Consider the following 72,089-nt stretch of genomic DNA (forward strand, 5'->3'; position numbering starts at 1 on the left):
AGGGGTGGGAATGGGGGAGGAAGAGGAAATAAAAATAAACAGGAAAAAAAATTACCTGGGTAACAGGTTTCAAGTCATCTGGGTGCATTTGTGGCAGACCTCCCCAATAGTTGGGATTATATAGGAATAACCCATAGTTGGGGTTATTAAAAGTGGACGGGTCAAAGTTGGGGGTTTTCTCATCCATTTTTCCTAGATACAAATCATTAGTTCCCCTTTAATATCTAAGTATTCGTTTGACAGCCTTGAAGTATGATTCTTTTGGACATGACTGAAATTTGGCACAGAGACATACATTGTGTAAAGTATACGGTCTACTTGAATTTAAATAAAGGAGGGAGCCTATCATACCTCTGTAGATTGTCTCATCTATTTTCTTACTATTTTCATCAAAAACTAAACTAATTGTAGTAGTTATATGTATAGAATGAATTTTGGAGTCCTCCATACAATATTTTTTCAAGAGCTCCTTCACATAGTTTTGTTGATGTATCATTATTCCAGTCTCAAGTTATTTGATTTGTAAACCAAGGAAGAAACTCAATTCTCCCATCATAGACATTTCAAATTCACTTTTCATTAGTTCAACAAAATAATGACATAATAGTTCTGTAGTTGCCCCAAAATAATATCATCAACATAAATTTGGACAACCAATAATTATTCCCCTTTAATTTTTAGAATCAGTGTTCTATCTACTGAGCCTCGTTTAGATACATTTTCCATTAAAAAGATAGATAAGCATTCATACCATGCTCTAGGAGCTTGTTTTAAACCATAAAGTGCCTTATTAAGTTTAAAAACATGGTTGGGAAAATTTGGATCAATGAAGCCAAGAGGTTGTTCAACATACACAGTTTCCTTCAAGTAGCCATTTAGGAAGGTAGTTTTCACATCCATCTGAAATGGCTTAATATTCTTAAAGGTAGCGAAAGCTATCAGAATTCTAATGGCTTCCAAACGAGCCACAGGAGAAAAAGTTTCATCATAGTCAATTCCCTCTTGTTGATTGAATCCTTGACACACAAGTCTGGCTTTATTTCGAACAATAATCATCCCACTATCATCTAATTTGTTCTAATAACGGACTGAGTAGTGGGACGTTGTTCTAAATGCCAAACTTCGTTTGCTTTAAATTGATTGAGTTCATCTTTCATGGTAAGAATCCAATCAGGGTCAGTCAATGCAAGTTTATAATTTGTAGGTTCAATTTCAGATATAAAAGCATTAAAAGCACAAAAGTTATGAAGAGATGAACGAGTTTGTACTCCCTTGGCAATGTGTGTGAGTATTAGATTAATAGGATGTGAGCTTTGATGTTTCCACTTCCTTGCATTGAACGAAGCGTTCGACGACACAATGCCATTCTCTGAGCTGGTATTTTTATTTTCAGTTCATGAAGTGCCTTCAACCTCTGTCGGTTCATCGATGGGTTGCTCTCTGGCAACTTCAGACACTTCTTCTGTATTTTTTTCCCACTCATTCGAGTTGTTATTTTGTTCTTCAGAATGTGCCAAACTTTGTGATCCAGAAAGTGTCTTTGACCGTTTTTCAGCATTACGGTCTTCTAGTGCATCCAATGTTTCTCTATACAGTCCAATGGATAAGTCTTCAGCATCATCTACCTGCACTTCTTGAGAATTTTAGTCAGTTTCATCAAATATAACATGGACACTCTCCTCCATACACATCGTTCTTTTGTTATAAACTTTGTATGCTTTGCTAGGAGGAAAGTATCCTATAAATTAAAAACCGCGTTGTCACTTTTTAGATCAAACTTACCCAAATTATATTTGCCATTATTATGAATATAACAAGTACATCCAAAGCATCTTAAGTGAGATATATTTGGTTTCCTTCCTTTGACAGGTTCATATGGAGTTTTATTCAAGATAGATCGTACTTTAGTCCTATTAATAGATGTAACATGCAGTACTTACTGCCTCGACCGAAAAGTTTCTAGGCATGCCACTATGTAGTAGCATGGTTCGTTACATGTCTTCTAAAGTGAGATTCATCTTTTCTACAACTCCAATCTGGCGACCTTGGAGTAGAGAAGTTATGATCAATTCCGTTGTCATTGCAAAACTTTTCGAAATTTGTATTTTCCAACTCCACTACCATGGTCAGTTTTGACAAATAACATTTTGCAATTTGTTTGATTTTTGGACTTTTCGAATGTGGACTAGAACTACATCAAAAGTTTCATCTTTTCCACCAACAAATAAAGTCCATACAAATCTAGAAAAATCATCAACAAGTACTAATACATATTTGCTACCACATCTACTCCTTATTCGCATGGGACCGCAAATATCCATATGAATTAATTCCAAGGGTTTATAGGAGCTTAAAAGAGGATCAAACATGTTTACATCTAGCACATGCTTTACAAATTGCTTCCCAGTCAATGTTTATAAATGGTAATAAGCCATCAACTAAATCCATTTTTCTCAATTTGTTACGCAGCTAGAGCTAACATGTCCAAGACTTTTATGCCAAACTAAAGGGTTATCTTGTAGCGCACTCATGCATGAAATTGTATTGTTAAATAAGGTATTTAGACACGTAATGTAGACATCATTTAACCTCGCTCTTACCTTCCAATACCAATTGCTGAGTGTTCTTGTTAATGATTTTATAGATGTTCGCTTAAAACTCAACAATATTACCTCGATCACACAATTATGAGATACTTAACAAATTGTGTTTTAAACCATTTACCAGCATTACATTCTCGATGTAGTATGTTTGGGATTTATCGACTTTTCCAATTCCAATTATTTCTCCCTTTTTGTTGTCGCCAAAATTAACACATCCTCCATTGTGGGCTACTAGTGAGAGGAATTGAGATCTATCTCCATTGTTGCTTCCTCTCATGTTTGCCTACAAAAGGATCACTTGTTAGTTTTAGAAACTCAGATTTGCTTCGGTCCCTTTTTCTTTTGTTCAGCTTCTAATAGATCTTTCCTAACCCATATTTGACTTACATATTTCACATTTTTTTTGCAACACTTGTAAGTTTTAGTAATATTACAATCATCTAGTAAATGACCATTATTTCCACAAAATTTGCAGATCAAATATTCAGGAAGATCTATATTTTTGCTTTTATGAAAGTCTCTTTTAAAGTTTCCGACATTGTGTTGTACACTGTGTTGCTGACCCGTATATCTTAAACCAATTCTATTCACACTATTTTTTGAGCTAGTCAAGTGATTGAGAGCTTTTAGTCCATCAGTCCACTTTTCATACTTTTTTTGAGGGATAGACAATTGTGATTCCAAGAACTCAACTGAGGTATTTAAATCACTATTTCTTTTTCTCGAAATTTCTAATTCACTCTTAAATTTATCAAGTTTTTCACTTATCTTAGCATCACTAGGCAGCATTAGTGGAACAGTTCTTGATTTCTGTCTTTAATTCTTTAGTTCAACTAACGCATGATTTAGCAATTCAATTTGCTATTCCAGACTCGATTTTTCAGCTTCTAACACAGTGTATGGCACTGTGTCATTTACGATTTCGTTACCAAGAGACTTTTCGTATCTAAGATCGTTTATCTCAGTATCTTTCTCTTCAATGATTTTCTCTTGTTTATCAATATTTGTCATCAGTATTTTATGTTCTTTAAAGAGATCTTTATATTCAAGTTCTAATCCATTCTTTTGCTTGGTTAAGTTCTTTATCTCCTTTTTCATGATAGAAAAGTAATCATTCATATCTTGAGAATAATCAATAACGTTTCCAAGCAAGGTAACAAGAGAATTTTTCGAGGGAAGATGAATTGAGGGTTTCAGGGATAGTAGGCTTGCCTCACTTTCTTAAATTTCTTCCACAGAGCTCGAACTTTTTGTCATTAGGCATATGTGAGAGTCATTCTGACACTGTGCCTTTATGAGTGATGTCTGGACAACATTCAGACATAGTTTTGCCTCATGGCATTGTGCCTCTAACTATTCTTCATTAGAATCGAAATCTCCCTAGACGGCAGCTATCATTGCTCTCTTGAATTCTTTCTTGGATTGCTCTCGTTTTTCCTTGGGCTTTTCATCATCCCATAGGGGACATTTTTTATTCCTGTGATTTCAGTCTCCACACTTGAAACAACTAGAATTAGTCGCAAATTTCTTATAGTTACAAGTAGTGCCCTTACCTTTGAAATTCTCACTTCTTCTGGGATTATTGTTTCTGTTCTTCTTTAGAAAATTCTAAAATATTCTCACTAGGGGAAAAAAGCAGAAGGGCTGCGCATTTTAAAAAAGCGCATCCCTTTTGTATGAAGGGCTGCGCTTTTTTGAAAAGCGCGGCCCTTCACCTAGAGAAGGGCTGCGCGTTTTAAAAACGCGCAGCCCTTCCTAGGTAGGGCTGCGCTTTTTTAAAAGCGCACCCTCACTAGAGAAGGGCGGCGCTTTTTAAAATGCGCAGCCCTTCTCTAGGTAGGGCTGCGCTTTTTTGAAACTAGCGCAGCCCTACTAGCTGTTGGGGTTTTTTTTTTCGATACTTACTATGCTTGCGCGCCCATATTTTCTCTTTCCTCTTTCCCTCTTTCTTTCACCTTCAATTTCGTGCGAAAAACCTCCCACCACCACCATTTCGAGCCCTAATTCTCACCACCACCACCCATTTTGCGAGCCCTAGTTCTCACCACCACCACCCACTTTGCGCGACCACCACTACACCACCACCACAACATTTCTTCTCCACCACCACCACCACAAACTTCTTTTCTCATTTCTTCTCCACCACAAACTTCTCTTCTCATTTCTTCTCCACCACATTGTGGTTGGCCACCACCTTGCGCGCCGCCCACAACATTTTTCTCTTCTCTTCTCTTCTCCACCATCACCACTACCTTTCTCTTCTCTTCTCTTCTCTTCTCCACCATTTGAGTTGTTAATTAAGGTATGAATTAATTTTGTTTTTAAGTTACTTTTGTTTTTCTTAATTGAATTAAATGATTAATGTGCAATGTGGGTTTTGTCAATTGTAGGAAGAAGAGGCTAAGGAAGGCAAATAAAGTCCCAAGTAGCTCTTTTCTCTTCATTGCTCGTCGTTGGTGTTAAGAGGTAACTAATAGATAGTTTAACATGTAGACAAAGTTGATAATTTATTGAATGTATATGTATTTTTTATAATGTATGTATATATATATTATTTGTTGATATGAGATTGTATGAAAACGCAATGTGATTTAGCTATATATATGAAAATATATAACTAGTTGTTTGAATCATCATCATATATGCCTAGATACCCGTTCAAGACTTACTCATTAGGGTAAGTCTTGAATAGTCCCCGGTTTGGGACTGTTCTTGGACGTTTGATCTCACTTAGGTGGTGAATGTGTGTCTTCTTTTCAATTCTGAGGAAAATCTTGGCTTATCGTTTCGCTACATTGTTCTCTGGGTACATATGTAGATAAGCAATTATCTACATTGTGTACTTGGAGAACTGTAGGGAAATGCTGCCGGATTTTCCTTAGAATTGAAAAGTTGGCATATATTCACTAGTGAGATTAGACGTCCAAGGATGGGTTAGGTTGGAGTGATAAGGACCTTTGACTGCATGCATACAATTGAACATGTGACTATCTTAGCTTGTTGTATACGTGTGTGATTTGAATATGTGAGTGTGTGTACTTTAATAATGATTGATGCATTATAATGAATGTTGTGTTTAATTATTAGAGGTGGTCTTCTTGAATGAGATGGATCGTACTTGGATGTATGGTAGTCGTGAATCGATTGAGTTTGTGAATGGGGTCTCGGAATTCTGTAGAAGTGCATTAGAATATCAAACATCCTCTGGAGCAGTCGACTTTTATTGTCCTTGTTTGGATTGTAGAAATGTGAGCAAGGTTAGTAGTATACATGTGGTTAGGGAGCATGTCTTTCGCCGTGGGTTTAGGCCTCAATACCATGTATGGATTTGGCATGGTGAGCAGGGGAGGTATATGGGAAGCTCTGGATTAAAGAATGATGTATGTGAAGAAAAAAAGAAGGATGATGATGAGTTAGGGGATGAGAATTTGGATGATGAATTTGGAGATGATGATAGGGATCGGGTAGACGAGATGATACACGAGGTTGAAGATCAGTCGTGTAGACGACCTCGTATTTTTGAGTCTATGTCTAAGGCTGCTGAAAAGCCGTTGTATCCAGGTTGTACAAAGTACACCAAACTTTCCGCGGTGGTAACACTGTTCAACATTAAGTCGAACGCTGGTTGGACGGACTCTAGTTTCACATCGTTGTTGGAAGTTTTAGCTGAGATGCTCCCTGAAGGAAATGAACTGCCAAAGTCGTACTATTATGCGAAGAAGTTGATGTGTCCTTTGGGTTTAGAGTACGAGCGGATACATGCTTGTCCTAACGATTGTGTGCTTTATCGTAATGAGTATGAGCATTTACATGAGTGTCCACGTTGTGGATTGTCGAGGTACAAGCGTGAAGGAGCTGGAGGTAGTGAAGGACCACCAGCCAAGGTGTTGTGGTATCTACCCATAATACCTAGATTTAAGCGCATGTTCTCAATTAAAGGAGATGCGAAGAATTTGAGGTGGCATGCAGATCGTAGGAAGAAAGACGGTCTGCTCAAGCATCCGGCTGATTCGCCTGAGTGGAAAACTATCGACAGGGTGCATAAGTCATTTGGTAATGAGGATAGGAATCTGAGGCTTGGATTATGTACGGATGGCATGAACCCTTTTGGCAATCTCAGCTCGCAGCATAGCAATGGCCAGTAGTTTTAGTGGTTTATAACTTGCCTCCTTGGTTGTGCATGAAACGCAAGTACATGATGTTGTCGCTTCTTATATCGGGGCCCAAACAACCTGGAAATGACATAGATGTATACCTTCAGCCGCTTGTTGAAGATTTACAGAAGATGTGGAACGAAGGAGTGTTAGTATTTGATGCGTATGCTAATGAGATGTTCACTCTGCGTGCCATGCTTTTTTGTACTATGAACGATTATCCAGCTTATGGGAACTTATCTGGGTATAAGACTAAAGGAAAACAACCTTGCCCGATTTGTTTAGATGACATGAAATCTACACACCTTAAGGGCTGCAAACATGTGTATATGCGCACACGAAGGCTCTCTAGCCGCGACCATCCCTATCGGTTTAAGAAGAAGGCATTCGATGGGACGGTTGAAGAAGAAGTTGCTCATAGACCATTAACTGGTACTGAAGTTTATAATCAGGTGAAGGGCATTGAAACAGTCTTTGGTAAACCTGCTAGTGAGGTTGATAGACCTACAGGATTATGGAAAAAACAGTCCATTTTTTGGAAACTCCCATATTGGAAAGATCTAAAGGTCAGACATTGTTTGGATGTCATGCACATAGAGAAGAATGTTTGTGAAGCTATTATCGCGACACTTATGAATATTCCGGGCAAGACAAAAGATGTTAAGGCGTCACGACTTTACTTGGAAAAAGAGGGGATTCGACCAGAGTTGTGGGCTCAGAAAAGGGACGGAAGGAAGAAGAAAAGAGGGGAGGAAAGGTTGATGATGAAACTCAGAAAAGTAAAAAGGTGGAGGATTCGGAGAAGAATTATTTGCCACCAGCTTGCTACACGATGTCGCGTGCAGAGAAACGGATTTTTTGCGAGTCATTGTATGGCATTAAGGTCCCTACTGGCTACTCATCGAATATGAAGCGCTTTGTTACTTAAATGGTGAGTTGAAGTTATCGAGTATGAAATCGCACGATTGTCATGTCATGATGCAAGTATTCTTACCGATTGCAATTCGTGGGATACTTCCAAAGCATGTGAGGCACACCATTACAGAACTGTGTTCATTTTTTCATTCAATCTGCAGCAAAGTCCTAGACCCGTCGACCCTCGATTCCTTGCAGACTAGAGTAGTTGAAACTCTATGCAAATTTGAGATGTATTTCCCCCCCGCATTCTTTGACATTATGGTCCATCTCATTGTCCATCTAGTTCGAGAAATTAAGCTGTGTGGTCCAGTGTTTTTGAGGTGGTGCTATCCTTTTGAGAGATATATGGGAACTTTGAAAGATAAAGTTCGTAATCCTGCACAACCAGAAGGTAGTATAATTCAAGGGATTGTGGGTGAAGAGATCAGTAATTTTGTGGCTGAGTATTTTGCTAGTGTTGATCCTGTTGGACTTCCGACATCCCGACACGAGGGCAGACTTGAGGGCAAGGGTACAATTGGTTCAAAATTGATCACACCTTCCGTAGAAAAGCGTAAACAAGCTCACTTATTTGTATTGCATCACGTACCAGATGTCCATCCTTATTTAAGTGAACATATGGAGGAATTACGTGTTAGCAATCCTGGAAAAGGAGTGAGGGCATTGACGCAAATGCATAACAAGACTTTCATTGATTGGTTTCATAAACGAGTACTCAATGATTTGGATGAAAGTGTTCCTGAAACAGTCAAGTGGTTAGCATTTGGTCCTCGTGAAGCTGTACGCTCTTATGAGGGTTATGATATTAATGGGTATACTTTTTGGACTGAACGTCAAGATCTCAAGTCAAGATCGCAACAAAATAGTGGTGTTTCACTTGTGGCGTCGTCTACACAATATGCAAGCTCGAAAGATAAGTCGCCTGTACATGCTGAAAGCAACTATATGGGCGAATACAAGAAATTGGGAGCTGGACTACTGTACTTTTAATATTTGCCTCTTGTGTTGCACGTGGGTTGACAATAATCGACGTTGTGTAAGAAACGATGATCCTTGCGGTTTCACCTTGTTGACCTTAGTCGTCTACGTGAAACTGAGGAGCCATTTGTAATTGCATCACAAGTCAAGCAAGTATTTTTTGTAACTGATCCTGCTGATCATAAGTGGTCAATTGTTGTACCTGGTAAAAGGAGTATCCTCGGTATTGGTGATGTTGATAATGAGGAAGAATATGATGCATTTGAGGACCTCCCCCCTTTACCTATCCTGAAATTCGTGTGGGAAGATGATGTAAATATGTCGGAGAATTATATGCGTGTAGATCACACGGAAGGGATACATGTACTTGAGGATCCTAAGAAAAGGCGGAAGCTCAATAAATCATGACACATAAACTCAGGTGTGTAATTTCTCCAATTTGGCCTATTTTGGCCTTTTCGCTCCCAAAATGTACTTATGAAGTGATTTAACCCCAAATTTTCTTTGAACATGATTATATGATGTATAATGTAACTAGTATGTAGATTTTTAGGCTTTAATTTTTGTTGGTTGCATTTCGGGAACGAAAAGGCCATTTCCGTCGCCTATTTTGGCCTTTTCGCTCCCAAAAGTACTTATGAAGTGATTTAACCCCAAATTTCTTTGAACATGATTATATGATGTATAATGTAACTAGTATGTAGATTTTTAGGCTTTAATTTTTGTTGGTTGCATTTCGGGAACGAAAAGGCCATTTGGCCTATTTTGGCCTTTTCGCTCCCAAAATGTACTTATGAAGTGATTTAACCCAAATTTTCTTTGAACATGATTATATGATGTATATATGAACTAGTATGTAGATTTTAGGCTTTAATTTTTGTTGGTTGCATTTCGGGAACGAAAAGGCCATTTCCGGCCTATTTGGCCTATTTTGGCCTTTTCGCTCCCAAAATGTACTTATGAATGATTTAACCCCAAATTTTCTTTGAACATGATTATATGATGTATAATGTAACTAGTATGTAGATTTTAGGCTTTAATTTTTGTTGGTTGCATTTCGGGAACGAAAAGGCCATTTCCGGCCTATTTTGGCCTATTTTGGCCTTTTCGCTCCAAAATGTACTTATGAAGTGATTTAACCCCAATTTTTCTTGAACATGATTATATGATGTATAATGTAACTAGTATGTAGATTTTTAGGCTTTAATTTTTGTTGGTTGCATTTCGGGAACGAAAAGGCCATTTCCGGCCTATTTGGGCCTATTTTGGCCTTTTCGCTCCCAAAATGTACTTATGAAGTGATTTAACCCCAAGTTTTCTTTGAACATGATTATATGATGTATAATGTAACTAGTATGTAGATTTTTAGGCTTTAATTTCTTGTTGGTTGCATTTCGGGAACGAAAAGGCCATTTCCGGCCTATTTTGGCCTATTTTGGCCTATTTTGGCCTTTTCGCTCCCAAAATGTACTTATGAAGTGATTTAATCCCAAGTTTTCTTTGAACATGATTATATGATGTATAATGTAACTAGTATGTAGATTTTTAGGCTTTAATTTCTTGTTGGTTGCATTTCGGGAACGAAAAGGCCAATTCCGGCCTATTTAAGCCTATTTGGCCTTTTCCGTCACCGTGCACACCCTCCCCCCCCCCCCCACCCCACCCCCCTTGCTGCCAACCCCTTCCCCCCACCCCCTCCTCCTTGCTCCCCACTGCTCCCCCCTGCTGCCTGCACACCCCCCCCCATGCAGCCCCTTCCCCCCCTCCCCCACCCCCCCTTTCCCCCTGCTGCCTGCACCCTCCCCCTGCAGCACCTTCCCCCCCCCCCCCCCCCCCCGCACCCCTTGCTGCCTGCACACCCCCCCCGCTGCTGCCTGCAGACCCCCTGCTGCTGCCTGCAGACCCCCCCCCTGCAGCACCTTCCCCCCCTGCCCCCCTGCACCCCCTGCTGCCTGCAGACCCCCTGCAGCACCTTCCCCCCCCCCCCCCCCCGCCCCCCCTGCACCCCCTGCACCACCTGCTGCCTGCACACCCCCTGCTGCTGCCCTGCAGACCCCCCCCCCCCCTGCTGCCCCTGCACCCCCCCTTCCCCCCTGCTGCCTCTTCGTATGTTTAACTCATTCGTATTTTTAATTTGCCTTTTTTTTTAACTCATTCGTATGTTTTACAATTTCAGGGACATGGAGGATGTGCATACGGATACGAGTGCGGAACACACTACCGAGGATGAGTGTTTCGATTACTAAAAGGAACAACGGCAAATGGTTATGGCTCGCCGTGAAGAAAAAGGTATACAAACGTCAATTGCAAGTAAGAACTTGCAGACGAAAAAGAGGAAAGGAAGGGGACCTACAAAGTCACTAGGGAAACCACCCTAATGACTTTGGAGACGATCATTTGGGGCAACCTTGTGGAAAATGGCGTCAAAAGTATGCCATGCAAATTGGGATTTGCATGCATAAGCCCTCCATTCTCCACTCATGGAAAGAGGTCCCCGAGTCTTTGAAGAAGATGATTTGGGAAGATACTATGGTAAGATTCGCGTATAATTATTTAGAATTTTAACACTTTAGTTAAATATACTATGTAATATTGACTAATTTGTGAAATGCGTTCTTCGTAGAATCAATTCCATATTCCAAATGATGAAGCGAAGAAGAATTTGTTTCTATCCGCAGTTCACTAGTAGAATAAATGCTATTTGCTGCGGTGGTATTGCTGCGGTTTTACCTGTACGCAGCAATATAACACGCAAAAAAATAAAAAAAATAAAAAATGACAATATTGTTGCGGTTCACGCCAAAAACCGCAGCAATATTGTCCAACGGATTAATTTTGAACAAAATGTGGGGCCTAAGCCAGCTAATATTGCTGCGGTTTCCACGTAGGACCGCAGCAATATATTAAAAAACATGTTTTTTAATATATTGCTGCGGTCCTACGTGGAAACCGCAGCAATATAAACGCTTAATAAATATATAAAGGTGTCGCGCGCCCCTCCCTTTATATGTTACAAATGAAAACCCTAAATCTAACCATCACACGCCTCCTTCTTCTCCCCCTCCCTCTCTCTCCTACTCCTTCTCTCTCATTTTGCAGTACATTCTCTCTCCTTCACCCTTAGGCCTTCAGTCCTTCACCCTCCTGCGTTCTCTCTCCTTCACCCTTTACCCTTCACCCTCCTGCATTCTCTCTCCTCTTTCTTCGCCGAAAATACACGGTCTATGTCAAGATCCTTCGCCGGAAATACACCACGATAGTCGTCGCTCGCGAAGCCGGCTGTAGCTCACCGCTCGCGAAGCCGGCTGTAGCTCACCGCTCGCGAAGCCGGCTGTCGTTCACCGCTCGCGAAGCCGGCTGTAGCTCACCGCTCGCGAAGCCGGCTGTCGTTCACCGCTCGCGAAGCCGGCTGTCGTTCACCGCTCCCGAAGCCGGTTTGGTGGTTCGAAGTGGTTCGAAGTTTGGTCCTCTTTCTGTGGTTCGAAGTTGTGGTTCGAAGTTGTGGTTCGAACTTCGAAGTGCTTTTGCTTCCTCTGTCGTCCTCTTTCTCTCTTTCGATCCCTCTAATTTCTCTCTTTTTTTCGTTTTTTCTGTCGTCCTCTTTCTCTCTTTCTATGTCGCCAGATCTGATTTTTTTTTGTAACCTTTAATTTTATGTAAATTTCTGTTACAACCGGCAGATCTGAAGTGGTTGGGAGTGGTTCGAAGTGTGAAATTATGATAATGTTATTATGTACAATTTTTCTGTTTTTTCGAGTTTGAGTTTGGTAAACGTTTGTTATTATCTGCATTATTTTGGTTGTAAGTGTTTTTTTTAATTTTGCTTTTAAATCTATTGTATTATTTATGTAACTAGTTCTTTTTATCGTTATATATTAATAAGATCTATATGTCATTTTATTTTCAATTCATTTGCGAATATTGTGAATAATGGATTGGTTTGTTGCCTGAAATGCAATTTTATTTTCAATTCATTTATTATGTACAAATGTGATTGCAAAATGCAAAAAAAAAAAAAAATTTTTTTTTTTGGTAACTAGGACCTATTGCTGCGGTTTTGGGCCAAAACCGCAGCAATAATTTGACATATTGCTGCGGTTTTGGCTCAAAACCGCAGCAATACTCTCTGTTAAATAGCTAATACATAATAATATTGCTGCGGTTTGATCTATAAAACCGCAGCAATATTTGTTGATATTGCTGCGGTTTAAAACCGCAGCAATATAATTAATACCTATTGCTGCGCCCTTAATTGCTGCGCGCCCAAAAACGCAGCAATAGGGCACTTTTTAACCGCAGCAAATAGCATTTATTCTACTAATGGTTGCCCAAAGATTCTGTGACTTCAAGGCCAAGCTAGTGTCGGGGTGGATCACGAAGCGGAGAAAAGTCGGGGGAACAAAGAAGAAGAAAATCTACGACGGGGAAGCAACACCTTCTTCTGAGGCTTCACAGGACACATCATTCGAGGATCCCTCCAAGCTTCCATATCAGATATGGAGGCATATCACAGCTGAGCAGTGGCATGCATTTGTTGCACAAAAAACAACTACCCCAGAAGTTGTTGTAAGAATTTTTTACTAGCTAAGATTTAATACTTCAGATCCAATATTATATAACACCATATCTAACCTTTGTTTATATTTGTGTGTTTCAGGCAATTCGTGAAGAAAATAGCGCGAATGCAAAATCTAGGAAGCACTACACCATCTGGGTGCTCATTCGTATGGTCAGGCGAGAGAATCGTGGATGTATGACCATTACCCCACGATTGCGTCGACCACGACAATCGGGCACTAGCTCTACGACGACAGTTGCACAGCGGCAACCAGATAGAGTGCTCGATTGGTGGTGTTCCATGCATGGGGTTGATGCAAAGGGACAGAGATCATACCTGATCCCGGAACAAAACAGATAGCTAATGCCATTGTAAGTACATATTATAAGTTATTGATAAGGTTTACATAATAATATAACTTCTGCGCTCACGAGTATTTCTCTCTTATCATTTATGCAGATTGGCTTGAAGGAAAAGGAGGCAGCTGGTGAGTTCACTCCTAGAGGACAAGTTGATGCCTTACACGAGACTCTAGGACGGGACCAGTATGGACGTGTGAGGGGCGTAGGAGGTGTCCGCCTCGGGGTGAGAAAGGTGTATGGTGATCAATACACCTCTACGTCCAGATCCACTACCTCCAGTGTCAATTCATCACCTTCCATAGATGTGGAGGCTATGAAAGCCGAACTTCGGGAGGAGCTCAGAGCGGAGATGACTCAGAATTTCAACGCCATTTTGGCGCAGATGGGCTTACCGACTTTTGGTGCTTTCACGCAGGGCAATGTTCCTATGCAGCCTGTTCCTACGCAGCCTGTTCCTACGCACCTCGTCCACAACCGGAGTTAACGGTAATTTTTAATATCACAACTATTGTTCTTAAATATGTTGTTTCATAGACTAACCTTGAATAGAGTTTTTTTTTAAAGGAAGAGACACCATGTGAGCTATGTAATCAAGGAGATGGTCATGGTAGATTCATTATCGTGGCTTATGGATCTGTACAGCCCCCTAGGGACCGGCCACTATTGCACAACCAGCCAGTAGCTGATATTCACTATGTGGTCAGCGTTAAGACATTGTGCCGGTTTCGAAGCATTTCCTCTTCCGCTGCCGAATGCAGCAGTTGGTCTACAGTTATTGTCTGATTCCATTGGCAGTTATATTCTATGACCGCGTGCATTGGTGCGGTTATTAGATCAGGTACAATCTCTAACATAAGTTATATACATAGTTTTCTTTTATAGTTCCTATATATGATTGTCAGTAATATCTTTTAATTTAACTAATTACTAGGGTTCGGGGAAGGCCGACAGGAAGGGAAAGAAGGTAGCTTCACCTCAGGGAGGCCGACGTGCCCAAGTGGGAACGAATTCTCGCAAAGTATCCACTCATTACGGATATGGAGGTGGTGCAACGCCTTACTAAACCGTGCTTCTGGCTACATGAGTGCATTAGCGATGCAGCGATGAAGCAATGATTGAGATTAAGTTGTCGCCACCAATTCCACTACATTGATGGAAACATCGACCTTCATTTCTAAGGATGATATTAAAGAATTCTTACTTGGGGAAGAGTTGAATGTTTCCATGATACAAACATTCATGAGGTAATACTTTATTAATTAAGTAGTATTCAATCCAACTAATAATAACTTCCATAATAAGTAAGTTTTATTTTTATCAATATGAATTCTCAGGCTATTATACAATGATGTGAGGCGATCTAGTCAGCCAATCTTTGGTTGGTTATGTCCAAGCTTTGTACGAGATGACAGTTGCGTACAAAACGAAAAAGAGGTGAAAGTATATCTCAAGGATTCTTTGAACGCATGTTCTCGTCTTGGATATAAGATCGTTCTTCTTCCTTACATTGAATCGTATGCTTCTTAAACTGACTTTTTAATTAATTAAATTGACCTATTAGTTGTTCTACGATAACAATAACATTATTTTTATTGTTGTAGGAACCATTGGACACTCATTGCAATATGTGTGTCAAGTAACGAAGTCTACCACTTTGATTCTTTGCGTAAAGGAACAATACGGTCCTTACTAGTCAAATCATTGTTAAATAGGTAGCCTAATGAAACTATATCACACTTAGCTTATTAAATATTAAATGTACATCTAATCTTATAATAATGTGTATTGATGTAGTGTGATGAAGAAGATTACTTCATCTGGACTTCGACAAGGAAAAGCTCCTGTTTGGTATTTAGTCGAGGTAACATGAATATTTTTTGCATCCTTTTATACAAACACATAATACACATATAACATGTCATTTATTGCATCTTTGGTGAATTTTAGTGTCCGGTACAAGAAGGTGGACTTGCGTGTGGGTATTACGTCATGAGGTTCATGCTCGATATCGTCAACTATTGCAAAGATGTTGTTGATCTTCGAAAGGTATGTAACTTTTAGGTTTCCAATTGTTGTTTGTTGTATTTCCGGCCTATTTTGCCTTTTCGCTCCCAAAATGTAGTTATGAGTGATTTAACCTCAAATTCTCTTTGAACATGATTATATGAGGCATATTATAACTAGTATGTAGATTCTTAGGCTTTAATTTGTTGTTGGTTGCATTTGGGAACGAAAAGGCCAATTTCCGGCCTATTTTGGCCTATTTTGGCCTTTTCGCTCCCAAAATGTATTATGAAGTGATTTAACCTCAAATTCTCTTTGAACATGATTATATGAGGCATATTATAACTAGTATGTAGTATTCTTAAGGCTTTAATTTGTTGTTGGTTGCATTTCGGGAACGAAAAGGCCATTTCCGGCCTATTTTGGCCTTTTCGCTCCCAAAATGTACTTATGAAGTGATTTAACCTCAAATTCTCTTTGAACATGATTATATGAGGCATATATAACTAGTATGTAGATTCTTAGGCTTTAATTTTTGTTGGTTGCATTTCGGGAACGAAAAGGCCATTTCCGGCCTATTTTGGCTTTTTCGCTCCCAAAATGTACTTATGAAGTGATTTAACCTCAAATTCTCTTTGAACATGATTATATGAGGCATATTATAACTAGTATGTAGATTCTTAGGCTTTAATTTATGTTGGTTGCATTTCGGGAACGAAAAGGCCATTTCCGGCCTATTTTGGCCTATTTTGGCCTTTTCGCTCCCAAAATGTATTATGAAGTGATTTAACCCCAAATTCTCTTTGAACATGATTATATGAGCATAATTATAACTAGTATGTAGATTCTTAGGCTTTAATTTGTTGTTGGTTGCATTTCGGGAACGAAAAAGGCCATTTCCGGCCTATTTTTGGCCTTTTCGCTCCCAAAAGTATATTTAAGTGATTTAACCTCAAATTTCTTTGAACATGATTATATGAGATATATTATAACTAGTGTGTAGACTTTTAGGCTTGCATTTGATTTTGATTCCATTTCGGGAAGATATGTCATTTTTAGAAGTACTAACGACTACGGTAAAATGATTGACTTTTTGTATATGTTAATTCCTTGGTTGTTTTGCAAGGTTTATGCTATTCCATACCACGTTTGAGGAACTTCACCAAAGAAGAAATTGACGAAGTTCGGGATAAGTTGGCGTCCCACATTACGATGATTGCATAGGATGAGATTTGCTCCAACAATGTAGCTAGTTTCTATCATCCTATGTACACTTTTTACATTATTAATATAATTTGAAGTTATTATTACCTTTCTCGTCATATATTATCGTATTGCAATTTGCTTTTTTTTTTGTCCAATGGAGGTTTTGGGTGGGGGTGGGGCTGGTGTGTGGGTGCTGCTGTGCTGCTGTGCTGCTGTGTATGTGCAGGCTGTGTGCACCCAAAAAAAAAATATATATATATATAGTGAAGGGTTGCGCTAGTTTAAACTGGCGCAGCCCTTCTAACAAGAAGGGCTGCGCTAGTTCTTCACTAGCGCAGCCCTTCTTCTTAGAAGGGCTGCCCTTCTAAAGTTAGAAGGGCTGCGCTTGTGGAGAAGGCGCAGCCCTTCTAGCTTAGAAGGGCTGCGCCTTTCTAGTGCAGCCCTACTGGAATACTGAAGGGCTGCGATTGAAAGGGCTGCCCTCAAAAAGCGCGGCCCTACATGCCATTTTCAGCGCAGCCCTACTGCTTTTTTCCACTAGTGTCTAGTGAGAAGCGCAACATCATCATCACTATCACTATCTTCAATTTTCAATTCAATTTTCAAGGCTAGACCTTTATTTTTTGGGTCATTAGTTTCGGAATCTAAGACCAGTTCATGAGTCATTAATGAGCCAATTAGTTCTTCTAATGAGAGTTTAGTCAAATCTTTAGCCTCTTGGATAGCAGTTATTTTAGGAAGCCATCAATTTGTTAAACTTCTTAACACTTTTCTTACAAGATGTCCAAAATAGTAGGTTTTTTCTAGAGAACATAATTCATTAGTGATGAGTGAACATCTTTTTAATAGATTCATCCTTATTCATAGTAAACAATTCATATTATTGGACAAGCAAATCTACCGTTTTACCTCATTGATACCTTCGTGGGCCAACTCCAGAGTGTCCCATATTTCTTTTGCAGTATTGCAAGCCGAGATTCTTGAGTATTCATCAGGTTCGATTCTGAATTGGAGAATACTCATTGCCTTGTAGTTTTTCCCAGTCTTTGCATAGTCGAGTGAGCCATATTTGTCTTCATCTTTGTCGAGCAATTTTCCTTCATCATATTTGGCTTGGATTGGGATCGGTCCTTTCCTTATGACTTTCCAGCATTCATAGTATGATCCTTGAATGTAGATCCTCATCCTTGCCTTCCACCATCCGTAGTCCTTTTCATTGAAAATCGGACACTTGGAGTGTCTGTCTCGAGAGTCATCTTGCATATTCATTATTTCTATTCTCTAGAGAACAATCTTCCGAGAATAGCCTGCTCTCTTATACCACTTGTTGGAGTACAAGGTGACACTCAAGAGGGGGGGGGGGGTTGAATTGAGTATAAAAATCTAATCGCTTTTCACAAAAAATCTGTTATAGCACTGTGCCGAAAACAGTGTTATTCGCTCGTAATTCTCCCATTTGTGTTTTCACGAAATCTAAATCGTAACTCAATATGAAATCAATAATCTTAAATTTCGAATTATTATTTCCTTTTAATATAGATATATGAAATTAACCTGATTATCTATTTCCTTAACTCTAATCATCCTAAGTTCACATTTCTATTTTTTGGCACAAAATATGTCACCAAGTTCTAATATGTTACACTTGCTTAATTGTAACTAAACTTGTAACAATATTTTGAACTTTAACTTCTTCAAAGTCTTCATCCTTTCTTTAACTTCGAATCTTGATAATCATTCTTGGACTACTGTTACAACCATACACATTATAGAATATAATATTGTTTATCATCATGAAAACTTATATATATAGACATACACAACATATATAGATAGCCTAGGTAAGTTTCCAAGTTTTGTGGAGAGAGAATTGGTGTGACAACTACACTAGCGCCATAGGAGGGTACACGACATTATTTTGGGAATTTTCTTCCGAAGAAGACGGAATTGGAGATGGATATGGATATATCATACATATAGATGGACTATGTACGTTGGTAGCAATTATGGTGAGGGTATTGGTGTGACGGCTACATAGGCGCCGTAGGCCCGTAGGAGAAGGGTGTTTGAATTATTATGGGAATCTGGTTTTGGAGAGGATGAATTTCGAGGTAGTAAAATTCTTGCAGCCAACCAGCCACTACTCTATCAAGCAATAATTCATTCACCAAATTAAACGTGATTAGCAAAATATGCCTTAGTATGCGTTTCCTATTAACTTTACACGGGTTGATTTTTACTAGAACCAAGGATAAAGTGAAAAAGTAGAAGAGAGAGAAGAGGAATTATAAATTTGGAGATTAAGGTCCCGATCTTTTGCAATCAAAGAAATTTAAGTGAATTTGATTAAACTAAACTGAATTGAACTGAAGAGAGTAACTGAACTAAATTGAGAATAAATCTGAAAGAACATATACAAAAAAATAGAAAAAATATGATAATAGATAAAAATTTAAGTGGGTTAATTTATTTGGTTAGGACAACATGGGGGGACAAAAGGTGGGCAATAGTGACTGAGCATTTATCTTACATGAATAAGGTAACAGTGTGGCTATTCTCTTAATAAAACAATGTAACTATTAAAAAGGAAGGATACGAAAAAGAAAGTGTGTAGATTAAAAAGACGGGGGTAGAATTTCTTTTGCTGCCACCTAAAGTCTCAATTATATTTTGCGTACACTCTGTATAATACTTCCTCCGTTTCTTTTTACTCGCTACACTTTCCATTATGAGAAGTTTCACATTACTTGCTACACTTCTTTTTTGGGCAATAAACTCTCTCTATCTCTCTCCTCCCACATAGGTCCTTTTTCTTTTTACTCTCTACCTCTCTCTTCTCCAAAAATTGCCTAGGAGTCCGTGAAATGAGAAGTGTAACAAGTAAAAAGAAACGGATGAAGTACAAATAGATGGCGGTTAAGTATTGATGATTTATATATTATCTATCAATGCAATATTAATTGGTAGCTAGCAACCGTTTACGAGAAAATCAGACATGTAAACATGTATAGTCATGCCGTACAAACATTCATTTACATGGTCAAACAAGTCAAACTCAGCTTTTTTTACTTGTCAAGCCACCACTAACTTACCAATTTATTGAATTTCACCCAAACTATAATTTCTACAATTTACCGTAAAAAATTAAAATTAAGATTGAATATTATACACAAGTGTACATGTTTACCCTAATGAAATTAGAGATCCATGATGTCCTAGACCTTAAGTTTTGTTTATTTTAAGAATGGGCATGCATATTAAGAGTATTTCGGGATGTATTTGCATTTGATGGAAAGCTCTAGAATTTGACCAAGCACATACGAGAGTGGTTGGTGACAATTTTGAACAGTACTTGGGGGCCTACTTGCGCTCGGGGCTGGTGGAGGTCGAGGTTGAGGTCGTGCTGGCGCTCCGTGTGAGATTACCTGCGGATTATTCTGGGGAAAACCGGTTCCATTTGAAGCCAAAGCATTAAATCTTGCGGCCTCAGCAGTATTACTAGTACTATGTGATAGTAATAATCCATTCACCAAAATAAATGTGAAAAAATATGCCATTATAGCCATTTTTGTTTTAGCTTGCTACCTGCTGCTTGCCTGCTACTCATCAACTTAGTGATTCAAGCAAGGGAAATGTGTACGATAATATATAGAAATTTGTAAGAGGAAAAAAAACAAGTTTAACGTCAATAAGTGGTGGCAAAACATTATGAGGAAAGTGAATATAATTGACTTAGGACTTTCACGTGGTCAAAGAAGTTATCCTCGTTGGTTATTCTTAGCACGTGGGCAAAAAGAAGTATTTTGCAAAGATTATCTTTCCTTATATAGGTATATTCATAGGTTTCTTAACATCATAATAAAGCTATACTCTATTGAGCTAAATTAAACTGAACTAAATTATAGTGAATTGAATAATAATAATAATAACCTCTAAAAAAATTAAAAAATAATAATAATAATAGTAAGAATAATAATTTTTTCAAGCAACGGTTTTTTGCTTTCTTCGGAATTTGGCCCCAACTGTTTTGGTTGGAGAGGATGGTAAGGGAATCCCATTAGACACCCCCATAGTGACTCTAGACTCTAGTGAGGATATAAATCTTATCACTTGACCAAGCTAAGTACTATGTAATTATAGATTGCAAATTTTATTATCCACTTGAATGTAGCTTGAACATGTATGTATGCATTTGAAATCCTCCAATATTCGTTACAGATTTACATTAGCTATTACATATACTTTCTATATTTTGTAGCTAGCAGACAATAGTTGACAAGAAAATCAAATACGCAGTCACGCAGTAGAAACTTGTCCAAAAAAAAAAAAAAAAAAGAAATCAAAGTCTTAATATTCTCTACAAGTGGACACATAAAGAGAATTAGTAGATAGGTTTACACTGTACATAAATAGAACGATCAAACATGTTGGAACGCATTACTAGATCTGTAATATAGCGTTTCAAAAAATCCAATATGGGAATCTCATTTCCCGATCAGCTAAAGAGGGTCAAACTGTCTTGTTCATGTAAAGTCGTATATGTATGTGCGTTAACAATTTTAAGTAGCTGAAAATACGAATGGACATATTTTTATAATTTGAAATTATTTTTATAGTGATATAAATTATAAGGTTTTTTTTGGAGACGTTACACCTTTTTATTGAAGGTGACCGATTTATAAAATTATAACTGTTTAATACCGTTATTGAAAAATTTGATCGTTAATCTGATATTCTTTGCCAGTGACTTTAATATAGTTATTTACCGATTGTAAATGTTAATTGATAAGTGACATTTATATCACTTTTACGAGTAGTTTTTAGATAGTTTTTATAGTTTATTTTCGTTTATTTTAGCCTTTATTTCTTCTTTATATATTTTTTAGCTTATTTGTTTAATTATTGTTATTTACCAGTTTTTATCTCTTAATTTCATAATTTATTTATTTTCTTTATTTTATTAATTTTAGATCTTTTAATTTAACTTTCATAATTAGTTTCTATTATTTATTATTTTATATTTTCTATATCTCGTTTCTCCCCTTGTTTTTTTATTTTCTTTGTAGGCGAGCGTATTGGAGTTGCGAGTTTTAAAGTTAGAGTTAGTGGTGTGGTTTGATATGGAGTTATAATGCAAAATTTAACCTACATCCAGTGGCGGATCCAGAAATTTGACAATAATTGGTCACACTAACGTAAATCCTCACTACAACCAATGATCAAATTAAATCAATTGAAAAGGCCATTCAATATGTACATCATACATCATTCAAAACAATTAAACTAACAAAACTAATTTTCAAAGACAGCACATTGAGCATCAACTGATCTGCTTCTCATCTCATTCACCATTAGGAGAAACTTGGCACTTAGTCACATTTCATGAAGAACATAAGAAGGATAGGCCAAAAGTTTTTACATCAAAATAGGTACTAAATTTATTAACAATTCTAGCACACAGACTTAATAAAATCTCTTTTGCTACTTTAAATGTCCCTTTTAATATTTCTTCATTTTTCCTTCTTGATTTTACATTTTGATCAAAATGTTCTAAAAACATGAAAGGCAAGAAAATATTTCTTAAAGTTGTATAATCTAAATGTGTTCAACTTATCAAACAAAATGCACTCAACTTACCTTGAGAAGTTGAGATTGCCCAGACGCATTCCTTGCTTAATGCTTGGAGGAACTTTCGCAATTGGACCTCCCTTAAAAACCTCATGTTTTCAATCACCCTTCAAAGCACCACCAAGTACAACCATCGGCAAAGATTTTTTTTCCCCAATACGATTGTGTTTGAACAGTTGATTGAAATCAATGATAGAAGGAAGAGGGCTCAAAGATCTCATAGAATGAAAGAGAGAAATGGGATGATTAATCCTGTGAAACCTTTACTTACATTCTTGTCTCACATATTGTAGAAATAATAGACGGTCATCAACATCATGATTTGTAGCAGAATTTGTATAATTTCGACAAGAAAATAAAGATTGAAAATGGAAAATGGAAGGAGAAAAAGGAAGAAGAATACCAGAAGAATGAACAAGTCGAATCGTAGAAGAAGAAAGGAGAGAATCTCCGATTGCAACACTTTTGCTCCTCAACAACACGATTTTTCCTCCAAATTCTAGGGTTTTGAATGATAATTTTTTGTCTCTAAAAAAAGTAAAATGGGTATTAATCGGTAGACCAAGATGAGATGATCATTTTAGTTGAAGATTTAAAAGGAAAATGAGGTTCATGTAAAAGAATTCAAGAATTTTAGTTGATGAGGACCTTGAGGTTAGAGGAGAGAGGGAGAGACGTGAGACAGAGGAACAAACAACAAGGTTTCTTCTGTTAGTGGAGGAGAGAGAAAGTTTTGAATTTTTTTTCTCAAACTAATAATTGGTCACGTGACCAACTGTGATCCTGAATAGATCCGCTACTGTCTACATCGCACCCTTCCTTAACCTTCAATCCTCCACGACACTAATTTTACCCTACGCCACACTAATTATATCATACACCACCCCAAATCAGCCATCCTCTTACATAGCCCAATGGCAGAGGCACACGTGGTCCGACAACTAATTTTTCTGGAACAAAATTCAAAACAAATGCTCATTTTCTCTTTCACGTTGAGCTAAAACCCTAACCCTTTCTCCTTCCTCGAATCCCACGACCCACCACGCGTCCACGTCGTCACGGGTTCCTTTGTCGTTGTCGGTTGACGGTCGGCCGGTTGCTTGTCATTCCTTCGTTTAGCCACTCATGAGTCGTGACTCGTCACAAAGCTCCTTCTTCGTCAGCACTCGGTAGGCGACAACGGCACAACGCGCGCGACGCATTTACTTACTCCGTGCGGGCCTTCGGTAACTTTTCTCGTCACTCGTCAGTTCTGCAGACTTCAAGTGTTCTTCTTCACTTCTTTAGTTCTTCATTGTCGTTGAAATTTGAATTTCTTCATTTGTGGCTGAAAACTAGTTATTTAGGTTCATAAAGATTGTGTATTTATGTATTTTTGTCATTTCGATTTCATTTGTTGCTCAAAATTTGTTATTTGTAATGTATTTATTGATTAAAATATCACTACTTCAATTTATGTAAGTTTAATGATTGCATAAAAATAATGATCACCTTAAGAGGTGAGAACACATTTATATACTCATTTTTATGTGATATATTATGATTGCGGATGTCGAATATAAGAGGTGAATATTACTACCTTAATTAAGCTTGTTTGAAACTTTGTCTTTTTTATAAGCTTGGTTGGTACTAATTTTTGTTGTTGTGAGTCATAAATATTATGTCTAACTAGTTTTTTTTTTGGGAGAATAACACCCTTGTTGATAAGTTGAGGTAGCATCACGAATTATGAACATCTTGAAGACTCAAGAGGTAGTTGAGGCGTTGAAGTTTTACCTTTTGATCTTTGCTTCATTAATTGGTATATGTTAGCCTCAAGTTTAGGTGTTGAGCTTGTGTATTTCTAAAGTTTGTGATTGAGATTGAAGTATTGGATTCTTTTGGTGTTCATTTTGACTTTGCTAGCGAATGAGGTGTTAATTGGGGAATAAAAATTGAGGAAACTTGGGTTTAGAGAACATGGTATTTGATAAGAAAATTAATTGAATGATTGATAGTTATTATTTATCAAAATATGATAACTAGCCGAGAACCATTGTAATAGTTCTAATTACTATTGGCAAATGAACCGATTGTTGGTTGTATTGTCGTTGGTCAATGGTAGTGTGACCAACCATTCCCAAATTTTTGGATCCATCACTGCCTAGCCCACAACACCAAATCAGCCACCTTCACCTTGCTAAACACCACGACCTCCACTCTATCACCTTCGCCTCCACCTTTACTCGATGCGAATCTATCCTAAAATCAGTAGGAACGGATGATTCTCTGTAGAACGAAGTGGGCGCTCTGTTCGAACTCACCAAAAACAAAGAAGTTATAGAATGTTTTGAGTGGGTCATGAGCGACCTCGGAGCGGGAGCTGAATACAAAACGCGTTCAATACTCATTAAATGAATCGGCGGCTGTGATTCATTGAAGGAAATCCTCTATTATTTACTGAATGAATTTAGCAGAAAAATCGAATTAAAATAAGAAAATCAGATGGACGCGATTCGAGCTTGATTAATGATGTTGACACAGCGACGATGATGATGCGTGCTTTCAATTAGATTAATGCTAGGCAGTAGCCGTAGGAGGAAACATCCTCTATTAGACCGAAAAATGGTAGCAATCAAGAACAAAAGTAGGGAAGGAGTTTTGGGCATTTTGGGTTTGTTCTGTTTTGCATTTTTAATAATTTGTTTTTCCTTTTTTCTTCCTTTTTCTTTTCACCTTTTTGGTTGCTGACTTAGGCTATGTTTGGGAACATAAGTGGAAATAGAAATGAAACTGATGAGGTAGATGAAAGGAGCTGAACGTATAAGGTAACTGAAAATTTGAGCACATTAAATTAAGATGCTATATTTGATACCAACTCAATTTTGGTCAATTTTTTAGCTTAAAGTATAATTTAAGCTTGTAACCCAAACACGACTACCTGTTTTAAGTGACTTAAACTTTTCGCACCTACTCTTTTAAGGTGACTTAAATGTGTTGGCAAATAGAGCCTTACTTTACTTTTCTTCTTTTCATATTTTTTATTTTGTTTCCTCCTATTTCTCATTCCTCCTCTTTTTACATCTTCATCTCTTTATTCCTTTTTCTATTACCTTTTTTTTACCTCTTTCTATTTTATGTTCTTTTCATTAGAAGGAGTAGGTCATCTTTTCCAAGGAGGAAGTTTTAGAGTTATGCTTCTATTATTCGCATCTCTTAGTTTTTAGCGTATTATGGAGGATTAACTTCTATTGTTTAAGTTAGAGAGAAAAAGTTAAAAAAGTCAAAGTAAGATTGGAGATTTTAGAATCCAATGAGTGACAACTTGTATTCAAGTTTTACAACCACTCAAGGAGCATTTCTTACTCTATCTCCTTTTTTATTGTTTTATTTTAATTATTTTCTTTAGATTAGTTGTTAACGGCTAAGTTTAATTATTGTGGTTTATTTTAATGTTAGATTAAGGTTTGGCATCATGTTATTAGTTGGTACTTTCTCTAAAGTCCCTATTTTTGCATTTATGGAGTATTTTGTTGGTTAGGATTTGGGTGAAAACCCAAAAGTCATTGATTTGGGTGTTTGAATATGAAATTAGGGGTTTTATTGGGCTTTTTAATTGATTAATAGCATGATTACTATTTGCTTGCATTCTAGTTAGCCGCTTGAATGTTTGTTTTATTGATGCCTTAATAAAATTAAGAGATGAGATTAAGGTTGACATTTATGCTATTATTTTGCTTAATAATTCATGAGAATGAGATTTGAGTGAGGGTTTTGTGGATTGACATTATGCTTATTCATTGGTTGCGTGTTTGAGGCCATGAGAGTGGCTTAATTACGTGACTTAGGTAGTTTTATGCACCCTTGAGAGATGACTTACATCTAGTTAAGAGTTAATAACCTCAATTAGTTGTTTGACTTTCTTTCCTCCATGTTTCACCTTTCTAATTGTCTAAATCATGAATAAATTGGTGTTGGATCCCTTTCCCTAATCCTTTTTGATCTTTGGTAGTTACTTTAGTTTAATAGACTTTATTGGTAGTCGACACCTTCCGAATCTTTTTCGGCCTAACTTATAGTTTTATTAACATGTTTCAGTGTTCCTTAGTCCTTCTGGAAGAATGATCCTTGCTTGCCACTTTACGTAGTTTAGTGCTCTAGTTAGGTTTTGTTTGACTTTAGGAAACTAGTAACGATCTAGTTTTTCCTATGTCAGAATAATAAACCATATTGCTTGACCTTTGTAAATACGAAATATTATGTTGTTATGATATATCGCTAACTTTTTTTTATTGAAGATTCTAATTAATTTTGTGAATTAATTTTGTCAATCTATTTTGTCAAATTATTGTTGGTGATTGCAAATTCCAATTATGTTTTACTCCATATGGCTAGTTGCATTGATTTTCATTTTTTTTTTATAAAAAGAAAACGTTTTTTAAATTATTAAAGGGGATTATAATCGTTTCAAAAAGGACACCACACCTCCTCCCCTGACTTATATAATAGAGATATGATATATAAGTTTTGTTGTTTTGTGTTTTTGGCCCTATTTTTGGCCTTTTCCATCTAGCCTATTTAGAAGATGTTGGAGTACAAGGTGACACTCAAGAAGGGGGGGGGGTGAATTGAGTGACTAAATCTAATCACTTTTCGCAAAAACTCTGTTATAACACGGTGCCTAACACAGTGTTATTTGCTCGTACTTCTCTGATTTGTATTTTTGCGAAAACTAAATTATAACCCAACATGAAAATAATAAATTCGAATATCAAACACCAGAAATAACGTGGTTCAATCTCACCTCTAAGATCTACATCCACACAAAACAAACTCTTTTATTATTTGAATCCTAAAATATCAATGTGTTGATACAATAACATTCCCCCACTACTAACTCTAGTAGTGCTGCCTAACACTTAACTCTAAGTGTTGCACTCTCTATAATAATGAAATTAAAAAAAAATATCCTCAAAAGTGTGCTTCTTATTCAAGCAAATTAGAGGATCATTACAATCGTTATTTAGAAACCTAAACTGACTGGAACTCTGTGGCACACTCTATGCCTTTGGAAACAGTTTTCATCTCTCGAAATCTCCGATGTTTTTCTCTGAAAATGTGAGTTATGAAATTGAGTTTCTATCCCTTATATAGTTTATTTTCTGAACGAAAATCCTTCTCTAAGTGATAATTATCTTTCACTCCTAAGATTAAGGGATAAAACTTTTTCTTTAAAGAAAAACAATCTTTATCTTCTTATAACTTTATCTTGATCTTTAATCCTGATAAGATAAGTTTTCTCAATACAATTATCTAAAACTTTGATGACAAAATTAGTTTTTCTTTTTGTCTTTTTCTTTATTAAAAATCCTTTTGTTTTTTGAAATTCTTTTATAAACTATGTTTCGTTAAATCGGTTTTTACGAAATCCTTTTTTAAATCGCTTTTTACAAATCCTTTTTAAATCAGTTTTTACAAAATCCTTTTTTTAAACTGGTTTTTATAAAATCTTTTTTAAATAACGTTTTTTTTAATAAACTCAATTTTAAAACTAAAATTCCCTTTTTATATCGATACATGAAATTAATATACTTACATATTTTCTTAACTCTAAGAAAATAGGTAACCGTACACGTTCGAATTTCACATTTCTAATTTAGCACAAGGTCTAGCACAAGGTTCCAATAAGTTAATTACATTGCATAAACATGAGTAAGAATATAACTAGACCTAAGCTTCCATATCTTCAAGTTCTTTAATCTTTCACGAACGTCCAATCTTAATGGCTTTCTTAGATCACTGTTACACACATACATGTTATAGAACAAAGTGGTTATCATCATCAAAATAACATTGACTTGGAGTCGCAAGAAATTCCCTCTTTTTTATGATGACGAACCAATAATACTTCCCCCTCAAAATATGCACCATTAATCACATTATGTAAAGTAAGGTAACATCATTCACATATATTCACAAGTAACATGGTAACCGAGATCATTTTATTCAATAGTCTAAGTATTATACCACTTTCTCCTTTTGACATTATCAAAAAGGAGAGCATGAATATATTTTAGCGAGTCAAAGTGAGATAAGGTCAGCAAAATAATGCAAGTAGCTCAAGCAATAAATACTATGGATGCTGGTGCTATGTGATAATCGAACTCATAATCCGAAGTCGTTAAGCAAAAAAATAATCCAACTCACAATTCGAATTTATGTAGCAAGAAATAATCATGAAAGATCATGGTTGATAGCTAAGAATGTAAGATAAAGATAGGTAATGCAAGCTTGAAGATTTGAAATGGAAATTATGGCTCAACAAGTGCTTAAGCCCTTTTTTTTTTCCAGATTTTCAACTTTCGCAAATAAACATCATAAGACTTTTCTTCACTGTGGCACTGTATGTTACTGTGCCACTAAACAATCTATTCTCTTTCAAATATAACTAATCTTCGGATACACTGGAATCCGAAATGATGATCTTCAAAACTTTGACAGTGTTTTTTCCATCTGGGAATTGAACTCTAAGATTTACCTAACACAAGTGTCTTACTCTTCTTTTCTTCTTCTTTTCTTGTCCTTTTCTTTTCTTTCTTTATTTCTCCTTTTTTTTATTTTTAGAAAAGAGAGACAGACCATGCAATATTACTAGAGTCAATCAATAAGAGATCAAAGGCGAAATAAGTTAATTCGAACCTCATTTTCTTTTAGATACATCTCTTGAAATTGTGCCTTATATAGTGTGAAGCAGTGCTTTCATTCTTTCAGGCATTAGTGTGTCTTCCAACCTTTTCATGTTCCCCCTTAACTGACTTGTTGAAACTTTGGATCAACGTGTGAAGAAAAGAATGATAATAATAGGGAAATGAAGATAAGGTGGGACATATGAAAGAAAGAAATAATGAGGCACAAATGTCAAACTCATAAATAGAAAATCAGAATATTGGGCTAAAGGTCAAGCTTGCTATAGGAGAAAGAATTTGCATTTCATAGCTCAAAAATTTGGCAACTTAGGATCATATAGCTCATTAGTTCGGCAACTTAGGATCATGACATTAGGACAACTTCATTAGACCATTACGAGTCTTTATTTATATCAAGTAGACCTTTACTCACAAAGCTTCATAAAGACACCTATCAACACTCTAATTAACATATTTAAAGGAAGACAACATGCATAGTACTCAACTAATTTACAGAAATTAATCCCAAACCCACGAATTATCTTGTAAAACATTCATGCATGAAATTCAACATAATTACCTTCATCACACAATTGAGATACGCTTGAAAAATTATTTTTCAAAACACATACCAGCATCACATTCTCTATGGAATGTGTTAGGGATTTGCCGACGTTTCAAATACATCCAGTTATTTATGCCTTTTTGTTATCGTCTAATGTAAGACACCTTCCATGGTAGGCTACTAGTGAGAGGAATTGAGATTTATCACTAGTCATATGTCTTGAGCAGTCGTTGTCCAAATACCATAGGCCGCGTCCTCTCACGTTTGCCTGCAAAAAGATCACTTGTTAACCCAGATCTACTTGGGTCCCTTTGTCTTTCGTTGAGCTTCTAACAGGTCATTTCTAACCCATATTTGATTTATGTTCTTTACATTCTTCGCAACACGCCTTTTCTTGATATTACAGTTATCCATGAGGTGCCCATTTTTTCCAAAAAAGTTGCAAATCAAGTATTCAGGTAGATCAACATATTTTCTTTTACGAAAGTCTCCTTCGAAATTTTTGGCACTATGTCGTACACTGTGTTATTGACCTGTATATATGTTAAACCGGTTTTGTTTCGATTGTTGGTTGTACTAGACAAACAATGGAGAACTTTTAGACCATATGACCACTTTTCATACATTTTTCTAGCAATAGTCAATTGCGATTCCAAGAATTCTACAAAAGTATTTAGATCACTTCTTTTTCTCGAAATTTCTAATTCTCTTTTCACTTTATCAAGTTCGTCAATTAACTTAGCATCATGAGGTAGCATGAGTGGAACAATTCTGGAACTTTGTCTTGATTCTTTAAACTCGATTTATTCATGATTTAGCGATTCAATTTGTTTTACAAGACTCGGATTTTCAGCTTCTAGTATAGTGTATGGCACTATGTTAACATTTTATTTAGCAAAAGACTTTTCATATCTTAGTGCGTTTAACTCAGCATCTTTCTCTTTAACAGTTTTTTCAAGTTCATCATTCTTTTTCATCACTATTTTATGGTCCTTTAACAAATCTTTATATTCAAGTTCGAACCCAATTTTTTGCTTAGTTAAATACTTCACTTCTTTTTTCATGATTAAAAAATCATCATTCATTTCTTGACAATCACCAATGACATTTTCAAGCAAAGTAACAAGTTCATTTTTTGATAGAAGATGTATTGAAGGTTTTAGAGAAAGAAGACTTACCTCACTGTCATCAGTTTCATCTTAGGAGTTCGAACTTTTCGCTATTAGACACAATCGAGAGTCATCCTGGCATTGTGCCCTTCTTTGTGGTGTCTGTATAGCATTCAGACATAATTTTGCTTCCTACCAATGTCCCTCTGACTGTTCTTCTTCAGAATCCGAATCTCTCCAAACGGCAGCAATCATTGCCTTTTTGAACTCCTTCTTTGTATGCTCCCTTTTTTCTTTAGGCTTCTCATCATCCCATAAAGGGAATTCCTTTATCATGTGATTGTACTCAACACACTTGAAATAACCAAAATTAATAGCACTTTTCTCAAAGTTAAAGGTAGTGCTCTTACCTTTGAAATTTTCATCTTTTCTAGGATTGTTGTTTTTGTTCTTTTTGAGAAATTTTTTTAAATCTCCTTGTAAGAAAATCAATATCATCACCACTATCACTATTTATTTTCAATTTACAATTCATTTCTCAAGGCTAGACCTTTATTTTTTGGTTCATTAGTTTTAGAATCTAAAACAAGTTCATGAGTTATTAATGATCCAATAAGTTGTTCTAGTGAAAGTTTAGTCAAATCTTTAGCTTCTTGAATAGCGGTTATTTTTGGGAGCCTTCGATTTGTTAAACTTCTTAACACCTTTCTCATTAAATCTTCAAAAGTATATGTTTTGCGTAGAGAACGTAATTCATTAGTGACTAATGTAAATCGGGTGAACATCTCTTTAATAGATTCTTCCTTATTCATAGTAAACAATTCATATTGTTGCACAAGTAAATCTATTCGAGATTGTTTTACCTCATTCGTACCTTCGTGGGCAATATTTCTTTTGTTGTAGTACAAGCCGAGATCATTGAGTATTCATCATGTCCAATTTCATATTGGAGAATACTCATAGATTTGAAGTTTTTTTCGGCTTTTGCATAGTCAATTGAATTTTAGCCGTCTTCATCCTTGTCAACCATATTTCCTTCAGCATTTTTGGCTTGGATAAGGATTGGTCCTTTTCTTATGATTTCCAGCATTCATAGTTCGATCCTTGGATAAATATCCTCATCCTAGCCTTCCACCATCCCTAATCTTTTCGGTAAAACACTAGTACAGAAAAGGCAATTTGCGTCGGATGTGAGGCGCCTATTTGCGTCGGACTTTGGTGCGACGCCAAAGCCCTCGACGCAAATGACTCATAAATGATCTGCGTCGTATGCGAAAACGACGCAGATGGTAGAGCTATTTGCGTCGCACTCGTATACGGTGCGACGTAAATTCCTATTTTAATATTAAAAAAAAATTTACTGTGCGTCGCACCAACACAATGTGCGACGCACATTCCTATACTTGTTAAAGTTGCTTTACTAAATGTAGCTATATACCATCGCAATTCATTTTCATGACTGGAAACAGTCCTATGTATTATTACCTTCATAATTGATGATGATAGCATATTGGAATTTCAACTCAAACAAATTAACCAGTAGTTTAAAAAAAAAGTAGAAGTAGTGTTTAACTGAGGTAGAAGGGGCGTTTTTCACAAACACTAATTACAAAAAAAAATACATAAATTACAGAAACTAAAAAGAGAAAATTACATAAAATTAAAATGAGAAAATTACATAAAAATCATAAAAGAGAAAATTACAGAATTAAAAATACTACTCAGATCTTGAAATGAGGGATTCCGTCGACGTTTCATGGCTTCACCGGAAAATTTGCGCTTCGAAAATCCTAGATCTGAGAATGACAAAAATAAAGAAAAAAAAATCAGATCTAAAAAATGAAAACAAAAAAACCGAACATTCAATATTAAACCTCCATAACTCGTAATTCTAAAATCATAAAAGAGAAAATTACAGAATTAAAATCCTAGATCTGAAAATTCAAAATGCTTCCAAAAATCAAAAGTCAAGCGAAAAAATTAAGAAAAAAATCAATAGAAACAAGAAGAAATTGAGAAAAAAAGTTACCAGTGACTAGATTTGCAAAAATCAAAAATTTCGATGTTCATAGTCCAATCAGGAGCAACATCTTCGTCGTTCGTCAACTGAAGATGAAGAAGACGATCAAGATGACTAAGGCAACATCTTCTTCGTTCGTTAGCTTCGTTCGTTCGAATTTTTGAGAAATGAAAACTTGTTTTGTAGGGTGGAGGAGAGAGAAAGAAGATGAGGCTTTTGAGGAAGGAAGAAGAGCGGCGGTTTTATTTTGAGAATGGGGGAATTTTAGGTTAAGAGGGTGAACTGGTGGGATATTAGACGCGTTCTATAAATGAGTTGGTGGGCTGATGTGCGTCGGATGGGCCAATGGGTCCGACGCACATTAGCCTTTTGCAACGCATTTTTATATTATGCGACGCACATTGGGAATCAATCTCTCCAACTCGTGCAAGGAATATGCGTCGCACAGACACGGAAACGACGCACATTGTTAATTTGCATCGCATGTGAGGATGGTGCGACGCATATTCTTTATGATTTGCGTCGCACAGCTCCCTACATGCGACGCAAATCCTAACTGTGCGTCGTTTTCGTGTCTGTGCGACGCAAATCAAGGGACGCAAATCGTCCTTTTTCTACTAGTGAAAATTCGGACAATTTGTGTGTCTATCTCGAGAGTCATCTTGCATGTTCATGTCTTCTATTCTCTATGGATGAGGCTTTTGGAGAATAGCCTACTCTGATACCACTTGTTGGAGTACAAGGGGACACTCAGGAAGGGGGGAGGGGAGATTGAATTGAGTGACTAAATCTAATCGCTTTTCGCAAAAACTCTATTATAGCACTGTGCCTAACATAGTCTTATTTGCTCGTAATTCTTCAATTTGTGTTTTTGCGAAAACTAAATCATAACCTAATATGAAAACAATAAATTAAAATATCAAACACTAGAAATAAGGTGGTTCAATCTCACCTCTGAGATCTACGTCCATACAAAACAAACTCTTTTATTATTTGAATCCTAAAATATCAAACTCTTGATACAATAAGATTCCCCCACTACTAACCCTAGTAGTACTCCCCAACACTTAACTCTAAGTGTTGCCACTCTCTATAATAATGAAAATACAGAAAGAACAAATCCTCAAAAGCGTGCTTCTTGTTCATGCAAATTAGAGGATCGTTACAATCGTTGTTTAGAAACCTAAACTGACTTGAACTCTGTGGCACACTCTATGCCTTAGGTAACAGTTTGCATCTCTCGAAATCTCCGATATTTTTCTCTGAAAATGTGAGTTATGAAACTGAGTTTCTATCCCTTATATAGTCTATTTTCTGAACGAAAACCCTTCTCTAAGTGATAATTATCTTTCACTCCTAAGATTAAGGGATAAAACTTTTCCTTTAAAGAAAAACAAGCTTTAAAATAGAAGAGGCTTTTGTTGGTTACTACAAGGTTTTGTTAGGCACTGAAGAAGGGAGGAAAAAAGGAGTGAGTAGAACAATTGTAAATGAAGGGCCCTTGCTCACTCATGAACAGAAGAGTAGTTTGTGCATGCCTTTTTCAGGAGAGGATGTGAAGAAAGCTTTGTTTGATATTGAGGATAACAAAGCAGCTGGCCCTGATGGATTCTCAAGTGGTTTTTTTAAGAAGACATGGGAGATCACTGGTCCAGACATCATTAAGGCAGTTTTGGACTTCTTCTCCACAGGAAAACTCCTCAAACAGGTGAATGCTACAAATTTATGCCTCATCCCTAAGTGTGAACAAGCTGATGATGTCACTAAGTATAGACCAATTGCTTGCTGCAATGTGCTCTACAAAATTATTTCTAAAATGCTGTGTCAGAGATTGAAAGTAGTTCTCCCACACATCATAAATCCTGTGCAAAATGCTTTTGTGGAAAGTCGAGTTATAATGCATAACATATTCCTATGTCAAGACTTGATGAAACAGTATAAGAGGAAGAATGGTCCAGCAAGATGTACCATTAAGGTTGATCTTAGGAAAGCTTATGACTCACTGAATTGGGATTTTATAAAAGATCTATTGGTGGCTTTGAAATTCCCAGAACAATTTGTTCATTGGGTGATGGTGTGCATTACATCTCCCTGCTTTTCATTGAGTTTCAATGGGGTAATGTGTGGTTTTTTTAAAGGAAAGAAGGGTTTACGTCAAGGAGATCCAATATCCCCATTACTATTTGTAATAGCAATGGAATACTTGTCCAGATTATTGAAAAGGATGAGTAGGAAGGATGGTTTTGACTATCATAATAGATGTAGCCCCCTCCAACTCACTCACTTAGTTTTTGCTGACGATTTGATGATGTTCTGTAAAGGCCAAGTCAGCTCTGTAATGTTATTGTCTAGGGCTATGAAAGCCTTTCAAGATGCTTCTAGCTTGACTGCAAGTAAAGAAAAAACTGCAGTTTATTTTGGAAATGTGACTGATGAGGTGCAGGAAAGAATTGTACAAGTAACTGGATTTCAGAAGGGATCCTTCCCTTTTAGATATCTAGGAATTCCCATGACTTCTAAAAGAATCATAAAGGCTGATTGTGATCTACTGACAGACAGAATGCTGAAAAGAATTTTATGCTGGAGCTCGAGGAACTTGTCCTATGCTGCAAGGGTTGTCTTAGTGAATTATGTACTGCTGAGTTTACACATATATTGGGCTCAAATCTTCTTGATCCCTAAAGGTGTTATGATGAGAATTATTAAGATATGCAGAGCATTCTTGTGGGAGGGGAAGGAAGTACTTCATAAAAATCCTCCTGTTGCTTGGGTAGATTTATGTAAATCCAAGAAAAGTGGAGGTTTGGGTATAAGAGATTGCATATAGTGGAATTTAGCAGCCATGGGGAAATATGTGTGGCAAGTTTCTCAGAAGGAAGATCTCTTGTGGATAAAATGGATTCACAGTGTGTACATTAAGCAAGAAGATTGGTGGGAGTATTCTGCTCCTGCAACAGCTAGCTGGGGGTGGAAAGTCATCTGTAAGGCAAAGGAGAAGTTTAAGCTAGCTTATAACAACAACAAGTGGCTGGATGGATTTGGGGAGTATACCATTAAAGATGGTTACAAGTGGTTAATGGGTGATATTCCTAGAGTAAGATGGCACTATTGGGTCTGGAACTCATACAACATTCCCAAACATTCATTTATAGGGTGGCTTGCTGCCCTAGGTAAACTGAAGACTAAAGATAAATTATTTCAAGCTGGAGTGTGCAGTGATCAGGATTGCTTACTGTGTATTCATGGTCAGGACTCATGCTCTCATCTCTTTTTTTACTGTCAGTACAGTAATAAAGTTTGCACTCAAGTCTTGGATTGGTTAGGGTTGGCTTCTCATCAGCAGGAGAACTTGTATGTGAGTTGGAAAAAGTGGGGAAGGAAGTATAATAACACAGTTAAGAAGAAGTTTTGTTATGCTACTTTAGCTGCAACTGTGTATTATATATGGTATGCTAGAAACACTGCGCATTGGAAGTAGATGGTTATACATCCTGATCAGATTGTTAGAATTGTGAAGAAGGAAGTTTCTAGCAGAGTCGCTCTACTGCAAAAGATAATGGGAAGAATGCAGATAAAGATTGGGTTGCTGCTAGGAGAAACTTAGTGTAATGCAGATGTAATGTAGCTTCATGTGCTGGTTTTGTAATTTGATGTTTCTGTGCTGTGTTGTGCTGATGATGCATTGATTGTAGTTTGGTGATGCTGTAATGCTTTTTTGGTAATAAAATCTCTTACCTTTTACCAAAAAAAAAAAAAAAAACAAGCTTTATCTTCTTATAACTTTATCTTTATCGTTAGTCCTTATAAGATAAGTTTTCTCAAATAAATGTTTATCTAAAACTTTGATGACCAAATTATTTTTTCTTTTTATCTCTTTAATTATTAAAAATCCTTTTGTTTTTGAATTCTTTTATAAACTATGTTTCTTTAAATCGGTTTTTACGAAATCCTTTTTGAAACCGGTTTTTACAAAATGTTTTTTTAATCGGTTTTTACAAAATCCTTTTTTTAAATCGGTTTTTACAAACTCTTTTTTAAAAAACGTTTTCTTTAATAAACTCAATTTTGAAACAAAAATTTCCTTTTTATATCGATACATGAAATTAATATACTTACCTATATTCTTAACTCTAAGAAAATAGATCACCATCCTAATTTATTAACATTTCTAATTAATTACAAGGTTCCAATAAGTTAATTACATTGCATAAATATGACTAAGAATATAACTATACCTAAGCTTCCATATCTTCAAGTTCTTTAATCTTTCACGAATGTCCAAGCTTGATGGCTTTCCTAGATCACTGTTACACACATACATGTTATAGCACAAAGTGTGTATCATCATCAAAATTACATTGACTTAAGTCACAATAGAAGAGTACTAAAAATCTTCTAATTATGCCTCAATATTCTATGTTTAGTATTCTCTCCTTAAAGATAAAAACCAGTTTCTTCGTTACCTGTTAATATATTTAATTACATAATATTAGTGAACTACGTAAACATGTGTGTTGATGATTCTTGTTTTTCTTTATGTGTCAGCTGATTCTGACATAACAAAACATACTAAAACTAATCCAACTATCTGGCAATGCTGGGTTACTTTCAAATCTTTTTTTAAAAAAGTTAGTCATTATTGTTAGCCTATTGTATACTAGTTTTTTATGCACGCTATACGTGCGGCGATATTTTGGGAATTACTATTTCTCAATAGTAAAACGAACCAGAAAATGAAAGTGCACCTCCACTTTGTGAATCAGAATATATAATTGAAATACTTATAATAGTATTTAAAAAGACATTAATAATTAAGTATAAGCAAAGAAATTGTATCTCTAACTAATATTTTTTGTCAAAGTTTTAAACAACTCCATGAATCATGACAAAAAGAGACAGGAATAATGCAATCTTTTTTCTCTCTCTTCAATTCTTATTTACTCCCCCAATTCCCGATTCCCAAACTCATCTCTCTCAATTTCAAGCAATTCTTTTTCCCTCTCTATTTAACTGAAACAATGCAATCCTTACCTTTTCTCTCCGTTTCTTCATTTTCTTCAATTTTTTCCAAATTAAATCATACACTCGACATCTCTGCATTCTTAGCTAAACCTCTCAATCTCAATCTCCGCTTTTGTGGACTTCGAAGAGAGCATTGAGTTTCGCAGAAAGTTCTCGTCGAGTTTGAAGTATTTTTTTCTCAATTTTTTTTAAATATCTGGGCACAAAAACAATTTGTGTTGAAGTATTTTGTCTCAATTTTTTTAATAAATGGGCACAAATTTGAAGTTATTTTTTGACGAAATTTGTTATTTTCCCCCGACCATTTCTGATGTAATTTCAAATTGAATTTCAACTATATTTGAATGAAAGTTTAAATAAACTACAATTTGAGTTTTTTTTTCAAAAAAAGTTCTAATACAACACATATTTGTAAGATTTCTTGTAATAATTGATTTTAAATTTACTCAAACATAGTACATATTCTTAAGATTTGCTGAACACAGAACATTACACATACTTTTATATCCAATAACTAGTTGTGTACCCGTCGTATTTGAAAATGTCGTGAAGCTCCAATATATCAAGAAAGTTGAATTTTTTTTAATTTGATTTTTTTTGTTTGTAATTGAGTTTGTGTTATGGAAAAATTTATTTCAGTTGTCTTTGTAATGAAAATGTCGTGTTTGTTTTTTTGTTATTGTATGTGTGGTAAGTTCTTGATTATAAATCTTTTATATTGATTGAATTTTTTTTATTGGCAAGTTTGTGTGATTGAACATTATATAAGTTGATTGAGTTTAATAGAGATTTGATTTATTTTTTTTGGCAAGTTTATGCATGGAATTAGTTTTGATTAATTACTAGAGGCATTTTTGAAAATTCGGAATGTAATATTTTATGTTAGTGGCACGTATGGGGACACTATTGCTCCTCCCTTGACTTATATAATAGAGATTATATGAAGATTGTGATTTCTTATTAATCTTCTTGTATCGTTAATTTAGTTGCTTGTCCTTTGTTATCGACTCATCTTTTATCTATATCGTATTTTTCTTGTATATCTTTTAGATAATATGCTTACATCGTCAATGGTATTAGGAGCCTTATGATCTTATGATTATGGTCTCCCATCACTATTTTCTTCATCTCCACTAATGGAGTATAAATTCTTTCTCTCATCTCTATCAGTAGCGTATATGGATACCCCACCAATATACATAATGTTTCTCAAAATTGTGTCCAACTGTTGCTGGACTGAATCACCCAGATTAAGTCCCTCCTACTTGTCAGCACATCAGCTCAGCTTGATTGTTAGCAACTAGTTAATCTGTTATAACTACTTTGCCACATCAGCAAGATTTCTGTTATTTCATTAGTTATATTTTTTGCTAAAGTGAGTAGAAATTATAAAACCAACATCAAGTAACATACAACCTAAAGCTCAATCTAGTGAGGGCAAACCAACTAGGTTGGACTCCCCTCATAAGAAAAGGCTCACAGGTCTTAGATACAAACATCAAGAGTGAGTTCTCTTAACCACTCTCTATCTCTTCTGCTCACATACTTAGGTAAAACACCATAGCATCTATCAATAATACACCTCTTGATTCTGTTAAGCAATTGCTGACAAACAGTTACTTTTTGATTCCACAAAGAATCATTCCTAGCCCACCATATGTGAAAGACCATAACTGCAATACTCACAGCATAAACCTGTTTTGTAAACTTTAAGCTTCTGCATCTGGCCAAATTCTGAATCATACCCTGAACTGTCCTTCTAGTGATGTTCCATCCAAGCCAAATCCCAATTTTCTGCACAACTTCAGCACTGTAACAGCAGCTAAAAAACAAATGATCCTGAGTTTCATCCCTTGCATCACATATCAAACAACTTGTGCTTAGACTTACACCCATTTTCTGGAGTCTGTCCCCAGTTTGTAGTCTGTTCTGCATAACTAACCAAAGAATGAACCTGTGTTTGGGGATCACCAGTCTACACCAAACAAACTTGTCCCAGTAAACCTTCTCATACTCACCAACCAACCTATTATATATTCTTTTGACAGAGAATTGGTTCAGATTCTTTCATTAGTTATAGTTTAGTTGTATATATATTGATATACTCACACAATACAACTGATCATTTTTCGTCTCTCTAACATTGACATAATTCTTCTCTCATGTTCGTATTCTGTATTGTTAACCAAGGATGTCTTGACCTAGTGGTTAAGATTGAGGTGCCGTGAATGATAGGTCACAGGTTCGAATCTCCCTCCCATTCTTTGTATTGTACTGCCTTTGTGGCTCATATGGATCAAAAAATATATTGTATATTGTTGCACATCTGAATAAAATGATCTAAAAATGATGATTTCATCATGGTATCGTAGCTTTTTTTTTTAACATCCAATCAGCGTACAAAGCAAACTAAACTGAACTAAATCTATTCCTTCGTCAGCTCAGTGTTATGGTATCATAGCTTACCTAAAAGATCTTAGTCGATTGCAGCGGAAAATCTAATAAATAAAACCGAGATTTGAAATTCTTTGTTTAAAGTCTGAAATCTGAAGTTTGTTCTTCGTAATTTCTGCAATTTTGTTGCTGATTGAGTTTATATTGTCAACAATTTGCTGAAAGTGTTGATCTGATCTTGAAACTTCTTGATTGTTTGATTTTGAATTCTATCTGAAAATTCATCCTGATTTCCTTCTTATTCTAAATCGTCTTTTGCAATTTACAATTTGTCAATTTTATCATATGAATCAGTATTGTAATAAGAACTCCATTAGAGTTATGGAAGATAGCTTACAGAAGAAGCTATATTGTATCTATTTTATTACATCACATTTCTAGAGAGAGAATCAACTCTTATTATTACATTATCAAATGAATGTTTTGCTATTTATACAATGTTATGCTTGTATCTGATTGGTCTAAGCCAAACTGCCCGGATTGCTGACATGGCATCGCCATAACAGAAATAACAGAAAAGGGCAGTATCTTAGAATAGTAGGGCAGTACAATATTCTAGAAGTTCAGTTAGGAAGCTGTAGGATATAATGTGGGGAGCTGCATTATTGTAATCCTCATTGTAGGATTCAGAATTGTACAGAGAAGAGCAGCAAGCAGAACCAATCTCAGGACCAAGCTTAACATCCCCCCTCAACTAGGAATGATGATGTGAAGGCAAAATCTTTGTGAACACATCAGCCAATTGAGACTTAGTAGGGAGATAGGTGAGCTGAAGCAAGCCTTCCATAACTTTGTGACGTGTGAAGTGGAGATCCACTTCAATGTGCTTTGTGCGCTCGTGGAAAACAGGATTCCTTCCAATGTAGATGGCGCTTTGATTATCACAATGGAGCTTAACAGGCTTTAATTTATCAATTGAAGTTCTTCTAAGAGTCTGACGAGTCAAGTGACTTCACTAGCAGCAGAACTGATGGCCCTATATTCAGCCTCAGTAGAAGACTTAGAAACAGTAGCTTGTTTCTTAGATTTCCAGCTAATTGGAGAAGCACCTAACATCATGACATACCCAGTAATAGACCTTCTGGTGTTGATACATGAACCCCAATCTGAGTCTGAGTAAGCTTGCAAGACCAATTGGGAGGAGCCATTAAGAAGTATGCCTTGACCAATAGTGTGTTTAAGGTAACAAAGAGTGTGATAAAGAGCATGGATATGAGGTAACCTGGGTTTTTGCATAAATTGGCTTAAATGCTGAACTGTGTATGCAAGATCAGGCCTTGTATTAGTTAGGAAATTAAGCTTCCCAACAATACTTCTATAATATTCAGGATCTGGGTATAATTCTCCATCTTCAGCTGCAAGTTTCATATTCATAGGTAAAGGAGTGACAACACTTTTAAAGTGAGTCAATTGAGAGGCTTTAAGTAACTCTTTGGTAAATTTTGTTTGACTTAAACAAATACCATTCTGTAGATACCCAACTTCTATTCCAAGGAAGTAGTTCATCTTCCCTAAATGTTTAATACCAAATAAGGGATTCAAATGTTCCTTGAGATGAACAATGGAAGGAAAATCATTACTAGTGACTATAATGTCATCAACATAGACAACTGCTACTGTAAAGCTTGTGTGATGCCTTTTGATGAAAATGCTGTAGTCATTTCTTGATTGCACAAAACCTTGATGCAGAAGCTCTTGATGAAGTTAGGCAAACCACTGTCTGATGGCTTGTTTGAGTCCATACAAGGACTTAGTTAGTAGACACACCTTGTTGTTAGGATTAGCAATGCCTTCAGGTACTTTCATAAACACTTCTTCCTTCAAGTCTCCATGAAGGAATGCATTGTTAACATCTAACTGATAAATGTCCCACCCTTTAGCTGCTGCAATGGCAAGAATAGCTCTGACAGTGGACATCTTCACTACAGTAGAGAAGGTTTCATCAAAATCTATGCCATGTTTTTGATTAAAACCTTTGGCAACCAATCTGGCTTTGAACCTCTCAATTGAACCATCTGCTTTGAGTTTAATCTTATAAACCCATTTACATCCTATTGCTTTCTTGCCCTTAGGTAAAGTAACCAATTCCCAGGTCTTGTTTTCATCAAGAGATTTAATCTCTTTGTTCATAGCCTCAACCCATTCAGCATACTGAGAAGCTTCTGTGAATGTTGTAGGTTCTCTTCTGTCACATACAGTGGTAATGAAAGATTTATGGTCTTGAGGATAATCAATGTAGGAGACCAAAGCACATCAAGGATCCGTAGAACTAGAACTCATAGCTGTATGGTGTGCATAATTACAAGCATAGTCTTTAGTCCACTTTGGTGGAATAGAAACTCTGGTAGAACGTCTGAGAGGAGGAGGAAGAACCACCTCTAAATGACTGGAAATGTCTTCTAGTGACTGGGATGACTCAATGACATCACCTAAATGTTGTGAAATGTCCATAACAGAAGTAGAAGGAGATGGACTTTGATTCTGTAATGAGGAAGAGATAGAATGTGAAGAAGTAGAAGGTGATGAAATAGAAGTGGAGTTGTCAAATGATTGTGAAGGAGCTGAATTGGGGCTAGATATATATTGTGGTGATAAGGGAAAGTCATCTAGAAAAGCAGAAGTACTTGTGGAAGTTGGAAGAAAAATTTTGAAAGAAGATGTATCAGGTTGTGATGATTGGTAGTGAAATGGAAAATGTTTTTCATGAAAATGTACATTCCTGCTTACAAAAATTTTGTTAGTAACAAGACTCATCAATGTATAACCCTTCTGGCTATTAGAATATCCTATGAAAATGCAAGGTTCTGCTCTTGGGGTAAATTTGGTCCTATGAACCTTAACTGTTGTAGCAAAGCATAGACAACCATAAACTCTAAGGTAGTCTAAATTTGGTTTGTGTTTGAAAAGAAGCTCAAAAGGACTCAGGTAATTATTAGTTTATAAAGGCATTCTGTTAATTACATGAACTGCAGTTTTAACAAATTCTCCCCAAAGTTTTAAGGGTACTTTGGACTGAAAATATAAAGCTCTTGCTGTCTCTAAGATGTGTCTATGTTTGCGCTTTACAATGCCATTTTGTTGTGGGGTGTAAGCACAAGAACTTTGATGTGAAATGCCTTTTTCTTTATAAAACCTCTTCATCTTGCCCTCACACAATTCTAATGCATTATCAGTCCTAACACTTTTAACTCCAATGTGAAATTGATTAAGGACATAGGCAAGAAAATCAACAAAGACTTCATACACATCACTTTTATTTTTCAAGAAAAACACCCAACACATTCTGCTGTAATCATCCACTATTGTGAGAAACATATTACATCCTTCATAAGTGGAAGCGCTGTAAGGTCCCCAGAGATCAAGATGTAATAATTGGAAAATATCAAGACTTCTAGAATGACTTATAGGAAAAGGGAGAGTGGCTTGTTTGGCCATAGGACAAATTTGACAAAAACAGTCATTCATACAAGCTTTTACATCCAAATTGGGTACTACTTTGTGTAAATTGTGAAATGACATGTGACCAAGCCTTAGGTGCCAAAGTTTGACATCCTCTAGTTTCTTATTTGGGCTATTTATAGAAGGACTAATAGTGTTTTCAGTACTTCCAGGCTCTGCAACACAGCATGTTTGCAACCCATTCTTCTCAAGATTAGTCAAATCCAAGTAGAATAAACCTCTTCTCAGACTACCAAGCTTCAAAGGCTTTGTCTGTGAAAGGCCCTGAATAAAACAAGCTTGATCAGTGAATGAAACAGTTCCTTTCATATCTTTACACAACTTATTCACTGATATCAGATTAAACTGAAAATCAGGTACATGAAAGACATCATGTAACACAATATCACCATTCAATCTTACAGTCCCTTTGTGCTTAACAAGAACCTTAGTGCCATCAGGAATTGTTATGTAGTTGTTTAAATGCTCTACATGCACATAATTGTCAAGGTTATTTAGTTCATGTGTCATGTGATTGGTAGCACCACTATCAATTATCCAAGAATCATGATCAAATGATAGTAAACAGTGCATACCTGCTACAAAGGCAGTGTTCTCATGATTGTCTTGAGTTCCTGCTTTGTTCTGCTCTAGAAGGTTCATCAATTGAGTGTACTGCTCTGCTGTAATTTGAGGAGTTGATTGACTAGCTCCATTAGAAGTATCAGGTTGATTATCATCACCTTGAACCATGGCAGCTACTCTTTTGTTCTTCCATTTCTCCTTGATTTCTGGTGGATAACCATGTAGCTTCCAGCAATTTTCTATTGTATGACCTTTGATCTTGCAGTGATCACAAAATAGGTTTGATCTTCTCATGTAATTGCCTTGTGATCCTCCTGATCTGATGATCTGATTATTACCAGAACTGAACCTGTTATGATTCCATCAATTGTTGTTCCCAGTATTACCAGAATATTCCAGAATTCTTCTCTTGTTAGCCATAAATGCTGATGCATCTTCATTCACATGATTTGCTTGATAAACTTCCTTATGCCTCTCTTCTTGCATTAACAGTCTATAAGCCATAGAAAGAGGTGGAAGCGAAGCTTGCAAAAGAATGTTACCTCTAACATTGTTGAATTCTGGATTTAATTTCATTAGAAATTGTATCAAACGATTCTCTTCTTGCATTTTGTGAGTGCGCCTGAATACCTGACATGTGCACTTGTCACAACTGCAGATAGGAAGTGGATTGGCTGCATCCAATTCATCCCATAGCATTTTGATTTTTGTGTAGAATAGAGAAATAGATTATGTTCCTTGTTGAATATCAGCAAGTTGCTGCTGCAGAGAAAAGATTTGTGCTCCTGTTGTTTGTCCAAACCTCTCTTGAAGATTATTCTAGATCTCTTGTGCTGAATCAAAGTACAGAACACTTCTGGCAATATGAGTGTCAAGAGCTTGAATGAACCATGAAATTATGGTACTGTTTACTCTAGACCAACACTTTAAAAGTTTAGTGTTAGTTTCAGGTTTAGAAATGCTTCCATCTATAAATCCAAGTTTATTCTTGGATGATAAGCTGATTATAACAACTCGTTTCCAGTCATTGAAACCAGAACCATTGAATTTTTCATTAGCAATTCGAAATTGTGAATCACTTGGATGAACATAATATGCAGTTGAAGGATCAGAAGAAGGATCAATTTGTGTATTCTGAGGATTTTCAGTTGATTCTATCGCCATTACTGAAAATTTTGATGAGAAATGGAAGAAAAAAAGAAATTCGGATAATGTTTGAGCGATTTATAGCTCTGATACCATGTCAATTTTATCATATGAATCAGTTTTGTAATAAGAACTCTATTAGAGTTATGGAAGAAAGCTTACAGAAGAAGCTATATTGTATCTATTTTATTACATCACATTTCTAGAGAGAGAATCAACTCTTATTATTACATCATCAAATGAATGTTCTGCTATTTATACAATGTTATGCTTGTATCTGATTGGTCTAAGCCAAACTGCCCGGATTGCTGACATGGCATTGCCATAACAGAAATAACAGAAAAGGGCAGTATCTTAGAATAGTAGGGCAGTACAATATTCTAGAAGTTCAATTAAGAAGCTGTAGGATATAATGTGGGGAGCTGCATTATTGTAATCCTCATTGTAGGATTCAGAATTGTACAGAGAATAGCAGCAAGCAGAACCAATCTCAGGACCAAGCTTAACACAATTTGATTAATTGCTTAGCTAAATTTTTTTCACTCAAGTTTAATTCTTATTCAGAAATATGAAATATGTTCAATTATGTAAATTAAAACCTCTCAAACCTGAATTTCTAAACCAAAAACCTCACCTGCAATCTCTCAAACTTGCAAACTTAGATCTCATTTAAAAATGGTGGATTCAAATGATGTTACATCCGAAAACAACAATATTAGACAAAATTTTGAAACCAAACTTTTACCTAATTCAGATCCTACAAGTCCTTTTAATCTACATCCTTCTGATAATTCTGCTTCACAACTTGTTTCACTCAAGTTCAATGTTGAAGGTTTTGGTGATTGGAAAAGGAGTATGATGATTTCCTTGTCATCTAACAGCAATTTAGGCTTTGTTGATGGTTCTATTGAAGATCCTACATCAACTTCTCATCTTTACACAAGTTGGATTAGGTCCAATGATTTCATCATGTCTATGTTACTTTTCAATCTTGATACTATAATTGCTTGAAGCGTTTTATATTTTAAAACTGTAAGAGAAATTTGGATTGATGTGAAGGAAGGATATGTATATGTATCTGGTCTACAAGTATTCTATCTGAAACAATAGATTGCTACTCATACTCAGGGTCCTCAATCTAACTTAGAGCTTCTCACAAAATTCAAAGCTCTTTAGGATAAACTTAGCATGCTAACCCATTGCTGAATTGCACCTGTTATAATTGTACTTGTAATCTTATTCAGAAGATTTATACAATGCAACAAGATCATAGATTAATGTAGTTTCTCATGAAGCTTGGAGATTAATTTACTACCGCTAGAGGAAATATTTTAATGCTGAATCCTCTTCCTACACTCTCTCATGCCTACAGATTACTTGTACAAGAAGAGAGACACAAAGAACACAGTGATCTTTCACATTCCACTAATGATGTTATTGCTTTAGTAGCTGATAGAGAGAGAATTCAGGATCAGAATCAGTCTTACAAGTCTTTCTCTCACAATCATTTATACAATGGTGGTCAAAATAGAATGACAAGTGCTAAAAGAGCTTCCATGTATTTTTGTGATCATTGCAAGATATCTGGTCACATCAAAGAACATTGCTTCAAAATTCATGGCTATCCTCCTGGCTAGAATGGTTTTAAAGTGTAACGCCCCGACTACTAATTCACTATTTAAGATAATCTAATTAGCAGCGGAATACCTATTTAGTCGAGGCATTACTGCCGCGCCTTCGGTTAGGAAGGTGCAAGGCCACAATCATATAACATATTTAAACATTATGAGATAATAGTGATAACTTAAACATGTTATGATATAATAAAGTAAACAACGTTAACGTTGCATGACATGACAATGATAATTTATATTAAAGTATATGGTCTTACATTCTAGTTAAGTTAACCTTACAAGTTAGTAGCACTATTACTAGATGATTTAATAAGGTGGTAATCCTTGCCACTACGCAGTACCATCGTCCCCAGCAGTACCTAAAACATAAATACAAAACGTTATGAGCCGAGGCCAGTAACAAGCTACTCCAGCAACGTAAATTCATTTCAACTCATTTTATTTGCAAACAGGGGGAAAGAATAACTCAAACATTTGTCGAAATACCATTCATTCAGCTTTATCTTTATAAGCCATTAATCCTTTTATCCATTTTTCTTACACTGGTTGCTGCAAAATCAGTAAGCTCTGGGACGTCTCCCAGCCATGTGTATGCACCACTGTGCAAGGACCTGTGTCCCGGGCATTACCCTACACCAGTAACGGGCCAGTGCCCTAATAATCAGTAACGGGCCAGTGCCCCAGTAAACAGCTCGGTACGTATACGACCGCCAATCAGCTCAGCAAACCAGTTCTTTCACTTTACGTTATCATGTTTCGTTACTTTTAATATTCATAGGTGATAAACATCAGTCATTTATCTCAGCTCTACCTCAATATTAAGGTAGCAAAATCATTTCATCTCATATTAACTTTTCATAAATCATAGGCCATGATAATCCATCCAGTTCATAAAACTCATAGAATGTACTTACAAATAAATCATATTTATCATCCCGCAACTCAAGAATAAACATTTTGAGAAACTTTCACTAAATCACATTGTTCTCATGTTCATAAAAACATTTAAAGGGAATTGCGGGTACTAGCAGTAGATGTTACCTTGATTGCAGAATAATAATAATCCTCTTCTTATGTCCTTGATATCGTCCTTACTGAGCTCCGAGGAACGAGTTCTTTTAAGTTTCAAAACAGTATTTTATAAGTTAGAAATTAATGGAAAATATTAACATAAGTGCTCCTTAAGTATGATTCTTAGTTTATAATATGGTTTATATTAGTTATAAAGTCTAGCTTATTTAGTGATTACGTAATAAACTGAATTATAATAGTTTATCCAAACCTTTATACTTATTTCTATAGATATTACTTAAAAATCGAATAAAAGTATTATCCTTCAATTAGTCATATTATTATGTTATAAGTTTTATAACTTAATAGGGCACTCATATAAGTTAGTTACTTATTAAAATTAGAAGTGACTATAATTTTTAAACTAGTTTAGAAATATATAAGGAAGCATGTTATAACTTAAATAATTTAAAGTTTGACTATTTATGTTTTTGAAGGACTAACTGTAAATAACATTTGCTGGACTTAGCTAACCTATAATTTATAAGTGACTTAACTTAGTTATAAGCTTGCATTATCAACACTATTATTACATAGCCAAAAGGGTTTAATAAATTAGGAAGTTAGTATATATAAACATTATAAAGTCAACATTTTAGAAAACAATTGTAAAACATTAGACTCACCTCAAAAACAGAATACACACGCAGGGGAGGGGGCTTGGCGTCGCGGCAGGGGTCCGGCGAGGGCAGCGTTCCGAGGCGGCGAAGGCGACAGAAGGGCGGCGAAAGAGGAGAGAGAATGGGCGAGAGTGCAGGGGGGGGTCGAAGGGTGCGCGAGAGAGGAGGGCGACGGTCGCGGTTGGTCTGGGTGTGGGCTCGCCAATGGTGGTCGGAAAGTGGGACGGGGTGGCTGTGAGGTGGTTGTGGTGGTGGCCGAAACAGAAGAACAGAGGAGTTAAAAGTTTTGAAAATTCTTGTCCAAATTCTTTTAGTTGATTTTATTTTTTTCTGAATTGTTGTTGATTGTGTGGAAAATTTCAAACTCAATCTCCCTATTTATAGAGGAATTGCTATCTCACAAGATGAATTTCAGAAATTAAAAATTCACCAAACCATGAGCATCCATGGTTTTTCAAGAAAACAAGAAGCTTAACCATTGTTTTTGAGTGAATTTCAGTGGGTTTAATGAGTTTGTGAGGGAAAAAGTATAATTATAAAATGTTTGCTGGTTTTGTAAAACAAGGGAAGAAGAGGAATTCCATGGCTTGAGAGTTGTAGTCTTACACGCCATTGACAAAGGAGGAAGATGATTTTCCTCTTTTTCTTTTATTTCTTATTTACTGATGTTTGGTTGGGCTCATTTTATGAGTTGGAGTTTCTTTTGCTAATTTTATTACTCACCTTATGTATTACATTCAATTTCCAAATTACTTACAAGGTTGACTAGAGACTTTAGAATTTTAATTTATGAACCTCATTATCCAAAATTACTAAACATAATATCTTAGAAATTGACTTACTAATTTTTATTTACTAAGATTGGTTCGCTTTTAGTTTATTAACTAAGATTAGTTATCAATTAAATAAAATTAGAACTTGGGGATATTACATCCTTCCCCTCTTAGAAAAAGTTTCGTCCTCGAAATTGAGCTCAGTTAGAACCTATATTATTGATAACATATTCATTCATAAAAAAATTCAATCCATATGATATATGCGAAATAAGCAATGTCATAAATCATTTCGTCAAACATTCAGATCATGTAGTATCATATAAATTTCAATTAAAGCATTCATTACATAAAGATCATATCACCCTAAGAGAAAAGGTGGGGATATTTTGCTCTCATTTGTTCTTCTACTTCCCAAGTAGCTTCAGAAGTCAAGTGGTTAGCCCATAGAACTTTCACCATTTGGATCACCTTACTTCTCAGTTGCTTTTCTCTTCGGTCAAGTATTTCAATTGGTTTCTCCTCATAGGTCAAGTCATTTCGTAGCTGTAAAGGCGTCGTGTCTAATAATGTGGCTCGGATCTGGGACGTATTTGCGCAACATCGACACATGGAATACATTATGGACCTTGTCCAGGTCAGTCGGTAATGCTAACCGATATGCTACCTCATTAACCCGTTCTAAGATCTCATATGGTCCAATATACCTTGGACTCAGCTTCCCTGATTGGCCAAATCTCATGATTCCTTTCGTGGGTGATATCTTCAAGAATACGTGATCTCCTACCATAAACTCCAAGTGGTCTTCTCCGTCGATCCGCATAACTCTTTTGTCTACTCTGAGCTGCTTTCATTCTTGATTGTATCAATCGGATCTTATCTGTGGTTTCCTGAATCAATTCTGGACCTATGACACGTGCTTCATCAATATCGCTCCAGCACAGAGGCGTGCGACATTTCCTTCCATAAAGTGCTTCATAGGGAGCCATCCCAATAGTGGCTTGATAGCTGTTATTATACGAAAACTCCACCATAGGTAAGAATTTCTCCCAAGTTCCTTGAAAATCCAAAACACAAGCTCTAAGCATATCTTCCACAATCTGATTTGTCCTTTCTGTCTGTCCGTCTGTTGTCGGATGAAAAGCAGTACTAAAGTTAAGCCTTGTTCCTAGAGCTTTCTGTAACTCTTTCCAGAATTTCGCTTGAAATCTTGAATCACGATCAGAAACAATCGAGCTAGGCACTCCATGTAATCTTACTATCGTGTTCATGATATAATTCAGCCAATCGATCCAAACTCCAGTTACTCTTCACAGCTAGGAAATGTGCCGACTTTGTCAACCGATCCACAATAACCCAAATGGAATTCATTCCCTTGGTTGACATAGGCAAACCCAAAATGAAATCCATCGATATGGAATCCCATTTCCACTTTGGCACATCCAAAGGCTGCAACAAACCAGCTGGCCTCTGGTGTTCTATTTTAATCCTCTGGCATGTTAGGCATTTAGCCACAAAGTCTGCTACTTCCTGTTTCATATTGCTCCACCAGTACACCTGCCTTAAATCCTTGTACAACTTATTTCCTCCAGGATGAATTGAGTATGGTGCATTGTGAGACTCAGTCAAAATCCTTTTCTTCAAATTTTCATCATTTGGAACACATAATCTCCCTTGAAACCTCAAAGTTCCATCTTCTTGGATCACAAAACCGGTGACTTCCCATTCTTCACATCCAACTTTATTCGTTCCATTGTGAATCCTTTCCCTGAGCTCCCTTTATTTCATCCATTAAGCAGCACCTTACCTCCATTGATTCAACAAGCACCCTTTTTCCTCTGAATGAGTTCTACCTCCATCTTCATCAAATCATCATGAATGGCTCGAGGAATAGACAGATTGTTTTCAGGTGAGATTTACGACTCAGGGCATCAGCAACTACATTAGCTTTTCCGGATGATATTGAATATCAAGATCATAGTCTTTCAATTCTAGCCACCTACGTTGCCTCTGTTGACTCTTTTTGGGTGAAGATATATTTCAGGCTTTTGTGATCAGTGAAAATTTGACACGAGGCTCCATATAAGTAATGTCTCCAAATTTTGAGGGCAAAGACAACAGCAGCAAGTTCAAGGTCATGGGTGGGATAATTTTGTTCATGTTTTGAGTTGGCGAGAGGCATATGCTATCACTTTCCCATTTTGCATTAAGACACAACCTAACCCGTGTTTGGAGGCATCACTATAGATAACAAATCCCTCGGTTCCAGATGGAAGGGTAAGAACAGGGGCAGTGGTGAGTCTTCTTTTAAGTTCTTGGAAGGCAGTCTCACACTCCTCAGTCCACTTATATTTGACATTCTTCCTCACAAGTTTGGTTATGGGTAAGGCAATTCTAGAGAAATCTTGCACAAATCTTTGTAATAGCCAGCTAATCCCATGAAACTCCGAACTTCAGGAACATTAGTTGGTCTAGGCCACTCCACTATTGCTTTTATTTTCTCAGGATCCACGACACTCCTTCTTCAGAAATAATATGCCCAAAAATGATATCTTCTTGAGCCAGAATTCACACTTTGACAGCTTAGCATATAATTGATTTTCCACTAACATCTCCATTACTTTCCTCAAATGCTCCTTATGTTCCTCCATGTTCTTAGAGTACACTAAAATATCATCAATGAAAACAACCACAAACTTGTCTAGGTATGGCTTGAAGACACGGTTCATTAAGTCCATAAATACAGATGGTGCATTGGTTAACCCAAAGGGCATAACAACAAACTCATAATGGCCATACCGGGTTCTAAAGGCAGTTTTTGGAATATCCTCAGGCTTGATACGAAGTTGATGGTAACCAGACCTCAAATCTATTTTCGAAAAGACTTTTGCACCTCGAAGTTGATCAAACAAATCATCTATGCGGGTAAGTCTTATTTTTAATGGTGATCTTGTTTAATTCCCTATAATCAATGCATAACCTTAAACTTCCATCCTTTTTCTTCACAAATAAAACTGGCGTCCCCAAGGTGACACACTCGGTCGAATATATCCTTTTTCAAGTAACTCATCTAATTGTTTCTTCAATTCTTGTAACTCGGTTGGGGCCATCCTATAGGGTGCCTTGGAAATGGGGCTGCTCCTGGGATTATCTCGATGCTAAAATCTAATTCTCTTCGTGGAGGCATACCAGGTATCTCGTCGGGAACACATTTGGGTATCACAAATCACAGGTATATCAGCTATGGAAGGTTTAGGGGAATTTACATCTATGACACTACAAAGGTACCCAAAATAGTCAAACTCAGGCATCTTTTGAGCTCTCAACCCATACACAATTTGGATTTGAGGTTTTGTCACAAACTTTTGGTATGAAATTCTACGCCCATCAGGTGCTTTAAGGGTCACACTCTGCTTAACACAATTAATGTCAGCCTCATATTTAGTCAACCAATTCATCCCCAAAATCACATCAAACTCAGATAACTCAAATTCTACAAGGTCAACTAGAAACTCAACTTTCCCCAACACAATTGGACAATTCCTATACATGACTCTACATCTCACAGTTTCACCAGTAGGTAGGGCAACATTTAGAGAGGAAAAGTCACATGATGGTTGCAAGTTCAGGCTTTTGGCAAACAATGGAGAAATGAAAGAATGTGAGGCTCCAGAATCAAATAAAACATGGACAGGCAAAGAATGGATAGAGAAGGTACCGGTAATAACAGTGTCATCATTCTCAGCTTCATCTTGCCTCATGACATAGATTCTTCCTGTCGGTGCTTGTCGTGGTGGATTACGATATGCTCCGGCATTGTTGCTGCTCGGTTGCGGTCAGTACCACCAGAAGTAGTCCCTCCTATGGCATTGGTGTCCCTGGTGGCTTTGGGCACTCTCAACATAATGCTCATGGCTTCCGCACCGATAGCAAGTGTTTGTGCCAATACGACACTCATTTGCTACATGACTCATTCTTCCACACTTAGTACACCCTTGGGATCGTTTGCTGATGCCTTATAGTTGTTCTGGTGTTTGTTGCCTCCTTGTCCTCTGTAACCGAATTGATTGGTATCATTCCTCCTAAAGTTTTGGCCTCCTTGATAACCCTGATTCGGCCTTTTTGCTCCTCCTGGATTATCACTCCTTCCATCATTCCTCCTTTTAAAGTTACTATTTTGAGATTCTCGAAGCAATACTACCCGTTCCACATTAACGGCAACATCAACCATATCCTGATATGAAGTGAACCTTTGAGATGCCAACCTATCCTGATATTTGAGCTGAAGACCTCGCTCAAAGCGGTTCATCCTTGACTGCTCACTAGCTACTAGCTCAGGTGCGAACCTTGAAAGCTCCATGAACTTATTAGCATATTCCAAAACACTCATTGTACCTTGCTGTAAGTGAAGGAATTCATCTTCCTTCTGCTTCCTAAGTGAAGGAGGGTAAAATTTATCTCGCATCAAATCCTGAAGTTTACTCCATCCAAACCCAGGTTCATTTTTATTTTCCTTAACAATCTCCACCATAAACTTGCTTGGCCCGTGAGATAAAATACAACAAAGTCTACCCTCCATTTCTCAGGGCATTGCAAGGTTTCAAACAGCTGATCAATGCGATTAATCCAATCTTCAAACGCCACTGGATCAGGCTTACCATCATATAAAGGTGGGTTAAGAGATGAGAACTTTTTGAACATCGCAGCGCTCTCATTTTCATTAGTAACTACCTTCCTCCGGGATTCTTGGATTAACTCAGCTAACATAGTGCTCATATTTTCCAACCTTTCCATCCTTTCTGCATTTCTGTCTAAAGGTTCATAATCATCATCCTGGTCATCCTCTATATGCACATCCTCACGTGCACATTTTCAGCATCGTTTGTAACATCGTGTTGACATCAACGGTCGACATTCAGCATGTCAAATTACAGTTACGTTGAAATAAAATTATAAAATATTCCCATTTCCCACATCATACGCTCACACTCATTATAAACATTTTTAGTTTTCAATTTACTTAATTTAATTTAACCATAATTCCTTATTTTATCTATAATTTAACCAATGTACCTTTGAATCTTCTTTATAACTTAGATATTTTTATTTAACGTAAAACCATGGGGTTAAACGTTATGGTTCAGAACCGTTTGCTCGGATACCACTCTGTAACGCCCCGACTACTAATTCACTATTTAAGATAATCTAATTAGCAGCGGAATACCTATTTAGTCGAGGCATTACTGCCGCACCTTCGGTTAGGAAGGTGCAAGGCCACAATCATATAACATATTTAAACATTATGAGATAATAGTGATAACTTAAACATGTTATGATATAATAAAGTAAACAACGTTAACGTTACATGACATGACAATGATAATTTATATTAAAGTATATGGTCTTACATTCTAGTTAAGTTAACCTTACAAGTTAGTAGCACTATTACTAGATGATTTAATAAGGTGGTAATCCTTGCCACTACGCAGTACCATCGTCCCCAGCAGTACCTAAAACATAAATACAAAACGTTATGAGCCGAGGCCCAGTAACAAGCTACTCCAGCAACGTAAATTCATTTCAACTCATTTTATTTGCAAACAGGGGAAAGAATAACTCAAACATTTGTCGAAATACCATTCATTCAGCTTTACCTTTATAAGCCATTAATCCTTTTATCCATTTTTCTTACACTGGTTGCTGCAAAATCAGTCAGCTCTGGGACGTCTCCCAGCCATGTGTATGCACCACTGTGCAACGCTGTGTCCCGGGCATTACCCTACACCAGTAACGGGCCAGTGCCCAATAAACAGTAATGGGCCAGTGCCCCAATAAACAGCTCGGTACGTATACGACCGCCAATCAGCTCAGCAAACCAGTTCTTTCACTTTACGTTATCATGTTTCGTTACTTTTAATATTCATAGGTGATAAACATCAGTCATTTATCTCAGCTCTACCTCAATAATTAAGGTAGCAAAATCATTTCATCTCATATTAACTTTTCATAAATCATAGGCCATGATAATCCATCCAGTTCATGAAACTCATAGAATGTACTTACAAATAAATCATAGTAATCATCCCGCAACTCAAGAATAAACATTTTGATAAACTTTCACTAAATCACATTGTTCTCATGTTCATAAAAACATTTAAAGGAATTGCGGGTACTAGCAGTAGATGTTACCTTGATTGCAGAATAATAATAATCCTTTCTTATGTCCTTGATATCGTCCTTATTGAGCTCCGAGGAACGAGTTCTTTTAAGTTTCAAAACGAGTATTTTATAAGTTAGAAATTAATGGAAAATATTAACATAAGTGCTCCTTAAGTATGATTCTTAGTTTATAATATGGTTTATATTAGTTATAAAGTCTAGCTTATTTAGTGATTACGTAATAAACTGAAGTTATAATAGTTTATCCAAACCTTTATACTTATTTCTATAGATATTACTTAAAAATCGAATAAAAGTATTATCCTTCAATTAGTCATATTATTATGTTATAAGTTTTATAACTTAATAGGGCACTCATATAAGTTAGTTACTTATTAAAATTAGAAATGACTATAATTTTTAAACTAGTTTAGAAATATATAAGGAAGCATGTTATAACTTAAATAATTTAAAGTTTGACTATTTATGTTTTTGAAGGACTAACTGTAAATAACATTTGCTGGACTTAGCTAACTATAATTTATAAGTGACTTAACTTAGTTATAAGCTTGCATTATCAACACTATTATTACATAGCCAAAAGGGTTTAATAAATTAGGAAGTTAGTATATATAACATTATAAAGTCAACATTTTAGAAAACAATTGTAAAACATTAGACTCACCTCAAAAACAGAATACACACGCAGGGGAGGGGCTCGGCGTCGCGGCAGGGTCCGGCGAGGGCAGCTTTCGAGGCGGCGAAGGCGACAGAAGGGCGGCGAGCAGCAAGGTGAGTGTGTGTGCTGTGCAGTTCGCGAAAGAGGAGAGAGAATGGGCGAGAGTGCAGGGGGGGGTCGAAGGGTGCGCGAGAGAGGAGGGCGACGGTCGGCGGTTGGTCGGCTGGGTGTGGGCTCGCCAATGGTGGTCGGAAAGTGGACGGGTGTGAGGTGTTGTGGTGGTGGCCGAAACAGAAGAACAGAGGAGTTAAAAGTTTTGAAAATTCTTGTTCCAAATTCTTTTAGTTGATTTTATTTTTTTCTGAATTGTTGTTGATTTTGTGTGGAAAATTTCAAACTCAATCTCCCTATTTATAGAGGAATTGCTATCTCACAAGATGAATTTCAGAAATTAAAAATTCACCAAACCATGAGCATCCATGGTTTTTCAAGAAAACAAGAAGCTTAACCATTTTTTGAGTGAATTTCAGTGGGTTTAATGAGTTTGTGAGGGAAAAAGTATAATTATAAAATGTTTGCTGGTTTTGTAAAACAAGGGAAGAAGAGAATTCCATGGCTTGAGAGTTGTAGTCTTACACGCCATTGACAAAGGAGGAAGATGATTTTCCTCTTTTTCTTTTATTTCTTATTTACTGATGTTTGGTTGGGCTCATTTTATGAGTTGGAGTTTCTTTTGCTAATTTTATTACTCACATTATGTATTACATTCAATTTCCAAATTACTTACAAGGTTGACTAGAGACTTTAGAATTTTAATTTATGAACCTCATTATCCAAAATTACTAAACATAATATCTTAGAAATTGACTTACTAATTTTTATTTACTAAGATTGGTTCGCTTTTAGTTTATTAACTAAGATTAGTTATCAATTAAATAAAATTAGAACTTGGGGATATTACATCCTTCCCCTCTTAGAAAAAGTTTCGTCCTCGAAACTTGAGCTCAGTTAGAACCTATATTATTGATAACATATTCATTCATAAAAAATTCAATCCATATGATATATGCGAAATAAGCAATGTCATAAATCATTTCGTCAAACATTCAGATCATGTAGTATCATATAAATTTCAATTAAAGCTATCATTACATAAAGATCATATCACCCTAAGAGAAAAGGTGGGGATATTTTGCTCTCATTTGTTCTTCTACTTCCCAAGTAGCTTCAGAAGTCAAGTGGTTAGCCCATAGAACTTTCACCATTTGGATCACCTTACTTCTCAGTTGCTTTTCTCTTCGGTCAAGTATTTCAATTGGTTTCTCCTCATAGGTCAAGTCATTTCGTAGCTGTAAAGGCTCGTGTCTAATAATGTGGCTCGGATCTGGGACGTATTTGCGCAACATCGACACATGGAATACATTATGGACCTTGTCCAGGTCAGTCGGTAATGCTAACCGATATGCTACCTCATTAACCCGTTCTAAGATCTCATATGGTCCAATATACCTTGGACTCAGCTTCCCTGATTGGCCAAATCTCATGATTCCTTTCGTGCGTGATATCTTCAAGAATACGTGATCTCCTACCATAAACTCCAGTGGTCTTCTCCGTCGATCCGCATAACTCTTTTGTCTACTCTGAGCAGCTTTCATTCTTGATTGTATCAATCGGATCTTATCTGTGGTTTCCTGAATCAATTCTGGACCTATGACACGTGCTTCATCAATATCGCTCCAGCACAGAGGCGTGCGACATTTCCTTCCATAAAGTGCTTCATAGGGAGCCATCCCAATAGTGGCTTGATAGCTGTTATTATACGAAAACTCCACCATAGGTAAGAATTTCTCCCAAGTTCCTTGAAAATCCAAAACACAAGCTCTAAGCATATCTTCCACAATCTGATTTGTCCTTTCTGTCTGTCCGTCTGTTGTCGGATGAAAAGCAGTACTAAAGTTAAGCCTTGTTCCTAGAGCTTTCTGTAACTCTTTCCAGAATTTCGCTTGAAATCTTGAATCACGATCAGAAACAATCGAGCTAGGCACTCCATGTAATCTTACTATCGTGTTCATGTATAATTCAGCCAATCGATCCAAACTCCAGTTACTCTTCACAGCTAGGAAATGTGCCGACTTTGTCAACCGATCCACAATAACCCAAATGGAATTCATTCCCTTGGTTGACATAGGCAAACCCAAAATGAAATCCATCGATATGGAATCCCATTTCCACTTTGGCACATCCAAAGGCTGCAACAACCCAGCTGGCCTCTGGTGTTCTATTTTAATCCTCTGGCATGTTAGGCATTTAGCCACAAAGTCTGCTACTTCCTGTTTCATATTGCTCCACCAGTACACCTGCCTTAAATCCTTGTACAACTTATTTCCTCCAGGATGAATTGAGTATGGTGCATTGTGAGACTCAGTCAAAATCCTTTTCTTCAAATTTTCATCATTTGGAACACATAATCTCCCTTGAAACCTCAAAGTTCCATCTTCTTGGATCACAAAACCTGGTGACTTCCCATTCTTCACATCCAACTTTATTCGTTCCAGTTGTGAATCCTTTCCCTGAGCTCCCTTTATTTCATCCATTAAGCACGACCTTACCTCCATTGTATTCAAGCAAGCACCCTTTTTCCTCTGAATGAGTTCTACCTCCATCTTCATCAAATCATCATGAATGGCTCGAGGAATAGACAAGATTGTTTTCAGGTGAGATTTACGACTCAGGGCATCAGCAACTACATTAGCTTTTCCGGGATGATATTGAATATCAAGATCATAGTCTTTCAGGAATTCTAGCCACCTACGTTGCCTCCTGTTGAGCTCTTTTTGGGTGAAGATATATTTCAGGCTTTTGTGATCAGTGAAAATTTGACACGAGGCTCCATATAAGTAATGTCTCCAAATTTTGAGGGCAAAGACAACAGCAGCAAGTTCAAGGTCATGGGTGGGATAATTTTGTTCATGTGTTTTGAGTTGGCGAGAGGCATATGCTATCACTTTCCCATTTTGCATTAAGACACAACCTAACCCGTGTTTGGAGGCATCACTATAGATAACAAATCCCTCGGTTCCAGATGGAAGGGTAAGAACAGGGCAGTGGTGAGTCTTCTTTTAAGTTCTTGAGCAGTCTCCCTCCTCAGTCCACTTATATTTGACATTCTTCTCACAAGTTTGTTATGGGAAGGCAATTCTAGAGAAATCTTGCACAAATCTTTTGTAATAGCCAGCTAATCCCATGAAACTCCGAACTTCAGGAACATTAGTTGGTCTAGGCCACTTCACTATTGCTTTTATTTTCTCAGGATCCACCGACACTCCTTCTTCAGAAATAATATGTCCCAAAAATGATATCTTCTTGAGCCAGAATTCACACTTTGACAGCTTAGCATATAATTGATTTTCCACTAACATCTCCATTACTTTCCTCAAATGCTCCTTATGTTCCTCATGTTCTTAGAGTACACTAAAATATCATCAATGAAAACAACCACAAACTTGTCTAGGATGGCTTGAAGACACGTTCATTAAGTCCATAAATACAGATGGTGCATTGGTTAACCCAAAGGCATAACAACAAACTCATAATGGCCATACCGTGTTCTAAAGCATTTTGGAATATCCTCAGGCTTGATACGAAGTTGATGGTAACCAGACCTCAAATCTATTTTCGAAAAGACTTTTGCACCTCGAAGTTGATCAAACAAACTCTATGCGGGTAATGGTATTTTTTTAATGGTGATCTTGTTTAATTCCCTATAATCAATGCATAACCTAAACTTCCATCCTTTTTCTTCACAAATAAAACTGGCGCTCCCCAAGGTGACACATCGGTCGAATATATCCTTTTTCAAGTAACTCATCTAATTGTTTCTTCAATTCTTGTAACTCGGTTGGGGCCATCCTATAGGGTGCCTTGAAATGGGGGCTGCTCCTGGATTATCTCGATGCTAAATCTAATTTCTTCGTGGAGGCATACCAGGTATCTCGTCGGGAACACATTTGGGTAGTCACAAATCACAGGTATATCAGCTATGGAAGGTTTAGGGGAATTACATCTATGACACTACAAAGGTACCCAAAATAGTCAAACTCAGGCATCTTTTGAGCTCTCAACCCATACACAATTTGGATTTGAGGTTTTGTCACATTTGGTATGAAATTCTACGCCCATCAGGTGCTTTAAGGGTCACACTCGCTTAACACAATTAATGTCAGCCTCATATTTAGTCAACCAATTCATCCCCAAAATCACATCAAACTCAGATAACTCAAATTCTACAAGGTCAACTAGAAACTCAACTTTCCCCAACACAATTGGACAATTCTATACATGACTTACATCTCACAGTTTCCCAGTAGGTAGGGCAACATTAGAGAGAAAAGTCACATGATGGTTGCAAGTTCAGGTTTTGGAAACAATGGAGAAATGAAAGAATGTGAGGCTCCAGAATCAAATAAAACATGGACAGGCAAAGAATGGATAGAAAGGTACCGGTAATAACAGTGTCATCATTCTCAGCTTCATCTTGCCTCATGACATAGATTCTTCCTGTCGTGTGTCGTGTGGATTACGATATGCTCCGGCATTGTTGCTGCTTCGGTTGCGGTCAGTACCACCAGAAGTGTCCCTCCTATGGCATTGGTGGTCCCTGGTGGCTTTGGGCACTCTCGAACATAATGCTCATGGCTTCCGCACCGATAGCAAGTGTTTGTCCAATCGACACTCATTGCCATGACTCATTCTTCCACACTTAGTACACCTTGGATCGTTTGCTGATGCCTTATAGTTGTTCTGGTGTTTGTTGCCTCCTTGTCCTCTGTAACCGAATTGATTGGTATCATTCCTCCTAAATTTTGGCCTCCTTGATAACCTGATTCGGCCTTTTGCTCCTCCTGGATTATCACTCCTTCCATCATTCCTCCTTTTAAAGTTACTATTTGAGATTCTCGAAGCAATACTACCCGTTCCACATTAACGGCAACATCAACCATATCCTGATATGAAGTGAACCTTTGAGATGCAACCTATCCTGATATTTGAGCTGAAGACCTCGCTCAAAGCGGTTCATCCTTGACTGCTCACTAGCTACTAGCTCAGGTGCGAACCTTGAAAGCTCCATGAACTTATTAGCATATTCCAAAACACTCATTGTACCTTGCTGTAAGTGAAGGAATTCATCTTCCTTCTGCTTCCTAAGTGAAGGAGGGTAAAATTTATCTCGCATCAAATCCTGAAGTTTCTCCATCCAAACCCAGGTTCATTTTTTTTCCTTAACAATCTTCCACCATAAACTTGCTTGGCCCGTGAGATAAATACAACAAAGTCTACCCTCCATTTCTCAGGGCATTGCAAGGTTTCAAACAGCTGATCAATGCGATTAATCCAATCTTCAAACGCCACTGGATCAGGCTTACCTATATAAAGGTGGTTAAAGATGAGAACTTTTGAACATCGCAGCGCTCTCATTTTCATTAGTAACTACCTTCCTCCGGGATTCTTGGATTAACTCAGCTAACATAGTGCTCATATTTTCCAACCTTTCCATCCTTTCTGCATTTCTGTCTAAAGGTTCATAATCATCATCCTGGTCATCCTCTATATGCACATCCTCCACGTGCACATTTTCAGCATCGTTTGTAACATCGTTGTTGACATCAACGGTCGACATTCAGCATGTCAAATTACAGTTACGTTGAAATAAATTATAAATATTCCATTTCCACATCATACGCTCACACTCATTATAAACATTTTTAGTTTTCAATTTACTTAATTTAATTTAACCATAATTCCTTATTTTATCTATAATTTAACCAATGTACCTTTGAATCTTCTTTATAACTTAGATATTTTTATTTAACGTAAAACCATGGGGTTAAACGTTATGGTTCAGAACCGTTGCTCGGATACCACTCTGTAACGCCCGACTACTAATTCACTATTTAAGATAATCAATTAGCAGCGGAATACCTATTTAGTCGAGGCATTACTGCCGCACCTTCGGTTAGGAAGGTGCAAGGCCACAATCATATAACATATTTAAACATTATGAGTAATAGTGATAACTTAAACATGTTATGATATAATAAGTAAACAACGTTAACGTTACATGACATGACAATGATAATTATATTAAAGTATATGGTCTTACATTCTAGTTAAGTTAACCTTACAAGTTAGTAGCACTATTACTAGATGATTTAATAAGGTGGTAATCCTTGCCACTACGAGTACCATCGTCCCAGCAGTACCTAAAACATAAATACAAACGTTATGAGCCGAGCCAGTAACAAGCTACTCAGCAACGTAAATTCATTTCAACTCATTTTATTTGCAAACAGGGGAAAGAATAACTCAAACATTGTCGAAATACCATTCATTCAGCTTTACCTTTATAAGCCATTAATCCTTTTATCCATTTTTCTTACACTGGTTGCTGCAAATCAGTCAGCTCTGGGACGTCTCCCAGCCATGTGTATGCACCACTGTGCAACGCTGTGTCCCGGGCATTACCTACACCAGTAACGGGCCAGTGCCCTAATAAACAGTAATGGGCCAGTGCCCCAATAAACAGCTCGTACGTATACGACCGCCAATCAGTCAGCAAACCAGTTCTTTCACTTTACTTACATGTTTCGTTATTTTAATATTCATAGGTGATAAACATCAGTCTTTATTCAGCTCTACCTCAATAATTAAGTAGCAAAATCATTTCATCTCATATTAACTTTTCATAAATCATAGGCCATGATAATCCATCCAGTTCATGAAACTCATAGAATGTACTTACAAATAAATCATAGTAATCATCCCGCAACTCAAGAATAAACATTTTGATAAACTTTCACTAATCACATTGTTCTCATGTTCATAAAAACATTTAAAGGAATTGCGGGTACTAGCAGTAGATTACCTTGATTGCAGAATAATATAATCCTCTTCTTATGTCCTTGATATCGTCCTTATTGACTCCGAGGAACGAGTTCTTTTAAGTTTCAAAACGAGTTTTATAAGTTAGAAATTAATGGAAAATATTAATAAGTGCTCCTTAAGTATGATTCTTAGTTTATAATATGGTTTATATTAGTTATAAAGTCTAGCTTATTTAGTGATTACGTAATAAACTGAAGTTATATAATAGTTTATCCAAACTTTATACTTATTTCTATAGAATACTTAAAAATCGAATAAAAGTATTACCTTCATTAGTCATATTATTATGTTATAAGTTTTATAACTTAATAGGGCACTCATATAAGTTAGTTACTTATTAAATAAAAATGACTTAATTTTTAAACTAGTTTAGAAATATATAAGGAAGCATGTTATAACTTAAATAATTTAAAGTTTGACTTTTATGTTTTTGAAGGACTAACTGTAAATAACATTTGCTGGACTTAGCTAACATATAATTTATAAGTGACTTAACTTAGTTATAAGTTGCATTATCAACACTATTATTACATAGCCAAAAGGGTTTAATAAATTAGGAAGTTAGTATATATAACATTATAAAGTCAACATTTTAGAAAACAATTGTAAAACATTAGACTCACCTCAAAAACAGAATACACACGCAGGGGAGGGGCTCGGCGTCGCGGCAGGGTCCGGCGAGGGCAGCGTTTCGAGGCGGCGAAGGCGACAGAAGGGCGGCGAGCAGCAAGGTGAGTGTGGTGGTGCTGTGCAGTTCGCGAAAGAGGAGAGAGAATGGGCGAGAGTGCAGGGGGGGGGGTCGAAGGGTGCGCGAGAGAGGAGGGCGACGGTCGACGGTTGGTCGGCTGGGTGTGGGCTCGCCAATGGTGGTCGGAAAGTGGGACGGGGTGGCTGTGAGGTGGTTGTGGTGGTGGCCGAAACAGAAGAACAGAGGAGTTAAAAGTTTTGAAAATTCTTGTCCCAAATTCTTTTAGTTGATTTTATTTTTTTCTGAATTGTTGTTGATTTGTGAGGAAATTTTCAAACTCAATCTCCCTATTTATAGAGGAATTGCTATCTCACAAGATGAATTTCAGAAATTAAAAATTCACCAAACCATGAGCATCCATGGTTTTTCAAGAAAACAAGAAGCTTAACCATTGTTTTTGAGTGAATTTCAGTGGGTTTAATGAGTTTGTGAGGGAAAAAGTATAATTATAAAATGTTTGCTGGTTTTGTAAAACAAGGGAAGAAGAGGAATTCCATGGCTTGAGAGTTGTAGTCTTACACGCCATTGACAAAGGAGGAAGATGATTTTCCTTTTTTCTTTTATTTCTTATTTACTGATGTTTGGTTGGGCTCATTTTATGAGTTGGAGTTTCTTTTGCTAATTTTATTACTCACATTATGTATTACATTCAATTTCCAAATTACTTACAAGGTTGACTAGAGACTTTAGAATTTTAATTTATGAACCTCATTATCCAAAATTACTAAACATAATATCTTAGAAATTGACTTACTAATTTTTATTTACTAAGATTGGTTCGCTTTTAGTTTATTAACTAAGATTAGTTATCAATTAAATAAAATTAGAACTTGGGGATATTACATCCTTCCCCTCTTAGAAAAAGTTTCGTCCTCGAAACTGAGCTCAGTTAGAACCTATATTATTGATAACATATCATTCATAAAAAATTCAATCCATATGATATATGCGAAATAAGCAATGTCATAAATCATTTCGTCAAACATTCAGATCATGTAGTATCATATAAATTTCAATTAAAGATTCATTACATAAAGATCATATCACCCTAAGAGAAAAGGTGGGGATATTTTGCTCTCATTTGTTCTTCTACTTCCCAAGTAGCTTCAGAAGTCAAGTGGTTAGCCCATAGAACTTTCACCATTTGGATCACCTTACTTCTCAGTTGCTTTTCTCTTCGGTCAAGTATTTCAATTGGTTTCTCCTCATAGGTCAAGTCATTTCGTAGCTGTAAAGGCTCGTGTCTAATAATGTGGCTCGGATCTGGGACTATTTGCGCAACATCGACACATGGAATACATTATGGACCTTGTCCAGGTCAGTCGGTAATGCTAACCGATATGCTACCTCATTAACCCGTTCTAAGATCTCATATGGTCCAATATACCTTGGACTCAGCTTCCCTGATTGGCCAAATCTCATGATTCCTTTCGTGGTGATATCTTCAAGAATACGTGATCTCCTACCATAAACTCCAATGGTCTTCTCCGTCGATCGCATAACTCTTTTGTCTACTCTGAGCTGCTTTCATTCTTGATTGTATCAATCGGATCTTATCTGTGGTTTCCTGAATCAATTCTGGACCTATGACACGTGCTTCATCAATATCGCTCCAGCACAGAGGCGTGCGACATTTCCTTCCATAAAGTGCTTCATAGGGAGCCATCCCAATAGTGGCTTGATAGCTGTTATTATACGAAAACTCCACCATAGGTAAGAATTTCTCCCAAGTTCCTTGAAAATCCAAAACACAAGCTCTAAGCATATCTTCCACAATCTGATTTGTCCTTTCTGTCTGTCCGTCTGTTGTCGGATGAAAAGCAGTACTAAAGTTAAGCCTTGTTCCTAGAGCTTTCTGTAACTCTTTCCAGAATTTCGCTTGAAATCTTGAATCACGATCAGAAACAATCGAGCTAGGCACTCCATGTATACTTACTATCGTGTTCATGTATAATTCAGCCAATCGATCCAAACTCCAGTTACTCTTCACAGCTAGGAAATGTGCCGACTTTGTCAACCGATCCACAATAACCCAAATGGAATTCATTCCCTTGGTTGACATAGGCAAACCCAAAATGAAATCCATCGATATGGAATCCCATTTCCACTTGGCACATCCAAAGGCTGCAACAACCAGCTGGCCTCTGGTGTTCTATTTTAATCCTCTGGCATGTTAAGCATTTAGCCACAAAGTCTGCTACTTCCTGTTTCATATTGCTCCACCAGTACACCTGCCTTAAATCCTTGTACAACTTATTTCCTCCAGGATGAATTGAGTATGGTGCATTGTGAGACTCAGTCAAAATCCTTTTCTTCAAATTTTCATCATTTGGAACACATAATCTCCCTTGAAACCTCAAAGTTCCATCTTCTTGGATCACAAAACCGGTGACTTCCCATTCTTCACATCCAACTTTATTCGTTCCAGTTGTGAATCCTTTCCCTGAGCTCCCTTTATTTCATCCATTAAGCACGGCCTTACCTCCATTGTATTCAAGCAAGCACCCTTTTTCCTCTGAATGAGTTCTACCTCCATCTTCATCAAATCATCATGAATGGCTCGAGGAATAGACAAGATTGTTTTCAGGTGAGATTTACGACTCAGGGCATCAGCAACTACATTAGCTTTTCCGGATGATATTGAATATCAAGATCATAGTCTTTCAGAATTCTAGCCACCTACGTTGCCTCATGTTGAGCTCTTTTTGGGTGAAGATATATTTCAGGCTTTTGTGATCAGTGAAAATTTGACACGAGGCTCCATATAAGTAATGTCTCCAAATTTTGAGGGCAAAGACAACAGCAGCAAGTTCAAGGTCATGGGTGGGATAATTTTGTTCATGTGTTTTGAGTTGGCGAGAGGCATATGCTATCACTTTCCCATTTTGCATTAAGACACAACCTAACCCGTGTTTGGAGGCATCACTATAGATAACAAATCCCTCGGTTCCAGATGGAAGGGTAAGAACAGGGGCAGTGGTGAGTCTTCTTTTAAGTTCTTGGAAGGCAGTCTCACACTCCTCAGTCCACTTATATTTGACATTCTTCCTCACAAGTTTGGTTATGGGTAAGGCAATTCTAGAGAAATCTTGCACAAATCTTTTGTAATAGCCAGCTAATCCCATGAAACTCCGAACTTCAGGAACATTAGTTGGTCTAGGCCACTCCACTATTGCTTTTATTTTCTCAGGATCCACCGACACTCCTTCTTCAGAAATAATATGTCCCAAAAATGATATCTTCTTGAGCCAGAATTCACACTTTGACAGCTTAGCATATAATTGATTTTCCACTAACATCTCCATTACTTTCCTCAAATGCTCCTTATGTTCCTCCATGTTCTTAGAGTACACTAAAATATCATCAATGAAAACAACCACAAACTTGTCTAGGTATGGCTTGAAGACACGGTTCATTAAGTCCATAAATACAGATGGTGCATTGGTTAACCCAAAGGGCATAACAACAAACTCATAATGGCCATACCGGGTTCTAAAGGCAGTTTTTGGAATATCCTCAGGCTTGATACGAAGTTGATGGTAACCAGACCTCAAATCTATTTTCGAAAAGACTTTTGCACCTCGAAGTTGATCAAACAAATCATCTATGCGGGGTAATGGGTACTATTTTTAATGGTGATCTTGTTTAATTCCCTATAATCAATGCATAACCTTAAACTTCCATCCTTTTTCTTCACAAATAAAACTGGCGCTCCCCAAGGTGACACACTCGGTCGAATATATCCTTTTTCAAGTAACTCATCTAATTGTTTCTTCAATTCTTGTAACTCGGTTGGGGCCATCCTATAGGGTGCCTTGGAAATGGGGGCTGCTCCTGGGATTATCTCGATGCTAAAATCTAATTCTCTTCGTGGAGGCATACCAGGTATCTCGTCGGGGAACACATTTGGGTAGTCACAAATCACAGGTATATCAGCTATGGAAGGTTTAGGGGAATTTACATCTATGACACTACAAAGGTACCCAAAATAGTCAAACTCAGGCATCTTTTGAGCTCTCAACCCATACACAATTTGGATTTGAGGTTTTGTCACAAACTTTTGGTATGAAATTCTACGCCCATCAGGTGCTTTAAGGGTCACACTCTGCTTAACACAATTAATGTCAGCCTCATATTTAGTCAACCAATTCATCCCCAAAATCACATCAAACTCAGATAACTCAAATTCTACAAGGTCAACTAGAAACTCAACTTTCCCCAACACAATTGGACAATTCCTATACATGACTCTACATCTCACAGTTTCACCAGTAGGTAGGGCAACATTTAGAGAGGAAAAGTCACATGATGGTTGCAAGTTCAGGCTTTTGGCAAACAATGGAGAAATGAAAGAATGTGAGGCTCCAGAATCAAATAAAACATGGACAGGCAAAGAATGGATAGAGAAGGTACCGGTAATAACAGTGTCATCATTCTCAGCTTCATCTTGCCTCATGACATAGATTCTTCCTGTGGTGCTTGTCGTGGTGGATTACGATATGCTCCGGCATTGTTGCTGCTTCGGTTGCGGTCAGTACCACCAGAAGTAGTCCCTCCTATGGCATTGGTGGTCCCTGGTGGCTTTGGGCACTCTCGAACATAATGCTCATGGCTTCCGCACCGATAGCAAGTGTTTGTGCCAATACGACACTCATTTGCTACATGACTCATTCTTCCACACTTAGTACACCCTTGGGATCTGTTTGCTGATGCCTTATAGTTGTTCTGGTGTTTGTTGCCTCCTTGTCCTCTGTAACCGAATTGATTGGTATCATTCCTCCTAAAGTTTTGGCCTCCTTGATAACCCTGATTCGGCCTTTTTGCTCCTCCTGGATTATCACTCCTTCCATCATTCCTCCTTTTAAAGTTACTATTTTGAGATTCTCGAAGCAATACTACCCGTTCCACATTAACGGCAACATCAACCATATCCTGATATGAAGTGAACCTTTGAGATGCCAACCTATCCTGATATTTGAGCTGAAGACCTCGCTCAAAGCGGTTCATCCTTGACTGCTCACTAGCTACTAGCTCAGGTGCGAACCTTGAAAGCTCCATGAACTTATTAGCATATTCCAAAACACTCATTGTACCTTGCTGTAAGTGAAGGAATTCATCTTCCTTCTGCTTCCTAAGTGAAGGAGGGTAAAATTTATCTCGCATCAAATCCTGAAGTTTACTCCATCCAAACCCAGGTTCATTTTTATTTTCCTTAACAATCTTCCACCATAAACTTGCTTGGCCCGTGAGATAAAATACAACAAAGTCTACCCTCCATTTCTCAGGGCATTGCAAGGTTTCAAACAGCTGATCAATGCGATTAATCCAATCTTCAAACGCCACTGGATCAGGCTTACCATCATATAAAGGTGGGTTAAGAGATGAGAACTTTTGAACATCGCAGCGCTCTCATTTTCATTAGTAACTACCTTCCTCCGGGATTCTTGGATTAACTCAGCTAACATAGTGCTCATATTTTCCAACCTTTCCATCCTTTCTGCATTTCTGTCTAAAGGTTCATAATCATCATCCTGGTCATCCTCTATATGCACATCCTCCACGTGCACATTTTCAGCATCGTTTGTAACATCGTTGTTGACATCAACGGTCGACATTCAGCATGTCAAATTACAGTTACGTTGAAATAAAATTATAAAATATTCCCATTTCCCACATCCTACGCTCACACTCATTATAAACATTTTTAGTTTTCAATTTACTTAATTTAATTTAACCATAATTCCTTATTTTATCTATAATTTAACCAATGTACCTTTGAATCTTCTTTATAACTTAGATATTTTTATTTAACGTAAAACCATGGGGTTAAACGTTATGGTTCAGAACCGTTTGCTCGGATACCACTCTGTAATGCCCCGACTACTAATTCACTATTTAAGATAATCTAATTAGCAGCGGAATACCTATTTAGTCGAGGCATTACTGCCGCACCTTCGGTTAGGAAGGTGCAAGGCCACAATCATATAACATATTTAAACATTATGAGATAATAGTGATACTTAAACATGTTATGATATAATAAAGTAAACAACGTTAACGTTACATGACATGACAATGATAATTTATATTAAAGTATATGGTCTTACATTCTAGTTAAGTTAACCTTACAAGTTAGTAGCACTATTACTAGATGATTTAATAAGGTGGTAATCCTTGCCACTACGCAGTACCATCGTCCCCAGCAGTACCTAAAACATAAATACAAAACGTTATGCCGAGGCCCAGTAACAAGCTACTCCAGCAACGTAAATTCATTTCAACTCATTTTATTTGCAAACAGGGGGAAAGAATAACTCAAACATTTGTCGAAATACCATTCATTCAGCTTTACCTTTATAAGCCATTAATCCTTTTATCCATTTTTCTTACACTGGTTGCTGCAAAATCAGTCAGCTCTGGGACGTCTCCCAGCCATGTGTATGCACCACTGTGCAACGCTGTGTCCCGGGCATTACCCTACACCAGTAACGGGCCAGTGCCCTAATAAACAGTAATGGGCCAGTGCCCCAATAAACAGCTCGGTACGTATACGACCGCCAATCAGCTCAGCAAACCAGTTCTTTCACTTTACGTTATCATGTTTCGTTACTTTTAATATTCATAGGTGATAAACATCAGTCATTTATCTCAGCTCTACCTCAATAATTAAGGTAGCAAAATCATTTCATCTCATATTAACTTTTCATAAATCATAGGCCATGATAATCCATCCAGTTCATGAAACTCATAGAATGTACTTACAAATAAATCATAGTAATCATCCCGCAACTCAAGAATAAACATTTTGATAAACTTTCACTAAATCACATTGTTCTCATGTTCATAAAAACATTTAAAGGGAATTGCGGGTACTAGCAGTAGATGTTACCTTGATTGCAGAATAATAATAATCCTCTTCTTATGTCCTTGATATCGTCCTTATTGAGCTCCGAGGAACGAGTTCTTTTAAGTTTCAAAACGAGTATTTTATAAGTTAGAAATTAATGGAAAATATTAACATAAGTGCTCCTTAAGTATGATTCTTAGTTTATAATATGGTTTATATTAGTTATAAAGTCTAGCTTATTTAGTGATTACGTAATAAACTGAAGTTATAATAGTTTATCCAAACCTTTATACTTATTTCTATAGATATTACTTAAAAATCGAATAAAAGTATTATCCTTCAATTAGTCATATTATTATGTTATAAGTTTTATAACTTAATAGGGCACTCATATAAGTTAGTTACTTATTAAAATTAGAAGTGACTATAATTTTTAAACTAGTTTAGAAATATATAAGGAAGCATGTTATAACTTAAATAATTTAAAGTTTGACTATTTATGTTTTTGAAGGACTAACTGTAAATAACATTTGCTGGACTTAGCTAACATATAATTTATAAGTGACTTAACTTAGTTATAAGCTTGCATTATCAACACTATTATTACATAGCCAAAAGGGTTTAATAAATTAGGAAGTTAGTATATATAACATTATAAAGTCAACATTTTAGAAAACAATTGTAAAACATTAGACTCACCTCAAAAACAGAATACACACGCAGGGGAGGGGGCTCGGCGTCGCGGCAGGGGTCCGGCGAGGGCAGCGTTCCGAGGCGGCGAAGGCGACAGAAGGGCGGCGAGCAGCAAGGTGAGTGTGGTGGTGCTGTGCAGTTCGCGAAAGAGGAGAGAGAATGGGCGAGAGTGCAGGGGGGGGGTCGAAGGGTGCGCGAGAGAGGAGGGCGACGGTCGACGGTTGGTCGGCTGGGTGTGGGCTCGCCAATGGTGGTCGGAAAGTGGGACGGGGTGGCTGTGAGGTGGTTGTGGTGGTGGCCGAAACAGAAGAACAGAGGAGTTAAAAGTTTTGAAAATTCTTGTTCCAAATTCTTTTAGTTGATTTTATTTTTTTCTGAATTGTTGTTGATTTTGTGTGGAAAATTTCAAACTCAATCTCCCTATTTATAGAGGAATTGCTATCTCACAAGATGAATTTCAGAAATTAAAAATTCACCAAACCATGAGCATCCATGGTTTTTCAAGAAA

General features: G+C 36.8%; 2 protein-coding genes and 2 long non-coding RNA genes across 4 annotated transcripts; 2 read left to right on the plus strand and 2 right to left on the minus strand.

Moving 5' to 3' along the window:
- Window positions 1-14,740: 14,740 nt before the first annotated feature.
- LOC130590989 (uncharacterized) lies at window positions 14,741-15,657 on the plus strand. The gene is made up of 5 exons (XM_057393775.1): window positions 14,741-14,817; window positions 14,908-15,087; window positions 15,175-15,285; window positions 15,368-15,434; window positions 15,521-15,657. Exons 1-5 carry the CDS (start codon window positions 14,798-14,800, stop codon window positions 15,632-15,634), a joined length of 492 nt encoding a protein of 163 aa, XP_057249758.1. The 5' UTR covers window positions 14,741-14,797; the 3' UTR covers window positions 15,635-15,657.
- A 16,641-nt stretch (window positions 15,658-32,298) lies between these two features.
- LOC125496407 (uncharacterized) lies at window positions 32,299-33,220 on the minus strand. The gene is made up of 2 exons (XR_007273066.2): window positions 32,780-33,220; window positions 32,299-32,546 (listed from the first exon to the last, which is right to left on the minus strand). It is a non-coding gene; the product is annotated as an uncharacterized LOC125496407 (long non-coding RNA).
- A 2,392-nt stretch (window positions 33,221-35,612) lies between these two features.
- On the plus strand, window positions 35,613-36,248 carry LOC125496705 (uncharacterized). Its single transcript, XM_048642236.1, has one exon. The coding sequence runs from the start codon at window positions 35,613-35,615 to the stop codon at window positions 36,246-36,248; it is 636 nt and encodes a 211-aa protein (XP_048498193.1).
- An 11,016-nt stretch (window positions 36,249-47,264) lies between these two features.
- LOC130590990 (uncharacterized) lies at window positions 47,265-48,175 on the minus strand. The gene is made up of 2 exons (XR_008968872.1): window positions 48,091-48,175; window positions 47,265-47,408 (listed from the first exon to the last, which is right to left on the minus strand). It is a non-coding gene; the product is annotated as an uncharacterized LOC130590990 (long non-coding RNA).
- Window positions 48,176-72,089: the final 23,914 nt, after the last annotated feature.

The sequence above is a fragment of the Beta vulgaris genome, chromosome 4 (assembly GCF_026745355.1).
Source record: "Beta vulgaris subsp. vulgaris cultivar EL10 chromosome 4, EL10.2, whole genome shotgun sequence".
Taxonomy (NCBI): domain Eukaryota; kingdom Viridiplantae; phylum Streptophyta; class Magnoliopsida; order Caryophyllales; family Amaranthaceae; genus Beta; species Beta vulgaris.

Bases quoted from the DNA above. Each gene is read 5' to 3' on its own strand.
- LOC130590989 (XM_057393775.1), top strand. From the start codon at position 14,798: ATGATACAAACATTCATGAG. The intron at 15,286-15,367 runs GTAGCCTAATGA...GTATTGATGTAG, and splicing joins GTCAAATCATTGTTAAATAG to TGTGATGAAGAAGATTACTT. The intron at 15,435-15,520 runs GTAACATGAATA...GGTGAATTTTAG, and splicing joins CTGTTTGGTATTTAGTCGAG to TGTCCGGTACAAGAAGGTGG.
- LOC125496705 (XM_048642236.1), top strand. From the start codon at position 35,613: ATGGGGAAATATGTGTGGCAAGTTTCTCAGAAGGAAGATCTCTTGTGG.